The sequence below is a fragment of the Gopherus evgoodei genome, chromosome 8 (assembly GCF_007399415.2).
Source record: "Gopherus evgoodei ecotype Sinaloan lineage chromosome 8, rGopEvg1_v1.p, whole genome shotgun sequence".
Classification (NCBI taxonomy): Eukaryota; Metazoa; Chordata; order Testudines; family Testudinidae; genus Gopherus; species Gopherus evgoodei.
The window spans coordinates 4,996,427-5,067,554 of record NC_044329.1 but is presented as its reverse complement, the minus strand read 5'-3'; the positions used below and the strand labels follow the sequence as shown (position 1 = coordinate 5,067,554).

The 71,128-nt window shown below is 49.3% G+C and overlaps 1 protein-coding gene across 3 annotated transcripts; it reads right to left on the bottom strand.

Moving 5' to 3' along the window:
- Positions 1 to 40,008: 40,008 nt before the first annotated feature.
- Positions 40,009 to 69,186, bottom strand: LOC115655816 (LON peptidase N-terminal domain and RING finger protein 1-like). 3 transcript variants are annotated; one of them, XM_030571700.1, is made up of 12 exons: positions 68,329 to 69,185; positions 62,234 to 62,352; positions 57,954 to 58,076; positions 56,839 to 56,982; positions 55,818 to 55,968; positions 54,469 to 54,583; positions 50,349 to 50,463; positions 49,447 to 49,568; positions 48,794 to 48,952; positions 47,538 to 47,700; positions 45,744 to 45,890; positions 40,009 to 43,522 (listed from the first exon to the last, which is right to left on the bottom strand). In XM_030571700.1, exons 1-12 carry the CDS (start codon positions 68,633 to 68,635, stop codon positions 43,325 to 43,327), a joined length of 1,863 nt encoding a protein of 620 aa, XP_030427560.1. In that variant the 5' UTR covers positions 68,636 to 69,185; the 3' UTR covers positions 40,009 to 43,324. The 3 variants fall into 3 exon arrangements, with proteins under 3 accessions (XP_030427560.1, XP_030427562.1, XP_030427563.1); XM_030571702.1 differs by lacking the exon at positions 56,839 to 56,982 and having other exon boundaries at positions 68,329 to 69,186; XM_030571703.1 differs by lacking the exons at positions 56,839 to 56,982; positions 57,954 to 58,076 and having other exon boundaries at positions 68,329 to 69,186.
- Between the last annotated feature and the right edge of the window lie 1,942 nt (positions 69,187 to 71,128).

Here is a 71,128-nt window from a genome sequence, read left to right as displayed (position 1 = left end):
ACGGGGGAGATTCCAGAAGACTGGAAGGGGGCAAATATAGTGCCCATCTATAAAAAGGGAAATAAAAACAACCCAGGAAACTACAGACCAGTTAGTTTAACTTCTGTGCCAGGGAAGATAATGGAGCAGGTAATCAAAGAAATCATCTGCAAACACTTGGAAGGTGGTAAGGTGATAGGGAATAGCCAGCATGGATTTGTAAAGAACAAATCGTGTCAAACTAATCTGATAGCGTTCTTTGATAGGATAACGAGCCTTGTGGATAAGGGAGAAGTGGTGGATGTGATATACCTAGACCTTAATAAGGCATTTGATACAGTCTCGCATGATATTCTTATAGATAAACTAGGAAAGTACAATTTAGATGGAGCTACTATAAGGTGGGTGCACAACTGGCTGGATAACCGTACTCAGAGAGTAGTTGTTAATGGCTCCCAATCCTGCTGGAAAGGTATAACAAGTGGGGTTCCGCAGGGGTCTGTTTTGGGACCGGTTCTGTTCAATATCTTCATCAACGATTTAGATGTTGGCATAGAAAGTACGCTTATTAAGTTTGCGGATGATACCAAACTGGGAGGGATTGCAACTGCTTTGGAGGACAGGGTCAAAATTCAAAATGATCTGGACAAATTGGAGAAATGGTCTGAGGTAAACAGGATGAAGTTCAATAAAGATAAATGCAAAGTGCTCCACCTAGGAAGGAACAATCAGTTTCACACATACAGAATGGGAAGAGACTGTCTAGGAAGGAGTATGGCAGAAAGAGATCTAGGGGTCATAGTAGACAGCAAGCTTAATATGAGTCAACAGTGTGATACTGTTGCAAAAAAAGCAAACGTGATTCTGGGATGCATTAACAGGTGTGTTGTAAACAAGACACGAGAAGTCATTCTTCCGCTTTACTCTGTGCTGGTTAGGCCTCAACTGGAGTATTGTGTCCAGTTCTGGGCACCGCATTTCAAGAAAGATGTGGAGAAATTGGAGAGGGTCCAGAGAAGAGCAACAAGAGTGATTAAAGGTCTTGAGAACATGACCTATGAAGGAAGGCTGAAGGAATTGGGTTTGTTTAGTTTAGAAAAGAGAAGACTGAGAGGGGACCTGATAGCAGTTTTCAGGTATCTAAAAGGGTGTCATCAGGAGGAGGGAGAAAACTTGTTCACCTTAGCCTCCAATGATAGAACAAGAAGCAATGGGCTTAAACTGCAGCAAGGGAGATTTAGGTTGGACATTACGAAAAAGTTCCTAACTGTCAGGGTAGTTAAACACCGGAATAAATTGCCTAGGGAGGTTGTAGAATCTCCATCTCTGGAGATATTTAAGAGTAGGTTAGATAAATGTCTATTAGGGATGGTCTAGACAGTATTTGGTCCTGCCATGAGGGCAGGGGACTGGACTCGATGACCTCTCAAGGTCCCTTCCAGTCCTAGAGTCTATGAGTCTATGAGAAATGACTACGCACCATTTATAAAGTCAAATGGAAAAGCAAAAGCTAGAAAAGCCTTGGGCAGGAATTGCCATCTCATTTCTACAGGCGAGACCATCCGGCCAGAGTTAAGGTGCATTGCTCAGCTGCAGCATGGAGACACTCGCTCTGCCTGTGCTGTACGTGCCCTGTGGAGTGATGCTGGAGAGGACTTTCATTTTAGGGACTCCCAGTGCCTTTCGCACCTCCTTGGCACAGCGGGTGCTGGCGGGGATCTCTGCTCAGGGATCCCTCATATTGACCCTATGGCCTTCATCCCTGTTGGCTAGCTTTTTTTGTTGCCCATGTAGAGTGAAATCCTGGTTCTGTGGCCCCTTCCTTATCTGAGGGGTGGGGTTCTCACTCCATGGGTGGCTTCTGAAATCCAGTCCTAGGACTTAAATAGGCTAGTGCCTTTCAGAGCTGTGGGTGCCATCCAGGGTTCTCTGCTTAGTGTCCCCTCCCAGGCCCCTAGACTCACTCCCCTTCCTCTTTTGCCCCCTGTACTCAGTTGATCCTTGCGGTCGTCTGTCCCTTCGATCTTAGGGTAAGATCATTACTGCATCTGTAGATGGTGCTTTGGAGGCTCCACCTACCAAAGCGGGAATCAAACAAGCCAGCATCTTTCGCTAGCACAGACAGACACAAAATTCAGTGTGCGTATGTGTGTGTGTGCGTGTGCGTGTGCGCACCTTGGGTTTTGCTCCCCACAGGGCCCCTGGCTCCCACCTCAGGCCTTACTAAAACCACACAGAACATGGCTCTCTCTCAGCCCTGAGTTTGCCCAGATTCCGTGTGGGCGGGGCTCAGCGAGCAGTCTCACATCCTACGGGGCTAAGTTATACCAAGGCTACTCAGGGCAGGATTAGGACAGTGTCTAACTTCAGCTTTGGAATTTCTTCAGTGGCTCTTGCTAGCTGAAGTCACCCTGCCTACAGCGACTATTAATGCAAAGAGCCCCTCTGCAGTTAGGGCACGAATCTGAGCCAGTCAGCGGAGTCGCGCCACATCCCAGCATGTTGCAAGCATGGTGGGTCTGTCCTCTTATACAAAAGAAATACAGCGTCCAGGGCATTATGTATCCTGCCACCTACCAATGCTGGATTCTTCTTATCAGAGCTAAAATAGGCCACAGGCTTTTTCTCACAGTGACAAGGTCTGCTTGGGCTCTGAGAACTCCGCTTCCTCTGTGGCAAAGGAGCATTTAATTTCCAAGGAAATTTGGCCTTGGGCTAAAAGCAATCTCAGTGCCTCAGCCTGCCGTAGTGTTATCTGCCACATCCCGCGCTGTCCTGCCACTGAGAAACGGCTCTGCTAATCAGCTGTGCTGGGTAAGATGCAACTTAGAGCCGTGGGGCTGAGGGGCCAGGGGAAGTTGGTTTGGTTGAAGTGTTTGTTTTAGTTATTTATTCAGAGTCTTTCTCCGCTGCAGAGCCTCTGTCTGCTGCTGAGCGATAAGCAGCAAGGAGGCCAGGGTCTTGTCCCCGTGTCTCCAGCCCCAGCTGGCTCTCTCAGCCTCCATTTTCTGTGAGGCTCTGTTGCCACTAGCACGCCGGCTGCACGGAGGAGCCCCCGCATAAGTCTCTGCCAAGCTGCCTTCCTGCCCCGTATCTGGAAGGCTGCGCTGAGCGCCATGGAAACGCTGTCACCCAGCAGACAGATGGGAGGGAAAACTCATGACTTACTCAAATAGAATCCACCAGAACGACTGTGCTGGGACAGAAATGCAGCACTGGGGTTATACACCTGCCAGCAGCCGCCCTACGTGTGGCACGCCATGCAAATTGTTTGACCTCAACGCTAGCTGCCTTGCTAAGCAATTTGCATAGGTACTACTAATGTGCATAAGCCCACATACTTCAGCTCAATGTGCCCTGCCCCAAGCCATGGCAGGGGTTAGGACCTTCATCCTGGGCTGTGGAGGGGGCGTGTGCAATTTGGCAGGACGGACCCAACCTCACCTTGGTTCCCCCTCCCAGTGCCACATGGCTCCCTCATACAGAGCGATTTCCCTTCTTGTGGGCTCTCCTAAAGCTCAGAGCTCTCGGCCAGCAGAGCATTGCAAACCATGTGGTGCTGCCTGGCACAGGGAGGGAAAGGAGATGTCTGCTGGTTCCCTGGAATGTCCTGCTTGGGTGTGGGCAGAATGTGGGGGTTAAAATCCGGTTGGAGGAGAAATGACATCTCTCCCCACCCGTTCTGCCAATGCACCTCATTCCCGCTTTGCAAAACCACAGCGGTCTGTCCATCCAGATATTTGCAACACGTCCATCACTATGGTCTTGGGCCATGAAAAGAACTGAGGAAACAAAATCCAATCAGCAGAACTGGGATCCTCCACTCCTGCCTTTAATGATGCCACTGGAAGAGAGAAAGTAATGAAAACAGCAAATAAAAGTGAGGTTGCTGGGCCATTGTGATATAGCCATTGTGAAAGGCAAATGCGAAGAGCTGGGACTGCTCTTCTGCTCTGAAGCTGGTGAGATCCGGGCTCATTCTAAGCTGTTCCAGCCCTGGCCACCACCACCCCCCACGCACACACCTCCACACACACACACAGCACTGCTGATGCACCTCAATCCTGACCTGAAGCATTCCTTGCTTTGCCTCTGGTTTGGCATGGAGGTGCCTATGTAACTGAGCTGTCTATGGGAGTCTGATGGAGGGCCCAGACAGGGGAGCAGAATATACACACGCAATTGTCCCAAGTCCCTAGCCAGAGCAGTGACACTTGCTTTGTGCAAGCATCTCAGTTACAAGTTGCTCTGCGGAAGGAAATGAGCAGAGTCTGAGAATCCTACAGCACTACACAGCCTTCCTGCTCCCCCTCCTGGCACACTAGAGCTAAACAGCCACATGGAGGTAAGATCGCAGGCCTGGGGAGAGAGAAGAAAAAATCATACCAATTGCTCTGTTGTGTCTCCAATCTTGAGCCCCAGCAAACCCCTCTGATGGGCTATTAAATTATCCATCACATTCATCAAAGGAACAGCAGCCCAGAGAAACTACTCAGCAGGATCATATGGATTGATTACTTCCCTAGCTTTGGAAGATCCTTTTAGAAGCGTGTAAATATCATTTTTCTTTCTACTGATTTGTTCTTTATTATTTCTATCACAGTAGCACCCAGAAACGCCCGCTGAGCTGAGGCCCCAGTGTACTGGGTTTGTACAAATATCCTTTAAGCCGGTGGATGTGCCTAAGAGCTTACAGCTCCAGCAGGAAAGATAGATACAGATGTGGGGGAAACAGAGGCGCAGACAAGGGAACTGACTAAGGCCAGGTCTACACTACAGATTTTTATCTGTATAACTATGTCACTCAGAGGTATGAAAAATCCAGACACACACACACACCTCAAGTGATGCAGTTATACCGACCTAACCCCCTGGTGTAGACAGCGCTACGTCAATGGGAGAGCTTCACCCACTGTCATAGCTACTGCCCCTCGGGGAGATGGATTAACGGCGCCGATGGGAGAAGCTTTCCTGTCCACATAGGAGCATCTTCAGTCAAGTGCTACAGCTGCACCTCTGTAGCGCTGTACGTGAAGACAAGACCTTGGCCAAGTCACACAGCTAGGCCGTGGCAGGGGCAGGAGCCAAACCATGTCTCCGGAGTCTTAGCCCAGCATCCTACCTATCCCAGCACTGCCCCTTTAGTACTACATCTTTCCTTAGAATTAAAAATAAAAGGTAGGCAAAGTCAGTCTCTGCTTCATTTATTTTCTTTCTGTCCTCCTGCATTATGAGTCATACTAATAATAATAATCATTAATTAATCATTTGTATTGTGGTAGAGCCTAGGAGTCCTGGCAATGGACCAGGACCCCACTGTGCTAGGGGATGTTCACACACAACCCCACCGAATCTGGTTTCATTAGCTGCTGTGCATTTCCTTTAGCAGCAACAGAGCACTCAGCTTTTTAAGCTGTGACTATTTGTGTCTTTAAGTTCGTGGGGACCCCACTGTGTATTTGCAAAACGCGGAATTAAAAAAGCCAGCAAGAGTATTTTGCCACTTTAGAGACACAAAGTGTTACATTCTGTACTTGTTCTAGGTAAAAGCCCATCACCCTGCGAAGTGTGAGCTGCACTGCTAATTGTGCAATTATTTTGTTGGGTAGCAAAGAAAAACTTGGAGTGCTTTCAGCAAATTCTGGGGTGGAGCAAATGATGACTTATTTAAAAATGACATACCAAAGTAAGCAGCTCTTTGTGAGATTTGTTTTTAGGCTTCAGGCATATTTTATTGCCAGTCCTCTAAAAAACAAAAGCAGTTTGTCTCATTACATGGTGGCCTCACCAGCCATTCCTGCTGATGCAGGCCACCTGCATGCACCAAGAAGATCACTGCCATCCACATCTGGAGTTATTTTGCAGCTAAGTACCCATGAGCAATTTGTATTCACAAATGTCAGAGCTATGAGCAGTCTGGGTGTCCCATGGTCTGGACCTGTTTTTCATTTGTGTACATTTTATTTCCGAGGCTATCTCAGGTTGAGAGGTGGCACAGTCTAGTGGCTATGGTACTGGATTGAGACTTGGGTTCTGTTCCCTATCCTGCTGCTGCCCTGCCGTGTGACCCCATGTCTGTGCCTCTATTTTCCTTCCCACCTTTATCTCTCTAGACAATTACGGTGGGACCCAAAGTCTATCTGAGCCTCTGTTTGGCAAACATGGTTGTTACAGGATTTGATTCTCTCTGTCTCCTACCGCCCTTCCCTCCCACCAAAAAAAAGTATCCCCTGGGTCAGAATGAAGTCTCCTGTCCATCTTGGCCCCAGGCTGAGCGTGTACCTGGCGCCATGAAAGAGAAGCAGAGAATAGATGAGAGAGAACAATCCCCCTTCTAAACTCAGCAAGTGATTACAGATTTTAGAAAACAAAAGATGACTGGGTGGCTGGAGGGGAAGAACCTGATAATCTTCAACTATGTTAAAGGCTATTATGAAGAGGATGGTGATCAACTGTTCTATGTGTCCACTGAAGGTGGGACAAGAAGTAATGGGCAAAATCTGCAGCAAGGGAGATTCAGGTGAGATATTAGGAAATAATTTCTAACAGTAAGGCTAGTGAAGCTCTGGAACAGGCTTCCAAGGAAGGTTGTGGAATCTCCATCCTTATGGGTTTCTAAGAACAGGTTGGACAAACACCTGTCAGCGATGCTCTAGGTGTAGCTGGTTCTGCCTCAGAGCAGGGGACTGAGTTTGATGACTTCTCGGGGTCCTTCCCAGCCCTACATTTCTATGGTTCTTTGCAATTAATGATCTCAACGTGCAAATAAATGTGTGCATTCAGGACAACTTGCATTGCATCTGACTTTGCAAATGACTTCTCTAACTTATGCTGTTGCACAGGAAGTGCCCGATCCTGCTCCCAGCTGAAATCAAGGGCAAAATCCACACTGGCTCAAAGGAGGCAGGTGCAGACTCTATTTCCTTTGCTAAAAGTTCTCTCACTTTTAAAGTGTCTTAAGGGTCTGATCCAAAGCAGGCAGACTCCAATGCAAAGACTCCCATTGACTTCAATGGGCTTTTGACTAGGCCCAAACTTGTATTCTTCTAGATGCCTCATAGGAAAATGTTGCATATTTTCCAATGCCAATGTCAGAGGGGGGTCCTGCTTGGGTTACGTCCCCCCTTTGATTTCAAGCCTTGAGTCCTTCTGGGAGCTGATTCTGCCACCCTGAAGCCGGTATCTCTTCCTCACATGACTAATCTCAATGACTGCAGTGGGGCTGCTCAAGTCAGCAGTTGTTACAGGAACAGGCTATAAGTTATAAGCATAAGAAAGCTGATTTTTTTTTTCTGAGCTGGTTAGTAAGGGGACCCAGTTGCTCTCCTGCTGCAAGATCTTACTGCATCTTCTGAGTGGCTTCACAGATAGAATTGAAGTTTCTAAACGATCGGCTTTATCCCCAGCTGACCAGTTTCACAGAAACTCTTTTGTTTGTGCAAAACCACACGTTATCCAACAGACGCAGTGTCCCCATCGTGAAAGTCACCGCAACAATTTGCCCATTGGCAGGCTTGTTGAGACAGGCCGAGGGCTAAACAAAGGCAGAGGACTCCACATTGGGGAAACCCTTTATGCAAAAAACTCCAATGGAGATCAGGTCCATGTGGAAAGCAGCTACGGGATCAGACTCAGCACCTGAACTACCTCCTCAGCCAGGGCTGAGGTGCAGAAGCTTGGTGGCCCCGTGTTGGGGTAAGGGAATCTTGCGTTGCTTCTGGACTTGGAGAACTCATTCTGAGGAGTCACAGAGGGCATCACGCCCCTGGATGGCCAGGCTGGTACTTCTCAAGAGCATTATTTTTTGCAGCTGGCTGGGGCTTTGGCACAGGGCTAGGTTCCAATAGCCAGTGTGAACACCCACTGGTGAAGTGAGCTGCAGTCCGAGAGTCTGCAGCCAGCTGTACAGTTCCTCTGCCCTAGCAATTCTTTGCAATGGGAGAGAGTTCCTAGTAGGCCATTTGTCTCCTGCATCTGTACTGTAGTTCCGGAGGGGCTCTTGTGCTGGAGACTAAAGATTCAGCTTGTGTCCTCTTGAAGTATCTTAAGGGTCTGATCCAAAGCCCACAGACTCCAATGCAAAGACTCCCATTGACTTTTAAGCCTGCTAACCTCTCCTAACAATTTCCTGGCATCTACCTTCCCTTCAGCCTTCCTTAAGGGGATAATGAGTGCCTCTGGTTTTCGTGTTCAAATTTCACTGTGGCCTTTCCTCTCATTATTTCATCTGCCTTCTTAACCAAACATGAACCCACCCCAAATCTGGATGAATAAATCTGGTCTAGTTTCCAAGGTTTCCAGACATCTGGTGCCTCAGAGCAATTAGCCATAGTCTCTATGGGTCTGCTCCAGTGTGGACTGAGGTGAGGAGAGTTTCTCCATTGGCTTCAGTGGGTTTTGGATCAGGCTCCTAAACAGTGTCATTCAGATGCTAAAACTAGAAACACTAAAGCCACATTTCCAGAGGCGGCGGCAGTGGGTGTGCCCACACAACCTCAGGCCTGTTTGCACAGATAGTACTGTGTAATTACACATCAGGTTTCTGTGCACACAAAATGACCAACTAGCAGCAGACACTACAGTTATCGGAAATTTCGGTATAAGCCTCTTTGTTTCACCTGCTTCTGCTTTTGTCAGCCCTCTCCTTCTGGACAGAAGTGCATTTACCAGATATATGAATTGGGAAGAAAGCAAGCCTTGACTCAGGGCCGGATTCTCCCAGCAGGGCACAAGGGATCAGCCTGCTCAAACACATGATACTTTCCCAAACGCCATGCACCCATTGGCATAGCTATTTTTCAGATTTGGAAATTGTCTATCTGGATGTCACCTTGGGAAACTCTAGCGTTGTGAACACGACTTACTGATGAAAGGAGAGCCAAACGGTGCTCTAACTGGAGAGCTAGGTGAATGCCAATAGACCTGTTCACACATGCTTAGAGACGCCCAGAGGGTTGGGCAAGAGGGGCAATTTGCCCCGGGCACCCCATGAGAGTTTTTCGAGGCCTCTGGAGCGGGGTCCTTCACTTGCTCCGGGGGCCCCAGAAAACTCTTGTGGGGCCCAGCCCCCAGAGCTTCTTCCACTCCGGGTCATCATCAGCAATTCGGCGGCGGGGGGTCCTTCCACTCCAGGACCCGCCGCCAAAGTGCCCCAAAGACCCACGGCAGGGGGTCCTTCCGGCACTTCGGTGGTGGGTCTTTGGTGGCAATTTGGCGGTAGGGGGTCCTTCCACCCAGGGACCTGCAGCCGAAGTGCCGGCACTTAGGCAGCAATTTGGGGGCCCCTGCCGCAGAAGACCCCAGACCCCCTGAATCCTCTGGGCGGCCCTGCACATGCTTTGAGAGGAAGGATGGTCTTGTGAGTAAAGCACTGGACAGGATCCCATTCTTGGGTCTGCTACGGACCCACTATGTGACCTCGAGAAATCATTTAATCCCTGTGGATCTTAGATCCCTATCTATAAAATGTGACAACTATACTTCCTCTCTCGCACCCTTTGTCTTGTCAGTGTAAATGGGGCTGGATTTGGGCAGGGACGATCTCTCACAATGTGTTTATACAGCACTTACCGCAATGGAGCTGCAGTTTCACTGTCTAGGCATTAGTGAAAACTGCTCACATGGATATAAAATGAATTGGCTTCAGGTGTGCTCCTGTTTGCCTTCTGCAGGCCTCCACGGGACAGCTGTGTTTGGGTAAACCCTTGCATAAAGCCAATTTTAACAGCTCACAGGTGATCTTTCATGGCAGGTGAATTTTAAACTGGCCAATAAATAAGTCAATCAAAGATATGCCTGAACCGTTTGGAATTAGGTCGACACATGCACAAGCAATTACTTTCAGACAATGATTATCCTGATGACAGAAATCTCCACCTTGAAATGCCTCATTCTTTAAGCTAAATAAAGACATTTAGGATGAATTTTTGTTTTTGATTAATTATGACTGATTATTTGTATTACAGTAGCATCTAGGGGCCCCAGTCATGAATTGCAGCAGGGTCATATTGTGCTAGGCATTGTACAACCATATAACAGAGAGATGATCCCTGCCTCAAACAGTGTACAGTCTACTGTGTAGCATGACTTCCTCCACCCCCTTTGGTCTCATATGTGTCAGGAGTAGGGCTATATTGTACGGGTGGGTTGACTGACAATCTACACATACTCCATGCATGAACACAGATTGAGATCATGCTATACATCAGGGAGAATCACAAAGATTCTATATATCTCCTGAGGATCTGGCCTTCAGAGTCAAAGATCTCTAATTATAGCAAAAACTGCCACACTGACATGGACAGGTAAAGGGCCAAATTCAGTCCTGTGTAAGCAATCGCATCTGTAATTCTGCCTGAAGGGTGAAATCCTGGCCACACTGAAGTCAAAAGGAGTTTTGTCCCTGACTCCTATGGGCCCCAAATTTCATCCTCAATGAATTCATTTAGATTAGAGAATTCTGCATTCTTTCTGCTCCATTCCCTCTCTATGGGGACGTCCAGACTACCCGCCGCATCGGCGGGTAGTGATCTAATTTATCAGGGATCTATATATCGTGTCTCATCTAGACGTGATATATCAATCCCTGAATGCCCTCCCATCGACTCCGGAGCGAGCGGTGGTAGTGGAGTCGACGGAGGGAGCCGCGGCTGTTGATCCCACGCAGTGACGACGGGAGGTAAGTGGAAATAAGATACATCGACTTCAGCTAGAATATTTCTGTAGCTGAAGTTGTGTATCTCACATCGACGCACACACACACCCCAGCGTAGACCAGGCCTGAATGTATGGGGCTTTCTGCTTTTGGATGCCTATCTTCAAATTAAGCCAAGCAGCTGCTGTGGCTTTAGCATCAGCTCACTTTGCTGTATCTGTAAACTCTCTCTCCATTAACTGGAAAGAGTTAAACGACCCCAAGAGCTCCATGCCTTTGCATGTAAGTGTATACGAGAGAGAGGGCAGGGCAGGAGAATTAAAGGAAAAACACAGTTCCAAATGTTTCTATAATTACTGAGAGTTGATTTTTATCCTGCTTACATTTAACTTTCCATATTCAGTTCATTTCTATGATGTGCAGCCAAGTGCAAAGCAATACCCAAAATCCTGTTAAGAAGAGAGGCTGGAGAAGTTGGAGAGTATTTTGGAGAGAAGGGAAGGACCTTCTGATGGAATTAACACTTGCAGATTTTTCATCCTTGCTAACAATAAATCGTTTGACAAGAAAATCAGTGGGGACCAACTACTGTCAGTTAATCATGCACTTGAGAAAAATAATTGGAATGCAAAGTTCAGTCATTTATAGCAATATCCAAAATGTCCTTGCTTCTTGAGTTCTTATCCAGCAGGATCTGCCTCTAAGCAACTTGGCATCCTTCAAAGGTTTTCTTCTGTTGTCTCTCTCTCTCTCTGGTGCTAATTGCTGTGTCTTTCCAGAAACGCTCATTAAAATTTCAGGATGAAGGAGTCCCAGGAAGACTGGCTGGACTCACTATTGTGTCTGTGACTTTTCAGCTGTCATCAATTCCAGTCGCGCTTTAAATAAAGGAGTTTGATTTAGGAAGATTTGTTGTTAGAATGGAGACAAAGCCCAGCTGATTATTGGAATCACTTAGTGAAAGCTACCAGCTAATATGATACTTGGCTCTTATGTGGCACATCTCATCCATAGCTTTACAAAAGGAAATTAAGTATCATTATCCTGACGTTACAGACGGGAAGTCTAGGCCCAGAGAGAAGGGACATGCCCAAGATCACACAACATGTCAGTTGCAGAGTCAGGAATGGAACCCAGGTCTCCTGACTATGTATTTATTAATGATTATTCTTATTATTATTTGTTGCTGCTGTAATGCCTAGGATCCCCAGTCAGGGACCAGAACCCCATGTGCTAGGGGCTGTACAAACACAGAATAGAAAGACAGTCCCTGCCCCACAGACCTTACTGTCTAGGGCCTGGGCTACACTAGTGGGGGAGTTCGAACTAAGATATGCAACTTCAGCTGCACTATTCGCATAGCTGAAGTCGAAGTATCTTCGTTCGACTCACCTGGCTGTCCTCATGGCGGCAAGTCCACTGTCGTGGCTTCCCCATCGACTGCGCTTACCCCTCCTGCCAAGGTGGAGTACGGGCGTCGATTCGGGGATCAATTTATCATGTCCAGACAAGATGCGATAAATCGATCCCCGATCCAGCGGGTAGTATAGACGTACCCAAAGCATGAAACAAAAGACAACAAATGGACATTGACAGACAGATGGATGAGCACAAGTTTTGATGAGAATGACAGGCATTGGTCTCAGTATACGAGCTACCTGACTGGTGACACTTGACAAAGGAGAGTTTGCAGGAGCACAATGAGTTAGCTTTGCGGATGGTTACAGAAAGCTCCTTGTAAACAAGAGGGGCAGAATGGGTGAAAGCAGGCAGATGTTTATTTGAAAATTCAACAAGTGGGCAATGAAGCCTGCCTGAGATTCCACCTCCACTGGACACCACGACTATTCGAAATTTCACAGTGATAGAGGAGGCAGAGCTTGGATCATTCTGCCTCATAAGCACAGGCTCCTATTACTTCAGCTACAAGAAAATCTCCACTAGGTGTTTGCAGTCTAGGGCCTAAGACACATGGCTAATAAATTCTTCTAATCTGATACCAAGTCTATTGTTGCACCAGATGGTGCCTGCTGTGGCCGTGACTTTTGCTGTGCAAGTCGCTGACCACTAGGCAATGGTAAGAGACCCCCTAGGACATTCCAGGTGGGACATCAGATAGTACCAATTTTAAGCCACAAGCAAACTGAGCCAGAGTCAAAGCAGAGGCTTTGTCCTTTGGAAGCATCTTTGGTGCTTTCCTACCCCTTTAGATATTCAAGGACTCTGCTATCTGCAGGCGCTGGCAGCCATTTTGTGCTGAGGCCAGTGCGGATGTACAGAGAAGACACATGTAGCGTGCTCTCTCAGGGAGACTTTACTTTTGTTCTTCCTTTTTGGTTCTTTTAATCCTGGCTAGAAGGACATGATTGCCCCTTTGGGTATAGAGTAACAGGATGCTATTTCTGTGTGTTTGTGATGCACCCATCACCACGACATCTAGGTGCCATCTCGGTTCTTCATAATCCCAGAAATTGCTAAAGAAAGGAAAACCCTGCTTCTGATAAATTATATAGCTAACAGTGATGTAAATTAGGGCACCCATTCCGACAGTGAAACAGAACCAAGAAACCTAGGATCTTCCTGCTAATGGCTGCTGCCTCTGAAATGCACTCATTTCAGAGATTAAATGACCACCAAAGCATTGGGATCAGTGGTGGGGTGGAGAGAAAAGGTCAGACTGAATGGAGGGACGTCGTTCTCATTCTCCTGCAGTTAGTGCCTTAAAGGATTTATATGGGTTTATATGTACCTGTATGTATGTACCTGTATGTATGTTCCTCACCTGTGACGAGCAGAGGCCCCTTCACAAAAGTTTGCTTTCACAAACCAATAGGGTATGGAGGAAGGACAGGCTACGTGTGTCCCTCCCATTCCAAAATGGCCACTCACCCCTTCCACACATTCCCAGCACCAAGTGCTAGAAGGATGTGCTTGATTCTTATGCTCCTTACCCCCTTGTGGTTGCTATTGTGTTCCTATTGATCACCCACTTCACAAACCAGGCATCTGTCTTCTTTCCAGCAGTGATTGTGCAAGCAGTGACATGAGCGATGGCAAAACAGTGCGGGAGGGAAGCCTCCTTTTCCATCTATTTTCCTTGTCTGACTGGATTGGATCTATGCCTGTCATGTGGAAGTGTGTTTTAATAAGCAGCTAGGGTCCCATAGCCTGCTGCTAGCTCCAGAATCATGTTGCTTCTTGAGCCAAAAGAATCAAATTAGAAGTAGAATCATCCCTGGATCCCAACCCCCGTGACCTGCGGAAAGGGAATGAGGCAGGAGACCGGAATCCAAACCCAGATCTGGAGCTGAATTTATAACGGACCAAACTAGATCCTCAGAATCAAACACTCTGAGGAGTTTGAAGCTGAGCTGTATTGAACTGGTGCCTGATTTTGAAATACCAGTAAGAGAAAACTCTACCCCAAGTGCCTGGGATGATCCCTAACAATATCAGTGCAGCCCCAAAGAAAGTCCTACGTGGATCAAGGCGATAAAATAGGTAGAGTTCCAGCTGAGAGTCTGGCCTCCCTGAGTGAATCAGTTGAGTTTCACTGCAGGATCAATTGAAAATCCATGCCAGACCTGGGGAAGTTGAAGCAGCGATGCTAGCCTGCCTTTCCTCTGCAGTAGGCTCTGTTCCACCCATGTAGACACAGGTGCAGAAAGCACAAAGACCTTGGAGGAAATAAAGAGACAAAAGAGAGCTCAGCACTCCGTCAAATGAGGCACAGAGCAATGACAAAGTAGAGAGCGAAGAGATGCCCACAGAGGACTCTGACCTTTATGGGAAATGCTAAATCATTGTGGGTTTATTTGTTCTTTAATATTATTCATTGATTTGTTTCTATCTCCCTGAAGGACAGGAGGATTTGACTAAGAGCCTACAAAATACCTTCCTCTAGTCTCTGCTGATGCCCCTCAGTCTTGGCTTCCTGCTTTTCGGCCCTGGGCCCTTCTCCCAGCTCTGCCAATGCAGCTCACTTTTGGCTTCCTGCTTTCCGGCCCTGGCTGGCCATCTCTTGAGCAAAGGTGGCCAAACATACTCCAGTATAGAGGTCAGTGAGCGCTGCCAAAGAGTATGTGCGGATATTCCTTTAACTTCCAGGGAACTCCATTGTGCTGCCATGTCTGGTCCTGTCTTTGCTCCTGCACAAACATTCACAAGCATCAGGTTTTGTTCTCAGGATGCTGGAGGAATAAGCTGTTCTTCATGGGAACTTCCTTTTTCTATGTGCAAATGATATTGTTTGCAATGTTTTGCTCATCCAGTCACGGAGCAGAAACAATACTAGGTGACTCAGGTGACCAATCACGTGCAGGGAATAATAAACAATAACAGCCAGAGACTGGTTTTGTCCTCGTGGACACCTATAAAGCCCCAGTACTTTCACTGGGGTTGCACAGGCATCGGCGATCAGAACTTAATACATAATTCTGTTGTGGTTGCACAAGGAAGAACAGACTCCAGACCAGCCGTTCTCACGTGCGCTGGCTCTGAAGGGCTAACAGGAGCAAAAAGCAGCAACCACGTATATTTGTCGGCAGATCTGAGTGTGAATATGTACAAAAGGAGCCTACGAGAAGCTGCTGTCATCAGTTGGTGCTGATTTATTTCATATAACAGGGTGCATAAGTTATACCCTATAACCATTTTCAGCCATGACTATTGTCAGGGGACCAGGAATAAAGTCCAGGTTTTTCCCCTCACTTTCCTGTACATCCGCTTGGTCTGCTGCACATGCAGAGAACTCTTCAACCCAACCATGCATGGGGACGTCCTCTTCCCCCATTCAGACTCTGAGTGATATCTGTCCTTGCACAGACACACACTTCTGTGTGCCACATCTGTACTACAAGGAGCAGAACTGGTGAGCAAAGAGGCATCCATTTTAGAGCCTGTTTAAGGGGGCAGCTCCACAGAGACACATTTAACAGCAACAGAAATAATAATAATAATAATAATAATAATAATAATAATAATCAATAAAAGGCTCATTTCCCCAAAAGAGCAGCCTTGACTGGGCAGATTATCCTGCATGGTTTATAATTGCTTGTTCTCCCAATGCTCTTTCCACAAAACTCTCTCTCTCTCTCTCTTCTTTCTGCTGAGTCATATATAGGCCGATCCCCCCGATTCCCAGCGTAGTTCTCAGACTCATCCCTGTTTTTAAGGCCTTCATTTCCTGGGCCCTGATGAATGCCTTTGGGGATCTCGCTTATGAATTTAATTTTTTCAGAAACTATTTTAATTACTTCCTAATGTTCCAAATGTGGGACCAGCACTCAGCATCTCTTTGGCACTTTGCTTTGTCACTCAGAGGTGCTGTAGGCAGCATTTGCTAAGTGAAGGCTAGGGAATACCATCGCTACCCTGTGCTGGAAGACAGCACAACAGGAGATGAGGCTTCTCTGAGAAAAAGTCCTCAGAAGTAATCAAAGGCTTCATCCCACCCCAGTTCAGGACTGTGGATAAGTGCGCAGTATCTTGCAATAATGCAGCTGAAAATGAGTGACTGTTATGATTCTTTATTACAGTTGAATCTAAAGGCCTCATGTGAGATCAGGGCCCATTTGTGCTAGGCTTTGGGCATCCGTGTAGCAAGAGACTGTTCCAGCCCCGAAGAGATTACAACTGAAGTAGACACATGGTGTGAGGGGATATGCTCAAAATAGTGGCAGAATTAAGACTGGAAGCCAGACCCCTAGATTGCCAGCCCAAAGCCATAGCCACTAGGTCACACTGCCTATCCCTAAGGCAGCATACTGTCTAGTGCCATGCAAGCCTCTTCTCTCTCTCTCTGGTGCTCAGACCCACTTGCAGCATTTCCTCCTGCTATTCCTGTGTAAAGACCAGCTGATTGAGCAGAAGCTTTGGCAGTATCTGTAAATAGATGCAAAGAAAAGACCAGCGGATTCTCTTTACCCTTTGAGCTTTGGCTGTTTATTTGAACCTCCCTCCCTAGAGACTAGTTTATTAACCTCTTTGGCCATTTCCTTTCTCCTTGCTAACATGGAACTCCCCGAAACGCAGAGCTGGCTTGGGAATCCATAAAGCCTGCAGCCGTCCTCCCCATCCACGTCGCAGGACAGTGATGCCGGGGCTAATCTCAACTTTCACTGTCAAACCAGACAGTGTCTAGTCTTTCTTCTCTGGCAGACAACGTTGGTGTCAAGCGATTGCTGGGTCTGAATGTCCGTTACTGATTTTTCAGCGGGTCGTAGGTTAGTCAGTCACCATCTTCACCTCGCCCACACAGGCCTGGCAGTTTGGTTCCGTGCCATGGAGCAGGGCCCCATGCTGCACTAATGCAGAATAAAGAGATGGTCCCTGCCCCCAATTGCTTAAGATCTGGGTGTGTAAGTGGCATGGTTCTCTTGATGGGGCTGTCAGCAAAAGCCGAGTGTGACTTCTATTTGGGCTGGTAACCCAGTCACTTTGGAGTGGGAATACTGGTTAAATCACTCAAGTGTGGATAGCCCCCCAGTGCCCCCCCCGCCCCAATGCCCAGAAGTGCAGACTAGTCTTCCCACAATTCACTGGGCAAGCATCATCGAGCAGCTTAGCTTACTGCAGTGCAAAGAACCAGGTGATACGCCCTAGAAGTCTGAGCATCACACGTGGGGGAACACAGGACCAGTCAGGATGCAGTAACTTGGGTAGGGCTTTGTGGGGGAGGTGCTCACACCCGGGCTATGCTAACCCAAGTGCCCAAACATGGAGCCAATCACCCAAGTTAAGTCTGTACTGAAGACCTACCCATAAACAAGTCAACCTCCTGTTCACTTGGCACCTGGGAGAGATGAGAAAATTCAGCCCAGCTGAGTGGGGGAAGTCGGCACTTTTGGACAGGCTGAGCTCCTCTCTGTGAGCAAATTTTAGGCTTTCTGTGAATCTGTTATTAGCGGGGAGAATGGAAAGCAACTCCCCCCTGTCCCTCGCCTCCAAAACAAATCACTCTTGGACATTCCCTCCCAGATTGCACTGCTTTCTGCTTTTCGATGATTCATTCCCCCATCATGAGCTTTTCTAAGTAGCCAGCGTTCTCAGGAGGCTGTTATACTTATCTCTTGTGTCTCTCACCCCTGCCTGTTCTATACGTGTTATAATACTGTGTTCATTAACAGGAACCGTCAGTCGGCAAGGTTATAAAGCAGCTTCACTCTCTTATATAAGCTCTTATCAAGTGTAAAGAGTAAAAAGCAGGAGGAGTTGGGAAACTGGAGAGTGTTTATTCTTTTTGTTTTAAGTGAAGTCGTTTTCCATTTTCAGGAGTTAATTTGATCGAGGAGGAATAATAACAACAGGAGATAATGTATAAATATTGAACTATTAAGAAGCTCCTTCAAAGTAATCTCAGAATATTTTTTTAAAAACCCATGGAAATATCCCTGCTAACTCCCTTATCTTTTTGGGTGCACCTGGCACTGTGAAAGATTTAAACTTGCAAATCCAAAGCTCAAACAGGGTAAATATTCTGACTTCAATCAAACTGCCCTATAAAAAAAATTACTCACTATATTTGGCCTTTGGATTTGTTGCATGTCTGTAGGAGGGTGGGCTTTGTGGGAGCTTATGGATTTGTTTGGGATCTGAAAAGCTGGCGCCTGCTTAGTAATCTTCATAGCGATGCATTTAGGGGAGAGAAGCTAGTCTGCTGCTTTAAGTAGGGTTTGCTGCTGTTTTCTTCAATGCCCTCTTTAGCGGAGGTAGCACTGGCTCTGACTGTGGATCTGTATTTAAAGGGTCCCTGCTGGCACTGGAATGGTATGAAAGGGCTCCTGCCCGAGTCATTCGTGCCTGTGAAAATTGTCTTCAGGCAGCACTTTTTCCAGTGCAATTCTTGCCTGCCTCCTCCTCTGTCTCCTCTCCCCATTGTCCTCCACTGGCTGCCTCCTGCCCCCTCCTCTGTTTGAGATAATGGACTTGAGTCATGTTCTTTACAGCCCTTTGCGCTACTGTAAAGGACAGCATGAGGGCCCATGTTTCCGGGTGCCCAGCACCCAACATTTAAGGACAGGTTTCCCTCCGAGCTCAGCTCCCATTTAGACAGCTCACCAAGGGCCAGGTTTTCAAATGCTCAGCAGCCAGCCCTTAGCTCCATGCCCAGGCTAACATTGGCCACTTGCTGCTTCACTGGGTAGCCCTTGATGTGGGGCAACAGTGAATCAGGCCCTCTTTCTCCCACATTGGTTATTTGAACACTACCATCCCTCACCCACGCTCCACAGGGATGCTTGCCACAGAAATTTTGGATGCAGTCCCTTTGGCTGGAACCTCAGGCTATTTTTGGAAGAGTTAAAAAACAAACTATCGAGGGAGTGGTCACTTTTTACTTTTATGCATAGATTTCTCCCCACCCACCCCCTAGCCCACTCTCCAAAAAAGCTATAACCAGCTCCTACATTTAAAAAACAGAAAGCAGGGTGATTCCAGAATGGGCCAGGAAATCACCCTTGTCATTTGCCCAGTGCAATCCAGGAATCTGTTCCAAAGAAACCCTGTAATAGGAAGAATTCACACAAGAGCTGAGGCCGTGGGCGTGAGATGAGGTGCTTGGAGTAAGTGACTAATGTCAGCTGTGGAGCAGAACCAGAGCTGGTGTAGACTGTCACAGCTCCAGTAAACTGCTATGACAGTTTACACCAGCTGAGGATCTGGCTCTGTGCCTCCCCGAGGTGAGGGGGCAGGTCTGAGGTTGGCTTTCCTCTTGGTTACACCACTGTGACTCCATTATCTTCAATGGAGTTGCACCAAAATTACACCAGTGGGAGGTGGCAGAGAATTAGACCTGATTAGGTTGGAGTCATCTGGGACAGGCTGCTTATCCCTCCCCTATTCTGCTACTGGGGGCAAAGATACAGGCTTGGGGAGCACTAACTTGTAACTCCTACTGCCATAGTCCCTAATGGGGAATAGCAGAGGTGCAAGACTGCCTGGGCCTGGCCTTCTAATCCCATTGTGCCCTTCCCTCCTCTGTCCCACTCCTGCTTTGCCCCAGTCCAGCCCTATAGCGCCCTCTGCAGCAGGGCAACTGTGGAGGTGGCACATAGCTGGGTGGGGGGTGTATTGTGTGTTGGGAGGGGATATACCAAAGAGCTGATACACAAAGGGGACATAGCATGGGGGTGGGGGCATGTCTGCAGCCCACCAGGGATGTTTCCCCTACCCAGTTGACCAAGGTTTTCTGCTCATTCCACTCCAAGATTAAACCCAGCTCAATGCCTGAAGAAGAAAGTCAGGGGTGTCAGACAATAGCTTCCGTGGCTAGTGACCAAAGTTCCCCAAAGCTCCTGGCCACCCTCACTTTTTCTAAAACATTCAGGCAGCTTTTGCCACACTGCCAATTTCTGCACACATTAGCAAAGTGAAAATCCATGCAGATAATAAATCATTCGGCTTCTGAAAGCTGCTTTCCCCAAGGAGCCTCTAGGGTGTCCTTAATGTCCCTATCTCCAGACAGGCAAACTTCAGGGCCCTGAGACAACATTCCCGTCCTCACAGACCACAGTGGCACAGGCCCAGACCATGTTGGCTGACCATGAGATGATCCCTGAGCAAATGTTATCAGCCTCTTGCTGTTAAAAATACACCACCCGAGGGCTCGGCCCAAACAATAACTGTAATGGGAAGCACTTAGCGCAGCAAGATGCAAAGGGACTGTGCCAACTGTCTTTACTGAAGTTAGTGGGACTTTTGCCATTGGATTCAGTGGGGACAGGACTGGGCCTACAGTACCGGAAGCAACCTTGTCTCCATTGTGAATATGACCTATTGCCAATGAGAGGTGTAGCTGAACCAGTGCTGAGCAGAGTTTAACTGCAGGCAAGGACAAGGGCAAACCACAATCAGCTCCATTTCAGAAACTGGGGTCAGACCTATCCACTGCACCTGTTGTCAGCAATGGTCATTTTCCTAGGCTGAGGGGTCAGGAAGCATCACCATGGCCACTGGATCCATATACCTTGACCCCTGCCATCGCAATGGGACACAGGCCCTTTTGTAACACATATGAGGGGAGCCAGGAAATGAAAACCAAGGCTGGGATTTTCAAAGTAGCTTGGGAGTTGGGTGTCCAGCTCCCTTGGGCCATGTTTGAAAATGTCATGCAAGCTCTCCTGAGTGTCAAATGGGATTCATGAGGTCTGTGTCTACACAGAGGACCATGCACAGAGGACCATAAACCATTCCAGGTACAGCCACCATGTCAGTCATTCCCAGTGGAATGACTCTCATGATTTGATCATCAGTCTCATGACATTTGATTTGTTTCTTACAGCCCCAGCTCCTGGAGTCCTGTGAATATATAGGGATGCCAGCTTTAATTTTGAAAATAAGTAAGTTTCTAGCCCACATTGTTTCACAGATTCTAGGCCAGAAGGGATCATTGTGATCATCTAGTCTGACCTCCTGTACAGTACAGGCCAAAGGACTGCCCCGAATAATTCCCAGAGCAGATCTTTTTAAAAAAAAACCAACCAATCTTGATTTCAAAATTGTCAGTGATGGAGACTCCACCACAACCCTGGGGAAATTGCTCCAGTGCCTAATCACTCTGACTGTTAGGAATGTATGCCTTATTATTGCTGAGAAAAGCTGGGACAAAAGTCAGCCAGGTTCACTCTAATGGCCCAGAAACCTGAAGGCAAATAAAAAGAACCCTCCACGTAGTGTTTTGTTTGGAGGGGTGGGGGGCTGACTTATGAGTTTTGAATGCATGAGGTTGGCAGTACAGCAGTCTAAACCAATGGCGTGTCGGGGAGAATGAGTGTTTATATCTCAAAGGCATGGAGTCCACAGGAGGGATAAGGCAGGTCCGGAACTGGATAGGAGAAACAGCTGTTCCTCTGTGGCTCAGAGAATGGAGAGAGAGACAGCTGAATCAGAATCACAGCATCTACCTGCTGCCTTTCAGTAATTACACAGTTTAGTTTCTGTTACTTTCTCCCTCTTTTTAACATTGAGGTTTATGAGAGGCAATCTGCCCAGATGAATGTGAATGTAACAGACGTCTCCCTGTAGGTAGAAGCTGAACAGATCTATTCCTCCACCTCGTTAGCAGTAAGGAAAAAGAGGAAGGTGGAAGAAATTCAAGGTGGCAAGAGCTTCTAATGCCTCACTCATCATGGCTGAGTGCAGGGCTATTTATGATGCAGTTACTACCAGGATGGAATCCTTTATGTTTCAGCTAACAACCTGAGCAGAAACCCCAGCCTCCTCCAGGCTTCCTTATATGTCACCAGGACGCAGGCAACCTCCAGAGAATGGGGTTCTCTTTGGAATCAGACAGTGAAAGAAATGTGTATCTTTGGGGTACCTAGACACTGGAATTCTGACCAGCTGGTTTATGGTATCTCCTGCATTTTAGACTGCAAGCTCTTTAGGGTACTGACTGTCATTTTCTTTAGCTATCTGCAGCTCTGAGCACACTGGGGTCAAAATGGAGGCAGCCTCTAGGCACTTCTGCAATATAAATGTTTCTTGATAAAAACAAGGATGCAGAACTAGATGGCAGTTCTGGGAGGCCTGGCCCTGTGGGGGAGCTGGTAGAAAGGCAAGGAAGGGGAGGTAGCCTCGCTGATGGGTTGGTGTATTGATTATTGATTCATCTCTTAGATTGAAGTGGGTCGATCAGGGTCAGGTCTCCTGAGCAGCTACAGCATCAGGAAGATTTATTACCAATATTATTAAAACAAACGAGAGACCCAAGGAGCACACGAGAAACAATTGCAATTTCACAAGGTCCTTTATTAACAAATCCATTAAGCAGATAAACAATCCTGTGAAGACTGAAATACAACAGCAGATACAGAGCTAATACACAAGGTTTAACCCGCTGAGTGGCGCCACTCCCATCTCCTGTGGGGAACCCCAGAGTGTCAGTTATCATCTTCCTTATCGTCTTCATCGTCATCATCCCCACGAGTGCTTGACAGTCTGGAGTCTCCCATCGCCTACAGGCCAGGTTATACCTTTTTATAAGGCAATACGCTGATGCCCACTGGTGTTCAGACATATTCATGAGGGTTTTAACCCCTTTTTCATAGCTGTACTTCCACACCCTACTAACTTTGGGGTGCCCCATTTTTCATAGGCAGGATGGAGAGAAGGTGTAAAAACGCAGCTTCTTTTTCCCTAGCCAGTGTTGCAGAAGGGGAAGCAATGGGCAATGAAGGACACTGAATACCTTTCACAAGCTCCTCAGCTGCCTTTCCTTAGTTTTTATTGCCCAGCGTTGGAAGGCATCACTTCTCCTATTGCCCCTCAACGGTGTGTTATTCCTGCAGAAAGGAACCAAAAATGATGCTTGTTCATAGAGCTCTTTTGCGGTCTGATTGTCACTGATTCCGGCATGTTCACATTCCCAGCACTCCCGCAAAGGGAGGAGGTAAATCTAGGAAACTTAATTAACTACCCCAAACATGCCGGCGTAATTGAAAGAAATTAATCAAATTTATTTAGGCTTTTGTGCAATGGCTTCTGTGGATCTCAATTTGTACAAGTCTCCCGCTCAAATGATAATTAATGGGAGGAAACAATGAAGATAAACAGAGAGCAGCTTAGAAAGCTGTCCTTGCTAAAAGTCACATTTGATTTTAATAACATTATATTTATATAAGTCGCCCACTTTTAACGAGTTTCCCGTTTTCTCGCCATTTAATCATCTTGTAAATATTTTGCTTCAGCTGAACAGTCTAGTGAAATCAGCAGCAAGGGAGCTCTGGGGGAGAAGAAATGAATAGCTGATGGGTGCCTAATGGTATGTGAGCTGCGGGTTAGGGACTCAGAAGGAGGCAGTGTTAGACAATGGTTAGAGCAGAGTCCTAGCAATCGGCCGTCCTGGATTCTACTCCAGTTGATTTCCTGGGGCAAGTCACTAACCTCTTTGGGCTCCTCTTTCCTGCAAAATCAGCCTTAATTAACACTTAATTGCACTCACATGTAGCCTCCCCCTTGCAGCACAGCATGTGACAATTTGCAGGCGAGAGGCCTACTTGCTCGCTGAAGGAAGAAAAGGGCAGGAGATGAGGTAGGCTTAGATAAGTGGCTAAAAGGTTAGTGGCCTCCCTGTGCGGGCAAGCAGCTCCATGCAGACTGCTGTGTTCCTCTTGCCTAGAAGGGGCTACGAACAAATGGAAGATATTTTATTGCAGGCAGTGTTCTAGCCTGCAGCTGTTATAATGGTGTCTGAAATCAGAGCTGTGCCAAGATCCAGCTTGAGAGCTACTGCTGTGAAGCAAGCTGGTTTCTCTGCTGGTCATGCAGCTGCTTGGATATCTCACTCTTCAAAACCCTTGTTTGCAATTAATAAGGAAACCCAACTGGGTGCTTGGAGAATCTTCTGTGCAGACCAGCAGACCTCATTGCTCAGTATTAGTAAAGTCCCCAGCAGTAGAAACCTGAGTCCAAGCTTTCATTGTACTGGTATACTCTTTTGACCCAAGCAGTTGGGTAGTATTTGGTGTCTTGCAAGTTGTTTCTGTTAGGGGAAGAAATTGATGATGGAAACAGATATTTCTTTGATGAAATCTTCTTTCTCTACAATGAATGTTCACAAAGTTCTGTTTCCCTGAACATCGTGTGAATCAAACAGGAAACCGTTTCCTTGGTCAATACTCGAAGTCTCTTTTTCCAGCCAGCACTCTGCCCCAAAAGCGCTCTCTCTTAGCTTTTTCTCAGAGTCTCATACAAGTGCTTCTCTGGCTGTCCTCAACTTTCTGCTTGCCTCCTCTGTCTGCCTCTCCAGTGTGTTTGGCCTCCTCTCCTCATATATGCAGCTCCTCCAAAACAATACCCAGCCCTCTGCATTTGTATTCAGTCCCCAGTGAAACTCCTCTGCCTACGTAGCTCAGTTTCTGACTCCCACTCCTAAAGGAACTTAACTATGTCTTGCATTTATTGTGAATGAAGAGTGGTTATTAACACCTACTCGCTTCAACAAGGTTCCACCTGACTCCCAGAATAACAATACTGTCAGATGTCGCTCTGTTCTGGCTCTGGACTGAAGCATTAGGTAGGATTTAAATAGGCTCTTTATTTAAGCAGCTGCTCCTAAATCTCAGCTCTTTGGCATTCTGAGCTCTTCCTCTTGTGTTCCCTTCCCAAGGGTCTCTCTGGTGTTCTCTAGCATGTTTTGCATGTACCCAGTACTCTACTATTCAATGGTATTAGCATAATATCATGGACTGTCTCCCTGCCTCCTGCAGCCAGGAGAAACCTGGCCCTGGAATACTCAGGCCATTCCCTCCTCACCAATACATGGCCTGCAGTTTTGCTTGGTCCAAGGGAGCCGTGAACATTCACGTTGTTATGGGGCCAGACCCTCAGCTGGTGTAAATGCATGGAGATATGTAGATTTACACCAATTGTGGGCCGTAAAATCATGTCATTCTGCTGTCTATCTTGCCTCTATGCACCACTTATCTCAGGCAAAACCTGATGTAAGCAGCCTGTGCCTCAACTGTCCCTGAGTCCCTGCAGCATCCAGGAGCAATTGAGGGGTGTGTGTATGTGTGTGTCTGGTAAGTCAATAGCCTCCTGGCCCATGGACTAGCTGGGCCCCTGTCTCAGATGCCCAGTAACTGGTCCATTCTGAATCCAGCAGCCAGCTGACTCTTCCATGGCCACCATAGCAGTCATGGTTCCCTCTTACTGCAAATCTGGATGCAGAGGCACTGAAGCATCATGAGAACACCAAGACCGATTTGTAAAGCTGTCCCGCTGCATGCCCCTTCCTATCCGTTTTGTTCACGCCCAGCTCAGCACCCTCTGATGAGCCAGGTGACTCTGCAAAGGGACGCCTACTGGTGCAGCAGCTTCGGCTCATTGGCATTTCTTTGATCCTGAGGTTGGCTTGTTATTGTGTAGGTGCTTTGGGCTGCAACCTTTGTCACTGGAAGGTACCATGACACAAGAAAGGAGTGTGAACTAGCTGAGAGGACTAGAAACTCCTCTCTGATACATCCTACTCCTGTAGACCAGTCACTGGCAGCCAGGGGTGCTGGCACTGAAGGAGCTGGGGGTATGGCAGCACCCCCTGGCTTGAAGTGGTTTCCATCTCCTACAAGGTTTACATTTTTTTTCAATGGATCTCAGCACCCCCCGCTATAAAAACTGTTTCAACACCACAGCCGGAAGTCCCCTGGACTGGTAGGCTTCAAATCAGTTGTTATTGCTATTTATTATTTCTATTGCCATAGCATCTGAAGGACCCAGTCATCTGGGTCCCTCTGTGCTAGGTGTTGTACATACGCCCACACCAAAGAGCTTAGTCAGACCTTCCTCGTTCATGCATGTCGTTCCGGGCATTCGTTCCTTTCCGTGCTCTCGCAGCGCCGATACTGTGTCTATCACCTTGTGTCTGAGTGCTCCCAGCATGGCATCTTATAGAATCGCTTCCCTGCCCAGGACACGAGAAAACAGGAGGAAATGAGATGATCTCTACGTGCCCCCCTGAGAAAAATCACCTGATCAGAAGCCTCTTCCTGTCCTCTCCAACTCCCCATGTTTTTGCTGTCACCTCAGAAGCCCCTGGCTGTTCCCTTTCCATCTGAAATGCCCAACCGAGCTAATTCATTGGTGTGTGAGCCCAGGAAGGGGAAGGAGGCTGTACTGTAATTATAGATAGGCAGCCGAGCATGCCATGCTATTAACAGCTGCCTGGCTCTAATATGGGGAGGGAATGAGAGCCTGCCTTTTTTAATGCCTCTTACGGGCACTTCTCAAGCCTGTGTTTTGGGGTTTTTTAATCAGCCTGTCTTCAGTCTGCGGTGACCTCAGCGACCAGGGGAGCACTTTGGCCAAGAAGTTGTGAGAAGCTGAAGCAGAAGAGCAAAGTGGCAGCCCTCGAGTTCAGTCTTTCATGTTCTCCCTGCCCAGGGCTTTCACCCAGCGAGCTGCCGTCCCTTTCTCAGACGAAGGAAAGCGCCACAATTGGAGAGCTGGCACAGAGACATGGGCCTTTGATGACAGAGGCAGTGGCTCAAATCTGAAAGGAGGGTTACGTGCGGACACCTCATGCGAACCGAAGCACTTAGGCCATGCAAACAATGGCATCGCGTCACTCTGTGGCCTGTGCATAGACTTGCCCTCACACCCTTGAGTCTCACACGTATGCTTTAAATACAAAACAGCAAGTGCCAGAGAACATTATGTGGGGTGAGTCAAATTCTGGTCTCTCAGCCACCCCGGGTAGCCCCATCTGACCTCAGTGGTGTAACCTTCGGAGAGTGTTTGCTTTCCACCATCCTCATGGCCCTGGTATAAATAGGCTTCTCCTTTCTTCAGCCCCCTTCTGCCAATGCAAGACTTCCCGTTTGGTTCTGTGACGTGGGCACCTGGTGGGGAGCGCCCACTGCAGTGCTTTGATACCTCCACGCTGGGCAAGCCGGAAAGCCGCTAGACAGAAAGAAGCTAGAGACGAAGAATGATCTTATGGTGAAGACATTGTGAATCAGGAGATGTCGGTTCACATCTTGGCGCTGGCACAGGCTGACTGTGAGACTTAGGGGAAGTCATGTGAAGCCAGATTTCAAAAGGTATTTAGACAGCTAAATAAACAGACAGGAAAGCGACTAACACCCCCAGAAATCAACAGAGTGTGATGCACAGGGACTGGCTTGTGGCTTAAAGAAAATTAGTCCGGCCCCTGCTGGCTTGGCCAAGGTGGGCATTTGTGAATCACCTGCCATGGCAGCTGCCTAAGGACAAGCTGGGGCCTGTTGTAATGTGTAGGATGCCCAGCCCGGCCCCCAGAGCAGGGGCTCTGCACTACCAAGGACACTAGAAGCACAGGCTCAGAAGAATATGTCATTTTCAGAAGAGGGAGGTTTCATTTGTCAGTGGCCGGTGAGGATCTAGGCTGACGTGTCACACGCACCCACTCCTGCACCCACTCTCTCTCAAGCACATCTTCACTGACATTAGCGCCAGAATAAAGCCAGAGCTATTACCGCTGCCCTGTGATAACTGGCGTGCCCGTCAGTGGAGTTACTCCTGATTTACACTAAGTGCAAACGAGGTGAATCAAGATCAGGGAGTGAGCTCCGTTGCACCGAGTCAATGCCAGCATTTTAATACCGCGGACAAAAGGGAGCTGTTCTTTCTCTCTAGCACTGGCAGACAGTTGCCCTGGGAAGGAGGGGCAGGGAGTCTTGCCCTCAAGGACAAAGCCACGGTGTTACAACACTGTGTGGCCATATTGCCAGGACATCACAGGGCACTTGTTAGCTGCTGACCTGTGACCTCTGGGTGCTGTGAGTGTCCAGGAATCCCACCTCGCTGCATCAGCCCTGGACCGTCCTGGCATCACTCCCAGGAGATGGCATTGCTGGAAGTGTCCTAAAGAGCTGCCAGGTCCCTTCAGTTTGGAATCCCTCATGATACTAAGCAAGGACCCTAGGCTGCAACCACTCACACAGCCAGGAGCACTCAGGCAATGGTCTCATTGAGTGAGGCCTGCTCACGTCTGGTCAGGGTCTGAACAGCGCAGGGCCCCCAGCACATTTCAGCCGCACTCGCTAGACAGATGTGTGTGAGCTCTGGGATGTAGCCAGACCCTGCTGACTTCGGAGCTGCCGCTACATACATCTCCATGGCCCAGATTTCAAACTGGCATGCCACAGAGCTTCATGCAACCCACAAGCCGCCTTGCGGCAGCTGCTGCTATTCTCCAGGTGCCTCCGCTGAGCTCTGTGTTTGCTTCTTGGGGGTTCCCTCCTGAAATGTTAGGCAGCGGCAGAGCTAAAGCAAGCCTGAATAAAACCCAATAGAAGGCGGAGGAGGGACGTCTCACTGCGGGACTCCAACCCCAGAGGACAGCAAGCCCCTTTAGTTCAGTGGGGGAAACAATGGGGGCCATTTCCCCCAAGGGCCCAGGCAGCTTCTGTTCAAGCAACTCCAGCAGGGGTTTACATGGCCTTTCTGTGGCTGGTGGTTGCTTGGGTTTGAGTCTATTCCAGGGGTGGGCCTGCTTGCAGTAAAGACACATCCAGTTAATGTTATTTCCTCAAGCCTCCTCCTCTTGCTTACATAAGGTATTTCAGAACATGGAGGCCAAGCTACATCTCACCGCAGAGTGACAAGAGCAGTACGCTCAGTCTTGAGTTATACTCATTTTTTCTCCTTTGATACATAGGAAACTAGGTGGTGGTTTGGGTTTGGGTTTGGTTTTCCCTTCTGGTTGCCTCTCTTAACCTTTAAAATGAAATCTGGTTCACTTGAGGCAAAAGCTTGTCTTTACAAGCAGCAGATCTTAACCTGAACAATTGTCTGTTTATTTTCCTCTATCTCAAGAACTGGCCAGTGTAATTAATTGGAAGTCATGCCAAACACTAATGAAACACAAGACCCAGCCTGATACCTGCTGTATTAATTACTCACCTGCTTAGCTAATGTCTCACCCAGCCTCTTAGACTGGGGAAGCTGCTATTGAGGTTTCTTCGTGAAAGCAGCTGATGGAAGAAAGATAAAAGTTCCAGTTTCGATGAGATGGAGAAATCCAGTTGGGGGGTTTTCTAATCTCTTTGTTATTCTGGAGCGAGCAAGATACCTCTACCGGTCCGGTAGCTCATAGCAATAGTGTTGTACCTTCAAATTGCCACCCGGTGGGAGTGTTCCAGAGTTTTGCATGCCAGGGTGTTGCAATTCACATGCAGTTTGTCATTACTGTGATGCAGTGAGGGGACTTGTTTCAGATGTAAAATGCAGGCTGCAGAAGGAACATCTCCCACCAAGATTAGAGGAGGAGAGGAATTGGGTGTGGTGCCAGAGGCAGGCGAAAAGTCTCAGGAGATCTGGGTTCTGATCTCAGAGCTGTCACTGGCCTGCTGGGCAATGTAGGGCACCTCTGTGCCTCAGTTTCCCCATCCCCAAAATGGGCAGACTGACACTGACCTCCTTTGTGAAGCTCTTTGAGATCTACTGAAGAAAAGTGCTACCTAGGAACTAGGGATTATTAGGACTATTTTTTTTTGCTGGTTAAAGAGGAGCCTCAAATCACCATGAGGAAAAGTCATAGAAGGAAGCAAAGAGAGAGGAAAAATGCTGGAGAAGTTAGACATAAGGCAGGAGACGATGCCTAGAGTGCCAGTCCTCACTACACTAATTAATCTTACTTGGACCTTAAACTCTTCGGGTCAGGGACCATCTCTGTGTTCTGTGTTTATACAGAGCCTGGCACAGGGGGGTCCCCAACACGTAAGAAATAAGAACATGGCTGAGCTGAGTCACTGCTGTGACGGGTGCCCAGATCGGCACTGTCAGGTCTTTGGGGCAGGGAGCTTCTCTTTCCTGAAAAGAGCCGGGTACACACAGTGGCCTACACAGAGCCGTAGGGCAAAGTGCTTGGTGCTGCCCGTGGCCCCCGTAGGCCTTCCACTAAATCCCTGCAGCTGGGTGTGGGGAGCACATTGAACTGGGATGGCTCGCGGGGCTGTACCCAGCTCCCCAATGACCACACCTCCAACTCCTTGGTGAGGCAGTGTGTGCACCACGCCCATCCACGGCTCCTGATACAGGGGGTGAGCATAGCCACTGCTATCTTTAGTGAAGCATGGGCAGCCTGGGGGGGTTGGCCTGTGAGTTGCCCCTTTCCTCCCTGCTGTGCTCCTACTCAGCTGCAGTCTCTGCCTAGGCATATGTACTCGCCCTGACCCCATCATATCTGAGCCCCATGCACCAGATGGGCTGATCGATGCAGGCGTGCAAAACATACCGAGAGCCTTGCGTTCGAGTCAGAAAAGAGTGCGGTAACACGGTTGCAGGTTGCTACTGCCCTCCTTTGCCTTCCCAACCATGCCGGCTCTGTTTGCTGTCAAAAACAATTGGCCAGGACGACACCCGAGGCAGGAAAAGGGAGCTTCATTTTCAGATCACATAAGGACTTGAGCCAGCATGTACCATTAATAACATGTAAAGAGCTGATGTGTGTGTGTCTATTGTGTAAATAGATAAACATGCATAGCTATACACCTATATTTACTGAACAGTATCTACAGTGATGCGTACACGCACAGACATCCGGGAGGCTCCTTCATCCTTACTGTGACTGCACCATTGATTGGCGGATCACGGGGCACCGATGTTTTAGTGAGACAAGATGCAGAAAATAGGGTGACCAGATGTCCCGATTTTATAGGGACAGTCCCAATATTTGGGGCTTTGTCTTATCTAGGTGGCCATTACCCCCCAGCCCCATCCCGATTGTTCACCCTTGCGGGCCGGTCACCGTAAGAATGAAAGGAGCAGGCATACACTAGAGTGGCTGAGCGAACCACTTCGTTTCTCTCCCACCCTTCCCTTTGGCCTGTCTTCAGCCCCCTCGTGCCACCTAGTGGAAACAGGGCAGCACTGTCGGGAAACAGGAACTCTGAAATTTGCATCAGGTTTGGTGACACTCACGTTTTCAGCACTGGTTTTGAGGGGAAACCAGGTAGAACATAGTGGAATATTCAGCCCCTCGTGCCAACAAGGACTGCCTGCAGCTGGGGAAGTGGTAGATGAAACTACAGGCACCCCCACTCTACCTCCCCCTAATGCAAGAGTGAGACTTGAACCCAGGTCCTGCTCCAAAAGATGGAGCCCCCACCCACGTGGGCTAAAGGAAAATCCCCATCATGGCACACCGGAACATGGCTGAGCCTCCCTCCTCTCTCCCTTGGCTGAGGGAGAAGAGGTGGTTGTGCACACAGAGTGGTTGAGACACTTGGGTTACCTCAGGGCTGATTGTGCTTAGATTCCCACAGCAGGTGGCATACCCAAGGCACAGCGTCCTTGTGCAGGTAAGAGAACTTACCCGCCACTTGCCTTTGCATTGTACCATGGCTGCCCCTTTCCATGGCAATTCCTTGCAAATAACCTTTAACCGGCCTCCCCTCCTTCCTCTGCAGCGCAGGGAACTCTCCCAAGTGTAGCTAACCCGGTGTTCTGCTCCCAAAGCATCCAACTTGCTGTTCCTCTTCTCTCACTGGAAAGTCCTGGGCCCACCCAGAGCATTTCATGAAAGGCCAGCTGCTGGGAACTGCCCCACTCCTCTCCCGCAGCAGGACTGTCACCACCTGGCTGCGGGCATTTAAAGGCTCAAACTATGTCATTATTTAACTAATGCCAAAGACTAACTCAACAATGTGCTGAGGGTCGAGGTCAATGTGGGGGCTACTCATGCTAGGCCTTATTGGGTCGAGGCCTGAGTGAGCTGCCTTTGCTCCTCCTGCCCTACCCCAAAGGGATTCTGCAGCCCTCAAGCCTTTTGAGGAAGATTGCAGAGAGCCTCCTGCAGCAATGAGCTTGATATAGGCCACGCTTGGGGCAGGAGTACCTGTCCCAGGGGACGTTTCCTTAGAAACTTGCTGCTCACAGTGGCTTCTTCCACCCTTTGTGGAGTTTCTTTTGAAGCTTTAACTGAAAAGCCCACACAAGTTTCCGGATCTCCCCAATTGCTGAGCGGGAGGCGAGCCCTGGGCTGGCGCTGCTCTCTGCACCAGGCAAGACAGGAATAGGTTTTCTTTTTCCTTTTCATGGTTGGATTTTGTGGGTGGAGGATTCCAAGAACATTGCCCTTGGAGAACGGGTGGGCACCAGGCCACCACATGCCATGATGGCCAGTGTGGCATTCCCTGGAGATGGCATTTCTCCTGCAGCTTTACTAAGGGGGAGGTTGGGGGTGGCTGTTTATCAAGACACTTCTGAGCACATGATCCGTGATCGCACTGGGCTAGGTGGTGACCCTTGGTCCCATAAGGGGCGCTGTGGCACCTAAACCCCGGGAAGGGGCTCACTCCCGCCACAGCAAGGTGCACAGAGGGTGCGTGCAGGCAGGACTGCCAAGTTCTGAGCACTGGTGGATCTGGATGAAGCTGTCTCCCTCCCACTCCTCTCTGTGCTCTTTGGGGCAACACGTGCCCCAGCATGCATGGACTACCGTTGTCTCTGGCCCTTTTGCAGGGCGCCTAAGGTGCAAGGAAGCTTCTTGCACACCCTCCCTCCTGCATTGGGGGCACAAGAGCTGGGGCAGCTGTTTACAACTGCAACTCTGGCTTGGGAAGCAATGGGGATGCTGTGGGCACGGGGCTGCCCCGTTTCCCAGCAGCCACCTCCCTCAGAGGAGCTGCAGCTGAACTGAGCCCAGGACACAATCAGCTCGAGTGTTTATAGCTCTCCCTGTGTACCACTCTTAACACTTCCTCCTTCTTTGAGCCAACCTCCCTTCCTATCTTCCCGCCCGTTCTGCCTCGCTCAGCCTCCCACCCCGATCCTCTCTCCTGCCTCTGCTGTGTCTAACCCTGTCATAAACAGATAGCTAAGGGTTAATGTCTCTTTCACCTGAAACACCTGACCAGAGAACCAATCAGGAAACCGGATTTTTTCAACTTTGGGTGGAGGGAAGTGGGTGTCTGAGTCTTTTGTCTGTCTGCCTGTTTCCTCTGAGCTTTGGAGAAGTACTTTCTACTTTCTAGTCTTCTGTTTCTAAGTGTAAGGACAAAGAGATCAGATAGTAAGTTCTATGGTTTCTTTTCTTTGGTATTTGCATGAATGTAAGTGCTGGAGTGCTTTAATTTGTATTCTTTTTGAATAAGGCTGTTTATTCAATATTCTTTTAAGCAATTGACCCTGTGTTGTATCATCTTAATACAGAGAGAGCATTTGTATTTTTTCTTTCTTTTTTATATAAAGCTTTCTTTTAAGACCTGTTGGAGTTTTTCTTTACTTCAGGGAAATTAAGTCTGTACTCACCAGGGAATTGGTGGGAGGAAGAAATCAGGGGAAAGCTGTGTGTTGGATTGCTAGCCTGATTTTGCATTTCCTCTGGGTGAAGAGGAAAGTGCTTTTGTTCCAGGATTGGGAACGGAGAGGGGGACTCACTCTGCGTAGTTTCACAGAGCTTGTGTCTGTGTATCTCTCCAGGAGCACCTGGAGGGGGGAAGGGAATCAGGATTATTTCCCTTTGTTGTGAGACTCAAGGGATTTGGGTCTTGTGGTCCCCAGGGAAGGTTTTTCAGGGGGACCAGAGTGCCCCAAAACACTCTAATTTTTTGGGTGGTGGCAGCAGTACCAGGTCCAAGCTGGTAACTAAGCTTGGAGGTTTTCATGCTAACCCCCAAATTTTGGACGCTAAGGTCCAGAATCTGGGAATAAGGTTATAACATGGTGGCAGTGGCGGGAGATAGACAGAATCCAGAAGCCAGTAGGAATATTATATTTTTCTTTTCTCTGCTAAGGGCTTTTTAGCAGAGAGAAACAGTTTGGTTTTAAAAGGGAACCAGAGAGAATTTTTTTTTCTGCTCTCTCTAGCAGTTTGTGGTTTGCATGTTAAGCGAGAAGACTGTTAAGGGTCTTTTGTCATGCAATAGCACTCCCATTGAGAGTCTTACCAGCACTCTATATGCATGCAAATAAAGTGGTTTTTCTGGTTTCCCTTCATTGAACATTAGCTAGAGAGAGAAAGGGAAAAAAGCACTGTTGCTAGGCAGACTTCAGGAGGCAACAGAGCCTGCAGTTCAAAAGAGAAACACCGGAGGGCACCCCAACACAAGAAAACAGGAACCATGTCTACCAGGACAAAAATGGAGGCCGAAGACCAATTAAAAGAAGCTGAACACAGGCGACAACTGGAAATAAAACAAAAAGAGATGGAGATAAAAGAAAAGGAAGAAAGCATCAAACTGGCAGCCTTCCAAAGAGAACAGGCAGCCCAAGAGGCAGCACACAAAAGAAAACTAGAAGAAGATGAGTTGGCCCACAGAAGGAAGCAAGAAGAAGAAGAGTTGGCCCACCGCCGAGAAATGGAAAAGCACCAAAAAGAAATGGAAAAACAACAAAAAGAAATGGAAAAACAACAAAAAGAGAATGAAGAGAAGGAAAAACAGAGAAAACATGAACTGGAGATGGCAAAAGCTGGGCTGCATGTGCCAGCCAACCCTAACAACCCGGCGCCAATTATTGCTCCACAGCACAGGAAATTTCCCACCTACAAGGCAGGTGATGACACCGAGGCCTTCTTGGAAAATTTTGAAAGAGCCTGTCTTGGGTACAGCATCCCCGAAGACCAGTACATGGTAGAATTAAGGCCACACCTCAGTGGACCTTTAGCAGAGGTGGCAGCTGAAATGCCCAAGCCGCAAATGAATGACTATAAACTTTTTCAAACCAAGGCCAGATACAGGATGGGGATAACCCCAGATCATGCCCGTCGGCGCTTCAGAACCCAAAAATGGAAACCAGAGGTGTCATTTCCCAAACACGCCTACTACATTGCAAAAAACTATGAGGCCTGGTTAACAGGAAACAACATTCAAACCTTGGAAGAAGTGAACCTCCTCATACAAATGGAGCAGTTCTTGGATGGTGTTCCTGAAGACATCACACGGTACATACAAGATAGAAATCCCAAAACTATCGCTGAGGCGGGGGAGATTGGAGCCAAATGGATGGAACTGGCAGAAAGCAAAAAAGCTACTGTCAAGGGGAACAATTACCCCAGGGGGCACACAGACCATAAACCCTACAACCGAGGACAGCCAAAGACCCTCCATACCACCCAAGTAAAGCCACAGATACCCTACTCTTCAACCTCACCAGTCTCCAGTAACTCACCTCGGCCCAGTGACCCATCAGATGGAAGATGCTTTAAGTGTAATGAACCGGGACATATCAAGGCCAACTGTCCCAAGAACACCATGCGAGTGCAATTCATTACACCACCATCACCCCAAAGATCCCCAGGCCCAGATGCCTCTCAAATACCCTTGGAGCGAAGGGAAAATTTGAGAGTGGGCGGAAAGAAGGTTACTGCGTGGAGAGACACGGGGGCACAAGTGTCAGCTATCCACCAATCCTTCGTTGACCCCAAATTCATCAACCCAAAGGCCAAAGTTACCATTTACCCCTTCATGTCACAAGCTGTGGACTTGCCTACAGCTCAACTGCCTGTCCAGTACAAAGGCTGGTCAGGAATGTGGACTTTTGCAGTATATGACAATTATCCTATCCCCATGCTACTGGGGGAAGACTTGGCCAACCAAGTGAAGCGGGCCAAGAGAGTGGGAATGGTTACCCGTAGCCAAACCAGGCAAGCTTCCAGACCCATTCCTGTTCCTGAGCCGTCCACAGACGCCCCGTCTGTGTTACCAGAGACCCAGACAGAGGTAGTGGACCCGGATTCCATGCCTACCACTGAAACAGCCACAGCATCTCCAGTCCCAGGCCCGGAACTGGAACAGCAACCAGCACCAGCAAGTGCAACCACATCTTCAAACTCAACGCCAGAGGGCGCCAGCAAGCCAGAACTGGCAGAAGCAAAAGACAGCCATACCCAAAAGGCTCAGCCAGAGCCTGAAATACCCTCAGGTGCACCAGCGGAGAGCGGTTCACCAGCAACGGAAACAACCCCATCACCTACATCGCTTCCAGAGGAACCGAGCCCAAGTCCACAGTCTGAGGAAAAACTGGTGACCCCAGCCTCAAGGGAACAGTTCCAGGCTGAGCAGGAAGCAGATGACAGCCTTCAGAAAGCGTGGGCGGCGGCACGGAGCACCCCACCGCCTCTCAGCTCTTCAAATCGATCCCGGTTTGTTATAGACCAAGGACTTTTATACAAGGAAATTCTTTCTGGGGGACACCGGGAAGAATGGCAGCCGCAAAAACAGTTGGTGGTTCCAACTAAGTACCGGGAGAAGCTCTTAAGCTTAGCCCATGATCATCCCAGTGGCCATGCTGGGGTGAACAGAACCAAGGACCGGTTGGGGAAGTCCTTCCACTGGGAGGGGATGGGCAAGGATGTTGCCAAGTATGTCCGGTCTTGTGAGGTATGCCAAAGAGTGGGTAAGCCTCAAGACCAGGTCAAGGCCCCTCTCCAGCCACTCCCCATAATTGAGGTCCCATTTCAGCGAGTAGCTGTGGATATTCTGGGCCCTTTCCCAAAAAAGACGCCCAGAGGAAAGCAGTACGTACTGACTTTAGTGGACTTTGCTACCCGATGGCCAGAAGCAGTAGCTCTAGGCAACACCAGGGCTAACACTGTGTGCCTGGCCCTAACAGACATCTTTGCCAGGGTAGGTTGGCCCTCTGACATCCTTACAGATTCGGGGTCTAATTTCCTGGCAAGGACCATGGAAAAACTGTGGGAAACTCATGGGGTGAATCACTTGGTTGCCACCCCGTACCACCATCAAACCAATGGCCTGGTGGAAAGGTTCAATGGAACTTTGGGGGCCATGATAAGAAAATTCATCAACGAATTCTCCAATAATTGGGACCTAGTGTTGCAGCAGTTGCTATTTGCCTACAGGGCGGTACCACATCCCAGTTTAGGGTTTTCACCATTTGAACTTGTGTATGGTCACGAGGTTAAGGGGCCATTACAGTTGGTGAAGCAGCAATGGGAGGGGTTTACGCCTTCTCCAGGAACTAACATTCTGGACTTTGTAAGCAACCTACAAAGCACCCTCCGACACTCTTTAGCCCTTGCTAAAGAAAACCTAAAGGATGCTCAAGAAGAGCAAAAGGCCTGGTATGACAGACATGCCAGAGAACGTTCCTTCAAGGTAGGAGACCAGGTTATGGTCTTGAAGGCGCAACAGGCCCATAAGATGGAAGCATCATGGGAAGGGCCATTCACGGTCCAAGAGCGCCTGGGAGCTGTAAACTACCTCATAGCATTTCCCAATTCCTCACTAAAGCCTAAAGTGTACCATGTTAATTCTCTCAAGCCTTTCTATTCCAGAGACTTACAGGTTTGTCAGTTTACAGTCCAGGGAGATGATGCTGAGTGGCCTGACGGTGTCTACTACGACGGAAAAAAAGACGGTGGCGTGGAAGAGGTGAACCTCTCAACCACCCTGAAACGTCTACAGCGGCAACAAATCAAGGAGCTGTGCACTAGCTTCGCCCCATTGTTCTCAGCCACCCCAGGACGGACTGAACGGGCATACCACTCCATTGATACAGGTAATGCTCACCCAATCAGAACCCCACCCTACCGGGTGTCTCCTCATGCCCAAGCTGCTATAGAACGGGAGATCCAGAACATGCTACAGATGGGTATAATCCGCCCATCTACCAGTGCATGGGCATCTCCAGTGGTTCTGGTACCCAAACCAGATGGGGAAATACGCTTTTGCGTGGACTACCGTAAGCTAAATGCTGTAACTCGTCCGGACAACTATCCAATGCCACGTACTGATGAGCTATTGGAAAAGTTGGGACGTGCCCAGTTCATCTCTACAATAGACTTAACCAAGGGGTACTGGCAAGTACCGCTAGATGAACCTGCCAAGGAGAGGTCAGCATTCGTCACCCATGCGGGGGTGTATAAATTCAATGTCCTTCCTTTCGGCCTTCGAAATGCACCCGCCACCTTCCAGAGGCTGGTAGACGGTCTACTAGCTGGACTGGGAGAATTTGCAGTTGCCTACCTCGATGATGTGGCCATTTTTTCAGACTCCTGGCCCGAACACCTACTACACCTGGAAAAGGTCTTTGAGCGCATCAGGCAGGCAGGACTAACTGTTAAGGCCAAAAAGTGTCAAATAGGCCAAAACAGAGTGACTTACCTGGGGCACCAGGTGGGTCGAGGAACCATAAACCCCCTACAGGCCAAGGTGGATGCTATCCAAAAGTGGCCTGTCCCAAGGTCAAAGAAACAGGTCCAATCCTTCTTAGGCTTGGCCGGATACTACAGGCGATTTGTACCACACTACAGCCAAATCGCTGCCCCATTGACCGACCTAACCAAAAAGACCCAGCCAAATGCCGTTAAGTGGACTGATGAGTGTCAAAAAGCCTTTACCCAGCTTAAGGCAACGCTCATGTCGGACCCTGTACTCAGGGCCCCGGATTTTGACAAACCATTCCTAGTAACCACAGATGCATCTGAGCGTGGTATAGGAGCAGTACTCATGCAGAAAGCAACAGATCACAACTTCCATCCTGTCGTGTTTCTCAGCAAGAAACTGTCTGAGAGGGAAAGTCACTGGTCAGTCAGTGAAAAGGAATGCTATGCCATTGTGTACGCCCTGGAAAAGCTACGCCCATATGTTTGGGGACGGCGGTTCCAACTACAAACTGACCATGCTGCACTAAAGTGGCTTCATACTGCCAAGGGGAACAACAAGAAACTTCTTCGTTGGAGTTTAGCTCTCCAAGATTTTGATTTTGAAATTCAACACATCACAGGAGCTTCTAACAAAGTTGCTGATGCACTCTCCCGTGAGAGTTTCCCAGAATCCAGTAGTTAAAAAGTGTTCTTAAAATGTAAAAGTCTGTTAGTTATATACTTAGTAGTATATGTAAAGGTGCATGTGTTGTATTAATCTGTTTATTTTCAAGTTCTAGAAGGAAATTGCCGCCAGTGAGCTTCCCCACTGTCTGCAATTTGGGGGGCGTGTCATAAACAGATAGCTAAGGGTTAATGTCTCTTTCACCTGAAACACCTGACCAGAGAACCAATCAGGAAACCGGATTTTTTCAACTTTGGGTGGAGGGAAGTGGGTGTCTGAGTCTTTTGTCTGTCTGCCTGTTTCCTCTGAGCTTTGGAGAAGTACTTTCTACTTTCTAGTCTTCTGTTTCTAAGTGTAAGGACAAAGAGATCAGATAGTAAGTTCTATGGTTTCTTTTCTTTGGTATTTGCATGAATGTAAGTGCTGGAGTGCTTTAATTTGTATTCTTTTTGAATAAGGCTGTTTATTCAATATTCTTTTAAGCAATTGACCCTGTGTTGTATCATCTTAATACAGAGAGAGCATTTGTATTTTTTCTTTCTTTTTTATATAAAGCTTTCTTTTAAGACCTGTTGGAGTTTTTCTTTACTTCAGGGAAATTAAGTCTGTACTCACCAGGGAATTGGTGGGAGGAAGAAATCAGGGGAAAGCTGTGTGTTGGATTGCTAGCCTGATTTTGCATTTCCTCTGGGTGAAGAGGAAAGTGCTTTTGTTCCAGGATTGGGAACGGAGAGGGGGACTCACTCTGCGTAGTTTCACAGAGCTTGTGTCTGTGTATCTCTCCAGGAGCACCTGGAGGGGGGAAGGGAATCAGGATTATTTCCCTTTGTTGTGAGACTCAAGGGATTTGGGTCTTGTGGTCCCCAGGGAAGGTTTTTCAGGGGGACCAGAGTGCCCCAAAACACTCTAATTTTTTGGGTGGTGGCAGCAGTACCAGGTCCAAGCTGGTAACTAAGCTTGGAGGTTTTCATGCTAACCCCCAAATTTTGGACGCTAAGGTCCAGAATCTGGGAATAAGGTTATAACAAACCCAGACTGTGAATGTCAGGGCAGGGGCGTTACCGCTCCATGCATCTGACAAGGGCCCAGCTGCCACCTGAGGGCTTCTGCTCAAGTTTTGGTTGAGAGGGACTCATGGGAAGGAATCAAACCAACCCAGTGTTCAAACAGGCACAACACAAAAAAAACCTCCTTTATTTCTTTGACAATTCAGAAAGTTTTGTTCAAAGAGAAAAAATCCTGCTCATAAAAATCCAAATGGAATCCAAGCGAACTGGAGCGATTCCAACGAGTCTCTACCAGATGTGGACGTGGAAGGAGAAGTGGCTCCGGTGGTCTCCCTCCATGAGACTTGCCAATTCCTAAGCTAGATCACTACTGCTAAAGGGCAAATTCTTAGCAGCAATTTACAGACACTGCCCCCGCCACATCTTACCTGTGCTGCCAGAATAGGCATGACAGCAACCCAGGGGGCGGGGTCCTGGGAGATGAACAAGGTGTAGGGTGAACACGTTGGCCAGTCGAATCTGCAGCTTGAAGCCACAGGAAGGGGCCGGGGTGGCAAATGGAAACCCCAGTGCTTAAGAGACTTCTGATCAGCTTGGCGAACCGATCACACCCGCCACAAATAAAATAAAGGCACTTCCCGAAGGTCAGTGAAGAGAAATCTGTGCGTTTGCCATTGGCTTTCAAACCTCCTTCATTATTTCCATTCCCAGCAGGATCAGGAGCAGCCAATCCCTTCAGTAATACACTGCAGCCCCCACTATGGTCACCCCTTCCCTCATCCTACCCAAAACTCTGGGGGTTCCCCCACAGGCCAGGCAGCCAGAGCCCCTCAGTCCCGGTTGTTGCGCCACTACGGTTGCCTTTGGGGATTACCATGGGCCCAGTTCTGTAGTAACAGGTGCAAAGCATGAGAGGGAAAAGCCAAGCCCAGGGGTGAAGACAAAAATCCAGCTTTGACCCATCCTTACCAGCCACTCCATTCTGTCTTTAGCTTCTCAGGAATTGCAGGCCTCAGCTAGTCTGGATTGTCATCCCCCAAGCAAGTCACTTTGTTGGGAAGTACGGAATCAAAACTCCAATGCTGGAGTGGTGGGGGAAGAAGGGTGCTGAAGGTGAGCAGAGATGCCTGAACTAACTGAGGGGCTCGGGGTGGAGCTGGCAGAGGGGCTGGAGATTCTCAGTCCTTTCCTACATGGTACAAATAATACCGAACATGGTGAGAGACGGTCACCTGAACCATTCTAGATCCGAGCTCATACGCCAGATACTCTGCTGGTGTAAATGGGAGAAGCTGAGGATGAGGCCCAAAAAGAGACAAAAAGAAAACAGAGGAAGAGCTCCCCCAGCGCAGAACACCACAGCCCCACCTTGCTCCAGAGATCATGGAGCAACAAACCAGGCAGCATGGCCTACACTGGCCTCACACGATAGCACATGGAGCCTCCTGACGGTAATTGGGGCAGATGGGACAGGCAGGGTTAAGATACTAGCAAATCTGTAACCCAGCGACTGATTATTTTTCTAATAAAGAACTAAATAAAATTAAACCCAACTCCATAGAAACAGTGTTGTTGGGAGAGAAAACTACTCAGTCTAGATAATCTGCAGAAAAGCAGCCACAAAGTCCTAGCTCATTTTCTCCACCTTTCATCTCATTCTATTGTATTAAGTGACAAGAGGAAATTAGTCACAGGTACTCAGACTCTTGCTCGCCAGCTACAGAGAAGTTTAGATCCAGATCAACCTTAGCATCACAGGCCCGTCACTAGCCAGATCGGCTCATCCGAACCACTCTGAATTTATGGACATTTAGATGGGAAGCCCCAGACCCAAACCTGTCTCTCGGTTTCCTTTGAAGGTTGCATCCGACACTGGAAGAACCCCATCTTCTGATCTCAGTTTAAACTGCAGTCAAAATCTCAGGACAAAAGATTTCAGCCCAAGATGGCAGAAATATCACAAGAAATGTTGCCTCACAAGATTTCCACCACTCATGACGTCGGAAATCTCATAAAATTATTTATGGGCCAAATTGCCTGAGATTTTGGTGCCTTCAAACCCAAAACTTAATGAGCTGGCCCAGAAGCAGAACCCCAGTTTAAACCCAATCCAGATCCAACCGTGGCCTCTTTGGCACCCCTCTCATCTGAGCAAACTCTCCCCGCCTTCCTGTTCCATGGCATTCCTCTTGCAGCAGATAGAAACTACATGGGGAGGTCTCTGAGTCACTACAGAGATTTCTTTCACAGATGTCTGCCTGATGGATCTCACCCACATGCCCAGGGTCTAACTGATGCCATAGTTGGGGTCAGAAAAGAATGTTCCCCCAAGCCAGATTGGCAGAGACCTTGGGAGGGTTTTCGCCTTCCTCTTCAGCATTGGGCATGGGTAACTTGCAGGTTTAACCTAATGTAAGAGGTGGATTCTCTGTAACTTGAAGCCTTTAAACCATGATTTGAGGATGTCAGTAACTCAGAGGTTATGGGTCTATGACAGGAGTGGGCGATTGAGGGTCTATGGCCTGCAATGTGCAGGTCAGACTAGATGATCACGATGGTCCCATCTGACCTTAAAGTCTCTGAGTCCATGAGAAATGGGTGGCTGACCCTTGGGAAAGCAACGCAGCAACATCTCTTAGCATTGCCAGGCTGAATAAGGGGTAGAAGCTTTCTGCAAATTCAGATACCCAAACAAAAGCACAGAAGGAAGCAAACCTGAAAGATGGAACGTACTGAACTGGGTATATTAAAGTAGCAACGTCTCTTTTTGGATTTTTGGCCATAAGCAGCTGTTAGAAGCTGACCTGAGAAGATCAGATTATTTAATTTAATTTAATTAATTTAACTTAATTCTCTTTTTTATGGACTATCAGATTAAACTCATGATTAAAGGCACCAACTCTAACTCACAGGAAGCTATGAAACCTCCCCCCTCCTATTACCATGCTTCCAATGATTTAAATCCCCTTTTCCTCACCTAGCGTCCAGAGGCTGGGACAAGCTAGCGAACGCAAGTGACCTCGAATGTGGAAGAGCCCAAAACAATGCGACATCTTGCATTCATTTCTGGTTGCCCTCGAGAGAGGTTTCTCGATACCAAAATAGCTTGGCATGGGGCTTTGGCTCACAGAGGCAAGTCAGTGTCCTTAGCGTGGCCCCACCTTCAGACCTGTCACCTTCCTCAGACCTAGTGAGGTGCTTCTAAATCCCCTAAGCAGTTTATCAAGACTGCATGGACGGCGTGGTATCACTAATGGATCAAGGACTCTAGCTGCCACTGCATCCCTTTCCAGCTCTGTTTGCCGGACAGGCTCACGCACGGCTGGCTGCTGAGGTCAGTGAGGAAGAAAAGACAATAAAAACACGGAGGCTGAACACAGAAATAAACAGGCGACATCTCTATCCCACCCCTGGCCGGCTCTCCCAAAGTGCTTGTCGAGTTGGCCAAGGCACCGGCAACGCCCCGGATTTTAGATCCTGCCTCTCGGGCGGAGGTCTGCTGGTTGGTGGCCGTAATCGCAGCGCTGCAGGATGCCAGTCAGGATGTGCTTCAGCTGAGTGAGACGGGCCCGCAGCGAGGTGGTGGCAAAGAGCCGGAGCTGCTCAGATGGGTCCAGGGGCAAGATGGAAATAAGCCACCAACACCAAGCTGGTCCATCTTTGGTGGCCTAGGGGAGAGAGAAGAAAGCTGAGGTTCAGAAAGAGGGCGGGAGCTTGACACGAGCTCAGGCAGTAGGGCCTGGGACCTGTGGGATATCCTGTAGGAGGCATTATGTCCATGGTTGGCATGATCACCCCGTCAGACCACTGTTAGTCAGGTGTCCACTTGGACATCTTAGTTACCGGTCAAGGGCCAGGCTCATTGCAGAACAGAATCCAGGCTCCAGAACTGAAAGACTCAGATAGATATACCACATGGTGCCGCAGAGTGCAGTTATGGCTAGAAAAGGGGCTGCAAACATGGCAATTCCTTACTCAAAACACCACTTTCTGGGTCTTCAGATAGCTCCTTGCTTTGCTGAGCAGGGGGCCAGATCCTCTCCTCTATAATACCCACACAGCCTAACTGAGGCTAGCCTGTAGCAGTGCGCACTGTGTCCAGTGGCTTTTACAGAAAGGAGAGTGTTGCCTATAGCAGTTCTCAGTGGGGAAAACCTTACCCAGGGTATCTTTAAAACCCTGTGTTTGGCCATCTGCACATGAAGCTCCTGGATTTGAATGCAGCACTGCAGCACCTATTCATGCCATTTAGGTGCATGGTTGGGCACCTAAGTAATCTGAAAAACACTCTTTCCGATGTAACCAGGTTTAAGAGAACACACCCCAGTCAGGGGAATGAGGTCAGGTCCTGCTTCTAGCTTCAGGCTGTCTAAGGCAGTGTAAGGTCCAGCCACGTTCAGAAGAGAATCTTTGCAGCCAGTAGAAATGTACTTGCTTAAGAAAAGGAAAGTTTGTGTTCTGCAAAGTCTGAATCCATCAGAAGCATGTGACAAGAGGGCCGGATCCAGCCCTTTGGGCACCTCGACCCTAGCCAGAGATGTCATTTCCTTGAAGGAGCCACAAATATTTTTTTTTTTATTTTGATTCCAGGAACAGTTTTAAAATGTCTGTGGGCCAACTGTTAGATAGCTGAGGGTCACAAACCGGCACTAAAAATGATGCCAGGCAAGGAAAATCCTCTCTAAATAGCAATAGGAGCAAAAACTAGACAAGGCAGGACACATTGACTTATTTGTCACCTCTAGGGTCCCCACGAAACAGCAAGAGCTTTGTGGGGAATGGTTCGTCCCGCAGCGTATACTCTAAAACCAGGCAAATGGGTCTTACAGTTGATATATTCACCAGGACAGTGAAAACTCATGGTCATGCACGTAGGATTGAGATATATCCACTGAAAGGATCTCCCCTCTCCCCCTCTACCCGCACTCCAGCTCAGACCCCTTGCAGGGTTTAGCCATGAGATCACAGTAGGTTCCCCAAGCAATTCATCTTGGCATGCAGAGGACCTCAGTTTCCCTTGTGACCATATCACTATTCTCAAACCTGTTCTTGTTTTAACAAGGAGAGAGTAATAAATTGCTCTTTGGGGCAGGGACAAGCTGCAGCACCTAGTGCAATGAAGCTCTGATCCCCAATTGGGACTCCAGGCACTTTTACAACAAACATTTGGGCAGAAAAGGGCCACCCAAGTATTTTTGGTCAGTAACGTGGAGTGCAAACTCCACTCCCTCCAGCTCTGCTAATGTAGGCTGGTGTGACTGCAGAAAGCCCTGCTGGTCCAGTCCTAGGCTCCCCGAATGCACCTCACTCTCAACCTGCAGCACCCTTTGCTGCTCCTGCCCTGGGCACCCATCCTTTTTATTTTGTAATGGCAGACTACTGCTTGGTGCCGTTAGATTTTGAAAAATCAGAGAGGATTCAGAGTCGATCTGTAAGAGTGGTTCCAGTTTGGGAGAACACCTCACAATGAGAGACTAAAGGAGCCCAGCCAGGAGCGATTTCATGATGTCTCTAAGTGTCTAGACAGGAATATCTCTGCTATGAGAGGTTTTTAATCTAGCAGACAGAGACATCTTGGGATCCAATGAATGCAAGTTGAAGTCAGCTACATTCAAGCTGGAAATCTGATGCAAATTTTTAAACAGTGAGGGTAATTAACCACTGCACCAGCTCCTCAAGGGACATGGCAGATCCTCTTCTGCTTGGAGATCAGGACTGGATGTCTCTCTAAATGTATGCTTTACTTCTACCACGGGGCTCCAGGTGATGCAGGAGCTGAGATTAGAGATTCACGATGACCCTTTCTGGCCATTGCAGCTGTGAAATCTATATGTGTATTTCTAAGAAGGCAGTCTCCCGTAGGCACCCAGCCAGCAACTCCCTCATTACCTGGATGTCCTCTTCCTTCTCAGGCAGGGGTCCGCGGTGCATCAGAATCTGCCTCAAGGCAGCATCCCCGTGTTCACAAAACTTCTGTGCCTGCTGGTAGGTGCATTCGTGCAGATGCTGCAGCTCAGCCAGCTCTTCCCCTTCCACCTGGCCGGCGGGGAGAAGAAAGCAGCGTGGAAGGAAGAGTGAAGGGGAGCACAGAGGGGTGGGGGTGAGAGATCAGGGGGATGGAGTTGGAAGGAGAGAGTGTAGGAGTGGTGAAGACAGGAGAAGAGAAGAAAGCAATACAGGGATTTTAGGTAGAATCATAGACTATCAGGGTTGGAAGGTACCTCAGGTACCTCAGGTATCTAGTCCAACCTCCTTCTCAAAGCAGGACCAATTCCCAGCCAGGGAATCATCCCAGCCAGGGCTTTGTCAAGCCAGGCCTTAAAAATCTCTAAGGATGGAGATTTCACCACCTCCCTAGGTAACCCATTCCAGCGCTTCACCACCCTCCTAGGGAAAAAGATTTTCCTAATATCCAACCTAGACCTCCCCTCTGCAACTTGAGACCATTACTCCTTGTTCTGTCATCTGCCACCACTGAGAACAGTTGAGATCCATCATCTTTGGAACCCCCTTTCAGGTACTTGAAAGCAGCTATCAAATCCCCCCTCATTCTTCTCTTCTGCAGACTAAACAATCCCAGTTCCCTCAGCCTCTCCTCATAAGTCATGTGCTCCAGCCCCCTAATCATTTTGGCTGACCTCCGCTGGACTCTCTCCAATTTTTCCACATCCTCCTTGTAGTGTGGGGCCCCAAACTGGACATAGTACTCCAGGTGAGGCCTCACCAATGTTGAATAGAGGGGAATGATCACGTCCCTCGATCTGCTGGCAATGCCCCTACTCATACAGCCCAAAATGCCATAAGCCTTCTTGGCAACAAGGGCACATTGTCGACTCATATCCAGCTTCTTGTCCACCCCTAGGTCCTTTTCTGCAGAACTGCTGCCTAGCCATTCAGTCCTTAGTCTGTAGCAATGCATGGAATTCTTCCGTCCTAAGTGCAGGACTCTGCACTTGTCCTTGTTGAACCTCATCAGGTTTCTTTTGGCCCAATCCTCTAATTTGTCTAGGTCCCTCTGTATCCTATCCCTACCCTCCAGCGTATCTACAACTCCTCCCAATTTAGTGTCATCTGCAAACTTGCTGAAAGTGCAGTCCATGCCATCCTCCAGATCATTAATGAAGATATTGAACAGATAAACTGGTTCAGTAACATAGTACATGCAGGAGCATCGTGAATACTGGTGACGTTCCTCTCTGCAGCAGGCAGCGCCCACCCAGCATGACACGGCTGTCATTCCAGCCACCCACCCCCACAGCACTGTGTCCATTTAATGGCTCCTCAAAAAGCAGTTCCTCGTTCACCACCACTGGTGTCACTGGTGAGCTATACAGCCAGCGGGAGAAAGGGATGCCCTCCATGATGAACTTGGCCTGCAGCACAGAGGTGGGGGCAGCCAGTTAGGTGTTGGGTGCAAGGAGGCCAACGTGGGTGAATGGCTGAAGTCCATTCTTGGAAACCCCAGCATGCTCTAAGCCTGGGAAACAGAGATTATAAAGCCGGCAGCAGATGGCTGGAGCGAACGGACATTCTGAGCCCCAGAAACGCGCCTGGAAAGAACATTCCCATGCGCCAGAATTCACCGTCCCATTGTCCCATTTCAACCGGTGGTTTGCCCTGCTGAATGACTGCTACTGCCCCTGCTGTGTATTTATACAACAGCCCTCCACAGGCTGCTCTCACCTTCTCGTCCTCCAGGTACTCGATATCAGCAGTGTTGTAGCCATCTCTGTGTCCCCGTCTCAGCACCCGGAACCGATGCCTTCCTTTCGTGTCCACGAGGGATCGCCCATCGGCCAAGAACTCTATGCGCTGAATCTCCAGCATGCAGCCGTAGTCCGCGAAACTGGAGTGGATGAGAGGGGAGTGGGGGCAGGGGAGCATAGGCATGAGAGCAATGCGAGAGCATCTTTCCACAAAAAGAAGAAAACGCCCCAGTAACTGGCTGGCTGAAGGCCCCACAAACAGAGAAGATCCCTGTCAATCTGTAATACCCTCCACTAAGCCAGATACATCTGCAAGGGAGTGATTCCTCCAGTGTCCAGGACACCAAATTATGTCCAAGCTATGCTACCGGCAGGGCCGGCTGCAGGCCCCAGCACGCCAAGCGCGTGCTTGGGGCGGCATGCCGTGGGGGGCGCTCTGCCACTTGCAGGGAGGGTGGCAGGCGGCTCCGGTGGACCTCCCGCAGGCATGCCTGCAGAGGGTCTGCTGGTCCCGTGGCTCTGGTGAAACAGCCGCAGGCACGCCTGCAGGAGGTCCATTGGAGCCGCAAGACCAGCGGACCTTCCGCAGCCACATCTGCGGGAGGTCTACCAGAGCCGCAGGACCAGCGAGCGGCAGAGCACCCCCCGCGGCATGCCGCCGTGCTTGGGACGGTGAAATGGCTTGAGCCGGCCCTGGCTACTGGTGACTATGGATATATTTTACTCAGGGTTCTTCCACCTCATTGCTGGAGCCCTGAGCATCTCTGACCCTTGTGACCCAGGTGGGCAGCACAATCTTCCCACCAGCGGGGAGGGGTTTTAACTTTTGGAGCCTGTCAGTGCTGCTCTGAAAGGAACTAGAGAGGCACCTCTTGGAGGATCTGTGGGGCTTCCTTTCCCCACCCTCCAAACTCCCTTCACTGTGGGGTCATTCTCCAACGGGGTTTCCAACCGATATGCTGATAGAGCTTTAGATCACAGCTCTGCTGCAACTGGCCCTAACCACTGGACCATCTTTCTTCTAGCACTGACAGTGGCCCCTCGTGGACATCACAGGGCCTTTAGTCTGACAGCTACTATTTTGGAAGACAAAGACACGGGAATGGACACGGCTACAGCAAAAGATGGGGTAGTCGATAAGTCTGAGAGGATGAAGGGTGGGTAGCAGAGGAGGGAGTTACAGATAGAGGGATGATAACACAGCTGCAGTTGGTGCCTTGGTCTGTCGCTCACCTCTTCCCAGTCTCATACATACACATGCCAAACATCTTCGTGCCGGTCTCCTGGCACCTCCGCATCATGAGACGGTAGCGAGGTTCAAAGACGTGCAGCGGGCACGAGATGCCCGGGAAAGACATGGTGCACACGAAGATTGGGATGTTCCTGGTCAGGCTGCAGGGAAGGGGATGACAAGAAAGAAATTCTCAGTCACTTTGAAGCTTCGCCTCTTTTCCGTGTGGATGTGGCAAGAGCAGCACATGGAAAAGCGGAGGACACCGAGTCTCACCAGTCTCATGGAGTCAATTTATATTTAGCAGTACCTGGCCGTTCTCACAAACCAGCTCTTTAATACTGCACTCCGCCAAGAGGAAACATGAAGAAACAATGCTCTGACCTCGCAGAATAGTAGATCACCACCTCAGATTATCCAGGGGGGTATAACTCTGCCAATGAAGCAGTCCAGCTGATCTGATATGGAGGTCCAGTGGCGAGAACCCCACCAACCTACCAGCCAGCAGCTTCTCAGTTGGATCCTCTCTTTTCTCTGAAGGCTCCTTTGAGACTGAAGATCTCCCCTGCCCGCATTATGGTACATGCACATACACTCGTTCTCCTGCCCCCTCTCCCCTGCACACGCACACATATTGAAGATGTTCTTTGTTTACTTTGAGAGCTCTGCCATCTCAGCCTCATGCACCCGTTTCCTGTCTGCCAGCTGCGAGGGAAAGGTGGCCGCCATGATCTCCACCAGCAGCACGGTGGGATTGTACTTCCCGGCCTTCAAATACTGGAAGAAAGAGAAAGAGAAAGAGAAGTACAACCTTGGAGAAAAACATTCAGGGAAGTCCTGGGGCCCAACTGAGGCTGGGAACTATCCCCACCCCTCATGGAGCCAAAGGCCATTTCAGATCAAAGAATGGCAAGGAGAGAGTCCAAAATCTTCTCCCAGTGACACGGACCCCTCCCATTCCAGCTATAGGAGGGTTTTCCACAGATGAAATAGGATTAGGTGTTATAGGAAAGGAATTGCCAGAGTGGATCAGACCTATGGTCCATTTAGTCTAGTATCCTGTCTCTGAGAGTGGCCAATATCAGATCCTTCAGAGGAAGGTGCAAGAAACCCCTGAGATAATTTGCTTCATGATGGTCTCCTCTTAATCTGTTAGTTAGAGATTCCCTTAATCCCTAAGGCATGAGGTTTTAATCCCCTTCCGTTTTTGTTAGCCTTCACTATTATAACCCTAGATGCATATAAATGTGCAGTTCCTCTGTGAATCTAGCTAAATTCTTGGCCTCAACTAGTCTTGTGGTGATGAGTTCCACAGTCTAATTGCATGTTGTGTCAAAAAGTATTGTATGATCACACGTGCCTGGGCAGACCCAGTACCCCATGTGGCAGAGAACACTGCTTGCCAACGTACAGCACAGTCCTACTCTTACACCCTCCTAGCTTGGCCGATATTGCCATTGCGAGGGGTGCACCCCCTTCCAGTCCTGCCTCTTTCCCAGCTGGAGCATGCTAACAGCAGTGCTCCAACCCATAGAGTCCCCAGAGGCTGCCTCTTACCTCTCTCAGGCTCTGTTTGCAGAGTGGGCAGTTGGGCCTGTGGTCCAGACAGCGCTCCAGGCACTCCTTGCAGAAGGAGTGGCCGCAGGGTGTGGTCACTGGCTCAAAGAACATCCTGCCGAACAACAGGCACAAGGGTGAGCAAGCCAAAGGAAGGAGGGTGGAAGTGGGGTGCATGGAGTTAGAAGAGGCGAAAGCCCAGAAGGAGAGCAGCGGAGAGCAGGCCCCCCAGGTAGCTGGATCCCAGTCTAGTTAAAGTTTCATATTCCAGCAAAACGCATCTGCTCTCTGGGCAGCCAGTGCAAAGGACGCATGGGAGGCTTGCAAATGCACACCTTGAGCGGCTGCAGTCTGCACCAGCTGCAAGCGAGGGCACTGCTTTGCTGGCAGCCCACAGCAGATGGAGTTACCAAGCCTTGGCTGCCAGTGGACCAAGGTGTTGAGGGGCAGCGGTGCAGCCGCTGCTGGAGAACAGAGATCGAGTTCTATGCCACTCACGAACCCACCAGAGATGCACCTGGACCACTACTGACTCGTCGCTCTCTGTAGCCAGAGCTCAGGAAGGACCCACCACGCTCTCAAACGCTCCAGCTGTGCCCTGTGGCACCTAGGACTCACCTGCTATGTGACCTGTCAGGATGCTTTACTGGGGACCTGGCCGAGGCTGGAGCCAACAGGAGAGGAGACTGTGTTGCCATGCTTACACCTCAAAAAGGGGACAAACACTTACGGGGGATCCACTCGTTAGTTTGTTCTATGAATTACTCTCACTGCTGGGGGATGGAGGGGGCTCTCAGAGCTAGAGAAGAAGGATGGCCACTGATTAAAGCACTAGTGGACACCTGAGTTCAAGTACTGCCCTGCCATCGGCCTCTTGGGTGAGTCACAGAGTCATATAACCCCAGAAGGGACCATTAGATCTAGTCTGACCGCCCCTGTATCACAGGCCATTAACTTGCCCCCAAATCCCCCTATGTCGAGCCCAGGAAATTCACTGAAACTAAAGCATTTCAGTCCCCAGGAGACTAAACTGCTGTGTGCCACAAGTATCAAGTTCAAGCGAAACAGAGATCCCACCGATGCCCTGCAACGGCAGGGAACTGAGTAGGTGGGACAGAGCTTTATGATCCCATCAGAGGAACCAGCCTCATGTAGCAGAGGAAGGTGAAAAAATCCCAAGGCCCCAGCCAGCCAGTAGGGGCAGACTCCTTCCTGACCTGGACTATGGCGACCCGTTAAACCTTGAGCATATGAGCAAGACCCACCAGCCAGGCATCTAAGACAGACAATTCTCTGTACCAGCTCAGAGCACCGGTCCACCCCGGCCAGTATCGTGTCTCTAGCTGTGGCTCATCTCTGATGCTTCAGAGGAAGTTGGAGTAGGGGGGAGATTCAAAGTGTATGTTGAGGATGGGGATTCCTTCCTGACCGCTGCAAGTGATTGGCTGAAGCCCTGAAACATGAGATTAGACTACAGTCATTAGCACACTGTTAGGAGCATGTTGAAGGCAATGCAGACAATCCCGTTCTCTCCATGGTCCATGAAGGAAGGGGCTGAACCAGGGGAAACACAGATTCACAGTCCGTCTATCAGCCTCAGCTGTCCGTCTGTAAAATTGGACTGACAGCCCTTCCCTCCCTCACAGGGTGCTGGGAGGATACACAGCTGTCAGAGGGTGAAGCAGCCAGGGGCTATGGAAAACAGAGCCAGAGAATTACCACAGACACAGAGAATTCGCCCTCTCACACCTGCACAGCACCTCCATCCTACACTGCAAGCCAGCTCTCCTGCATCCGGTGCTCACGCCCCTATCAGCATCCTAGCAGGCAACTGACTGTAGAGGAAATATGCAGCTGAGTATGACCAGTGCCTGGAAGACAACTGACTCCATCACACTCAATGACTTTGCCCCAGAGCCTTACATTTGCATTAAATAACATCACTGAACATCTCCACTTTCATCTTAGTGGCCGTTTCCCCTTCGCCAGGAGCAGCCAGCCCAGCCTGTTATTCTCAGAACTTGCCAGCACTTGACAGTCAATTTGCCAGGAGGCCCGAGCTCCATGCAGCATCTTGGCTCGCACAGACCATTTCCGATGTCTGCCCTAATGGATTAGTCGCATTGTTATTTTTAATCGAGGGAACTCAGGCTTAAAAAATAACCAGCCCTCGAGCTGCAGACCAGGGCTGGGTCGTCCAGAAGGATTAGCGCTTCAAGCCACCGCTCCTGGGTTCAGAGGCTGATCTGAAGTCAGGGGCATGGCTCAGGGACAAGTTGCCCATGCTGCAAAAGGGCAGTGCGGCCGTTGGTCTCCGCTGAACAGAGGCTCGAGGAGGGAGCAGCAGGTTTAAGGTCAGGACTGAAGAGCCCTGGCAGAGCTGTTTGCTCAGGTCCTGTCTGCTGCTGGCCACCATATCCAAACACAAGGCCTAGTTCTCCTCCCATCCCTGGTGGTGGGCGTTAAGGGTAGCTCCACCGAGCCAGTGCACAGTCAGACCCAAACTGGACAAAAGGCAGCATGTGACCATGGCTGCCTCACATGTACCACTTCTCCTTCTTGCAGGGATGAGCCATGTCTCAGATCTCCTTTCTCACTGCTGGGAGAGGCCAGCCGTTTGGGAGGGAATACACCGACCTTGGCCTGCTGCTTAGTTATCTGAATGCTCCTGTTTGAAGCCTGTCTGTGATGCTGGCTTATGGCTTAATCAGAAGTATAAATCACCCGCCCCAGATCGGCAGCCTGGGCTCCGATCGATGGAGTTAAACCACTAAAACCTCAGAGATCAGCCCCACAGCATTCTGCTCCAGGTGTGAGCGCTGTTTCCATCCCTGCTGGAGTCCTGGTGATCCCACCTGATGCTGTCTTCTCACTGCACCTGCTTAGAGGTAGGGCAGGGGGTTTCTCTGGAGGCAACTGGGCGGTCAGCGCTAGGCAATGTAAGAAGCTCCATCCCACAGAGCGTTCCCAGGGAGCTCCTTGTCCAGCACAGCACTAATGACTGGCCGATGTGACTTTCCATAGCAGGCAGCAGGGACTCACCAAATGGCCCCAACAGCCTTCCCCCAGAAGAGAGGAGGATCCACCCAGACATGGAGAGTAACAGATTATTTGGGACAAACCCAGGAGTTCAGGGAAGGGAGGGAGGTCATGGGCCAGCAAGAGAGTAGGGACCAAAGAGGGACATAGAGCAGAGCGTCCCTGCTGCTCGAAGAAGATGTTAATGGGCCAGGATGTGCTGCCTAATGGAACCGCTAACCATTGAGCTAACACTTCTCTTCTGGCTTCTTTCTCCATTACAGTTTGGGCTTCTGGACAATTATACATCCCTCGTTCCCCTCCTCAAAAAACAGTCCTCTGAACTGCTCTGCACCCCCATGTAGCTACTCGAAGCCGGGAAAGGATTAGGAGCAGTCTCAGGGCCAGGCTGCAATGTGCAGATCTTTGTCCTTTTGTTGCGTGCACACGAGCTAGCAAAACCCAACACCACCGTTCAGAAGAGGCGAGGAGGACAGCTGTGTAATGGTTTCAGGTACTCCAAGAGTTAAGTGGACAATGAAGTTAATTTTAACACACCCTTTGGCAAGTTTCACTTGGTTTCACTATCAGCTCACTCAGTCATAAGGCCCCAGCCCATTCCCTGCTTTATATTATCCAACATGACAATCTGGCTGCATGCTGTCTTCTGTACCAGTTTCCTCCCCTCTGCGCACACAGCTCTGCCCATGCACCTTGCATTAGACTTGCATTCCTCCTGGAGTTTCTCTCCAACAGGGTTGCCCAATGGTCCCCAGTTAGAGAAGGTGCCTCTCACTTCCGAGCCTACAGGAGCCTAGTGTTTTCATTACAGCGAATAACACAGAGTGCACTAGGAACGCTGACTCATGAACCGGTGGTAACAGACTCTGTTATCGATATCAACCCGGTGGTAACAGACTCTGTTATCGATATCAAAGGAACCAACCACACATTGTTATCCATGTCCTGCGCGCTTTATCGTGCGTCACTCGTTTAGCTTTGCCTGTGCTTTGCCATGCAAAATTTAGCAGCAAGATGTGAGCGAAAGATCTGCCCCCGCTTGGTGTTTATCCGTCATTGCAAAAGCCCTTTGGTGACTCACCGTATGCAGAGGGAGCACTCCAGATCAGACACACTCAGTAGGTCCCTAAGCTCTGGCTCGTGATGATGGCTAGATTTTGCTGCTGCTGTGTCTGCTGCTGTTTCCTCCCCAATACCTAGGAGCAGAAGGAGCAGAGGAATGAGTGATGCCCTCTGAGAAGCGCTTGGGGGTTTTCATAGATTTAAGGACAGAAGGAACCTCTATGATCACCTCATCTGCCCTCCGGCAGCAGACAGCCACAGGGTTTCAGCCGAGTGGATTTCAAATAGAACATTTTAGCAGGCAGCATGGCATGGATCTCAAGTCTAGTGAAGCAAGTGTAAAACCAGGAGCAATAAACTCTGTCCTGCCAGTGAGTCACTGCATGGCCTGAGTGAGTCATTTCTTCCCTCTAGGTCTGTTTGCCCGTTTGGAGAATGAAACTAACCCTCCTCCCCCACGGGTGGTGTGAGGTGTAAGTCATTACTACCTGGACAATGCTCTGAAGAGGAAAAGTCAAAGGGCTAGGTCGCATTATCTAATTGCGTGTACATATTGCAGCAGCCGTCATGCCGAATGCTGAGGCTAAGTTCATACTTTGGAAAAACATTTTCCCCCAGTGTGTCTGGGACGGGAAGCGTTTCTCGTTCCGGAACAGAGGCCTGATCCAAAGCCTCTGGAAGACATTGGGAATATTTCCACAGACTTCGCTGGGCTTCTGGTTTGAGAGCAAAGTAGCTGCACTTGTCTGTCTATGCGGAAGACACACTGTGACTGGAGCCGGCGTGAACAGCCGCCATTCTAAGTGAAGCATGCACGGGGAAATCACCCTGCTAAATGCTGGGTGTGTGGGAGCACAACCACATGCACTAGGAGACAGGAATTCACAGTACAAATGGGATGGGATGGGATGGAATTCACAACCACATGATGCTGTACATCCAAATCCAACTCCAACCTGAATCCAAATACCAGCCAGTCCCCCCTAGCCTATAAGACCAGGTGGTAGGGGTAGACACTGTCCAGTTCAGGTCATGGCTTGCTCCTCTATATTTACTGTGAGGAGGGGATTGCAGCATGTGGCTCTACAGCGGAGTTTGGCCACATACAGTCAGAAGTCCCTAAAGTAGACTCCTCTCCACGGCTTGATGAGGGGACACACTCTAGAGGAGACTGACAAAGCCTCATTAAGAAATGTTGGGTTTCGACAACCACTGAGACTCTTCCATTCTCTGTGAATATCAAGCCCCATCCACCGTGGGTCCCAGCACCCACAGAAAGGCTGCAAACTTGCCCTGCAATGGAGGATGGGATGACACACACACTCACAGCATTTAGATGGGCTTCCAGGTGTCTGCAAGGCCACCTACCTAATGATCTCCCCTCTTGCCTCTCTGCCGAAGTCCCTGAGTCTTTCCATCTCCTCGGCCACCAGGCAGGCTCCAGGGGACTTCGAGGCTCCAACTGGTTAAGTTCAGACAAAGCTTCCCCCTTCCCATCCTCCATCTCTTTCTCTGGATCCTAGATCACAAAAAAATAGAAAGTCAAGCCTGATATCCCTGCCTCCGGTGCATTCCCCATAGACACGTGTGTGCTACTGAGTCACAAGGGGAAGGATTTTCCACACCTGCTGGGGATGGGAGCTCCAAGGGAAGGACTTTACACACACACACACACACACACACACACACACACACACACACACACACACACTACAGAGGAGAACAGAGATGCTGTCCCCTTGCTATCCAACCTGGGCACCTGCCCTGCATGCAGAGGATGGCCAGTGTTGTGCTCAAAAAATGGGCCAACTCTCTCCAAGCTCCGCCCACTCCTTGGGTGTTTGAACCCACACTCCCGCATCTTCTCATCCCTCCTCAACTGGCAGGGTCTCTCAGAGAGGGTAAAGTAACACTAGGAGCTGGCCTGGATTTTTCCTCACGTAAAGCTTTTCATCAAAAAATCCCAAGCCTCTTTTTTTCCCTCAAAGAATAAAACTTGGGGAGAGGGAATTGCTGACACGACCCAAATTTGTTGTCACAGCTTTTGTTGCCCGAAATCAGTTTGGAAATATTTTGCTTACCAAAAACACGGCCGGGGGGGAGGGGGAATATATGGAAAATGGAGGAGTTCTCATCCCTGCCCAATCCCTTCACGAGATGGGGGTATCACTTTCCCTGTGTCCAACCCGCACTGTTCACCACTTTGCGGTGCTGAGTCTTTGCTAGTGGCAACTCCACAGTCTTTCTTTCACCCCTCCCAATCCCAGTGAAAGACATTGTGCACAGGACTGCACTCTTGGTTACACACACCCCCCCCTCTATGTGACTATCCTCACCTGATCTTTGCTCCTGCATGCATAACCATAGCAGGCCCAACAGGCCCCCTCACCTGCCCATACTCTCCTCCGGAAGAGGGACTTAGAAGAGGGCCTGCTCCTTCCTTTCCTGAGCTGGAGCTTTTAAAGTCTAGGCTGGCTGCACTCAGTAGCTCCACGCCCGTGCCTGGCAGTGGGGAGTCATCCTGTGTGAGGATCTGGAGGCAGAGGAGTCACGTTACATTTTTGGGGCAGGGGAAGCAAACTGTAAGGTGCAATGTGGCTTCTAGATCAGGGTGGAAGAATCTAAGTCCTCAACACCCTCTACTTCCCCAGCCCCAGCCCGATGTAGTCTAGAAGCTAGGCAGGACCAAACTCCAGCCATGCCTGATGGCTACAGTCAGGGTAGAGATGAAGATCCAAGCCCAATTTCTCTTCTTCAAAGCCTCTGGGCAGAATCCTGGTTTCCTGCTGCACTGACCCACCAGTTCTACCCATTGCAACATGAATGCCCGGGCAGTGCAGTGAGCTGGGAAGAAAGGGTGGGAGAAGAGCGAATATGGCAGTGGTGATTAACAGCTGTGGGGATTTTGCCAACAGAACTGATACAACACAGGCAGGCACAGTGCAAACTGCCCCATCCACAACAATGTTCCTCACCCCGGACTCGGACAGAGGAAACATCTCTGTGCCCATAGAGGCTGCCAGGGTAGCAATCGGTGCTGAAGGTCATGGTGATTTCTGTAATGGGAGGGACGCCGGCCAAACAGGATCTGCACTGAGATCCTCCACACGCCGGGCTGGCTAGACTGCTCTTTCTTAACCAGCCCGGGTGCAGTGTCTCAGCTAAGCACTGCCAAGGCAAGAGACTTGGAGATGCAGCTCGAGAGGCAGTTTTCTGGACAGGAAAACTGCAAGGCTTTTGCCTGGGGAATGTGCGGGGGAGGGAAGGAAGCCTGTTCAGAGTTGCCCTCAGGAACAGGCTAGTTCTCACTCCCATGTTGGCAGGGTTAGCAACTCAGCGGAGCAAGCTGCCCGGTCTCCGGGAGGAAAGGAACGTCTCGTGGCTTTATTTTACTGCCTAATTCAAGGGCACTGAAATCCATGCCCAGATTTCTACCTCCAAGGGCAATGGACAGGGTTAACGTGGAGCCTGGCTCTTGGCTGAAAGGCCCCGGGGCACGTTCACCTTTTCCACCTCGTGCTGAGCAGCAGGGAAGCTGGGATTCAGCGTAAGGCAGTGGTGGAACTGCAGCAAGGCTTCGGACTTCTCTCCCAACTCCAGCAGCACCTTCCCTTTCCTGAAATAGCCCTGCAGAGGAGCAAAGCAAATAGGACAGAGCCATCTGGATTAGTCACCAGCTGGTTGCTTTCTTTTAAAGGGAACCTCATGCCCCTGAGAGGCACTAGCTTGGCAGCCCTAGAAACTCAAGTCCTCATTGTATCAGCTCATCAGGCAGCTCTAATACAAGTTTTCCCACCAACTCAGACCTTGCGGAACCCCCTTAAAAAAACCCAAATGGCCACCGAGGCTCCCCTCTAAGAAGCCCCATGAGTTGAACTATGAATCCCATGAATGTCCTAGAGGGCCGCGTGTGGTGAAATGTGAACTCTGTACTGCCGCTGCTTCCGAGAATCACAGAAATTAGAAATGGAAAAGACAAGAAGGCGGCTAGTCCTGCTGGGCAGTACAGAATGTATTTAACACACTGCCAAAAAGGGTATTGCGTGATGTGGGTGGTTTTCTATAGGACAGCAACCTACTACTGCTGCCAGCTCATAACTTTACTCCTTAAGCTTATGTGCTAGTGTTTGTTCTGTGGTGCTAAAGGATCCAGTTTCAAATCCTGTAGACAAACCGTTACACCTTCAGTCAGATTTTCTCATAACTCACTTCTTGATCTACTTACCCTGCTCCCCACGCTTACCCTTCCTGTGCTTTATCAGCAGACGCGCCAACAAAGGAAACAGATGTCCATAAAGGCTGCTTAAGGCACAGAAGGGGTTTTTATTCCAAAATGCAACATAGCAAAAGCAAATCAAATTAAACTGTATGCTGAGAAGTTGGAAAATCCTTAGCAAAGCAGCAGTAAGTCTTCCCAGTTTCCCATTCCTTCCACTAAGGAACAGACTGCTCTGACATAACTCTAAGATCCAGCCATCTTTGGCTGTCCTCCTCCTGCCTCTCAGTATCGCACTATCCTTCTCACGGGCCCTGACAAATGCAACCTTGCCCTGTTCAGCTCTATTCAGAATGCTACTGCAAAGAACATTTTCCTCCTGGCCCATTCCTTTGACCGCCTCACCCCTCTTTGCATCCTTCCACTGGCTCCCGTCCTCCGTCGCACCAAACATAAGCTGCCTAGCTTCACTTTTAAGGCCCTTCATGTCTAGCCCCACCTGACCCGTTCTCTCTCGTTCAGTACTAAAACGTCGACTCCTGCCTCCATCCGGCCCATGATACCAGCCTGCACCACTCGCCTGTGAAATTTTCAAACAAGCACCTCCATGCTTTCTCTCATGCTGCCCCTCGTGCTTGGGAGAAGCTCCCCAGGCACATCCACAAACCCACTTATAGTCCCTCCTTCAAACTCACCTCTTCCAAGATGCCTACAAAAAAACCTTGACAACGGTTAGGCCCCTGGCATGCTCAGACCATTGCCTGTCATACTGACCAATGTCACCTCATTTCCTTGTACTCCCCGATCTGTATCTATCCATCTGGTGTCTCTTGACTTATACTTGGATTATAAGCTCTCTGGGGCAGGGACCATCTCTGTGTTCTGCATTTGTAGAAGACCGAACACAACGAGGTCCAAGCCTGTGACTGGAGGTCCGAGGGGGCTACAGTAACCCAAATAAATAATCGTGATACTGCAACCCCCCCCCGCCTGCAGCCCACAGCTGTGTCCCCGCTAGCCCACTCCATGGTCCGTGCACCAGTCCAGCAGGAATCATCATCTCCCTTCCACTCTGCTGGAAACTTTGCTTTCATTACCTGAGTTCTATGCAAGCAATGAGTCTGCTTGAATGAAGATTGCCATTGACAGGATGCCAGACACTTCTGGAGTCTTTCACTTTAGGATTGTTTTTTTTAACCCAATAGAGTTATCTAGGTGCGCTGGGCTTAATGAGATATGACAGATGGCCCGATTAGCATCATGGAGTGTTTACATTCAGTAATTGCAACTTGCCACTTAATTTGGTTAGTGTGTTTCCAAGCAAGACACACCCAATGACAGTACAGACAGCAAGCGCGTGAGTTCAGAATTAGCAATGGACCATGATCCTGGCTTGGTAACCAGCTGCACCAGGGCTGCTGACAAGGTGGTGGCATTCAAAGGCTGGATCCTCTGAATAATGAGCACATTTTCCCATCCACTCTCGGGATCTAAAACTCTTGCCACCCTCTGAAAGCTGTCCCTTTCCCAGCCATTCCCCAGGGACACAGGGAACAGCCACCATGTAAGTTTTCCAAACTATAGGCCAAGGGAGGCTAGGAGAAACCCCTGAGTAGCTATTGCATTTCCCCTGCACTGCCGGGACCTGGCTCCAAGCTGAGCTGAGCTGAGGGTAAGATATTTGCATTTGGGGGAAATTAGGCAGTTTTGGATTCCGAAGAGAATTTGTGACACTGAAGAGAAAAAAAGTCTCATCTGTCTGTATAATTTGTATTAGTGCCACCATTAAAGACACAGCGCCAGACGGTGTCTCCAGCCAAGCAGTATTCAGTGCAGGAAAGGAGGGGACAAAGACACCTTTGTGCTCAGTCCCTGGTGTAAATTAGAGCAATCTCAAGGCTGCTGTAATTCAGACTCTGCTGCCCACAGCCCCCAAACCTCCAGTTCACTCCAGCCAGGCTCTCATATTTCCTTGATGTGCCCCTGGTACACTGGGGGCTGCAAGGGAAGCCGGCACAGAGCCAGCCATGCCTGGTCTTCCCCTGGGGACCCAGGTATGCTGAGAGTATTCCCTCATGGGGAGATCTGGCTGCCTTTGTGTAGCCGGAAAAGTATGAAGGTGCCACAACGCCACAGGGAATCCAGCACACACTGTGCAAACATACACAGAGAAACGAGCTCTCTCCAAAACCTGGGCAAGTGAGCTCAGAAAAATCAAACAGCATTAACATTTGTCACTGTCATATTATCCAAAGTGCAATGCTACTCCCTTGCTCCCAGACGCTGAACGAGGGCCAAAGAAAATGAGGTCAGCTCCACCCGTGGCAAACAGGAGCCTGTGTCATAAAGAAAACATGGGCCCACAGTCTGGCATAATCAGTCAGCTCAGTTTAAGCGCGCAGGCTGGAGACCGAGCTGCCTTTCCCCTTCAAGGTCTGGCCTGAAATCTCTAGCAGGGCACTGGAGGCGGGAGGGAACCAGGTATCCAGCTCCTTTTATAATGGGCTTGTCTAGCAAACGCCCAGTTGTACCTGGCCTGTGGAGGGAATGCCAAGAAGAAAGCACTTAGTGAGCCGCAGGCAATCTCACCATAGAGAAAATAACTCTGTTTTGCTCGGCAACATACAAGGGAACAACAGCTGTGCCAGAATTAACAAAAAATGGCCTGGTCCCATATGCCTTTACAACACTAACTATATAAGGGATGAACTTCCTGCCAAAAGCACCTTGGAAAACGCCATCTGATTTCCCAGTAGAAGGGAGGCGGGAAGGGTTCCCATCTCTGAGCGTTTGTCCTCAAAGGCAGCACCACGACCATGCTGCCTCACTGCATGATGACAGAGTCATCGCATTGTGACAGAGCATTGCGATGCACAAAACAAACTGCATGTGCTTGATGGTCTAGCAAGTTAAAGCCTGATCCAATGCCCATTAGAGTCAGTGGAAAGAGTCTCAATTTTTATAACAGGCATTGGATCAGGCCCTAAGACTCACAGGATGCTGACCTGCCCACGAATTTCAGGAAGAGTGACAAAAAGGCAAAGCACCCTGGAGCTGGAGGGGGGAAGAGACTTCATGGAGAAAACCCTCCAAAACTGAAACAGCTGAAATCTGCATGGGTGCTGAGTCCCAGAGACAAATCCTGAGGCACCAGCAGATAAGTTGCTAGGTGCACCCTGTTCACTCCTGGCGTGGCTTATGTTTGATAACAGATTCAAATTTTGCTCTTAAATATTTGTAGGACCCCCCTCCCCATCTCCTTTAAACAGCTCTAATTCTCTCCAGGGAGGTAGGAGGGTTCGCAGAAGTGTGGCAAAACAAGATCAGGGAGATTCCTAGGGCCAAATGAAGCCCTCTGGGAGAACGGGGAGGAAGAGCCCGCCAGCATATAGAGTTCTAACAATCCAGGAACAAAATCCCCATCCCTGTGAGCAGATGGCTGCAGTCCCACAGCTCAAGCACAACATTTCGCATCACGTTTCATTTCAAGGAGCCCTTGTAGCCCACAGCATGCGCCCCGTCCACCTTCTTGTAGCAGAACCAACCCACCAGCCACGCACTGACTCACCTCGCACTCTTCTGGCTCACTCCGGCACACCACCTCCAAATCCTCCAGCGCCTCTGAATACTGCTGCAGGGCCACATACGCCTCCGACCGGCACAGCCTCAGCAAAACATCATCAGGAGCTGCACACAGAAGGCCTCAGTGCCATTAATACAAGGTCTACACTCAATATCTCCAATACACAGCGAATTCTGACCTAGTGCAAACAGGTGCAAGTCCTGTGGAAATCTCCTGGACAAATTCAGCTGGGGAGGAGGATTACATCAGAAAACAGGTGTTGGGCTAAAGTAGTGTAACTTGTACTGACTTGGCATTGGATGGACAAGGCAAAATAAGCACAGATTGCACATCAAGAGTGTGCAGAAGAGGGTGTAGAAGGAAAGCCAGCTAACAGGATAAAACAGTTGTGACAATTGTTCTGCACACTCATTGTACGCCAAATCAGTGAGACTTGCACTATTTTATCACATACCCTCGCATTTGCATTTTGATCAACTTACGCCATGATTTTGTCATCACTAAATTCACACTGTTGGCACTAATTATTTTTCGTTAATGACAATTTCAGGCCAGGATGCAGATGGGACCATAAGGCAATGAATATGCAGGTTAGTGCTCTCACAATGGAATATCCAAATCAGGCACATGACTAAGAGATCTTATCCAGCTAACTACGTGATCTAGTCTGACACTAGTCACAGATGTCAACATTTTATGACAGGGACTTGTAATGCAAAAGCAGGCTTGGATTAAACTAGAGTTGGTCAACAAAGCTAAAGACTCTATAATTCCAAATCTTAACTCATGACAACTCTGAAATTTTCAAAGCTGATTTCATTCTGCTGGGTTTCAAAATGGGCCCGGTTTTCCACTTTTGATCCCCAGATATTTGCAAGGAATTATTTTATCTACATTACTGTATTCACGTGTTTTGGAAATGTCTCAAAAATGATTTTTTTTTCAATTTTGAAATAGACGCTTTTCATTTAGGGTGTGCTTCTGATTTTTGTAGAAGCCTGCTGTGTGGTGAATTGGTCTGATACAAACTGGTACAATCATCAAGAGAAAACAAACTGAAAACTTATAAGTAAAAAATGAAAATGGTACAGAAAACATGAAGAAAACTTGTTTTTCAACTGAACATTTTTGACCGGTTCTACTTAAAACCACTAGGGGTATCTCAGGTTAACTATCCACCCTTATAATAATGAATCATGTTTATTATGGTAGTGCCTAAGGACCAGCAAAGATTGGGGCCCCACTGTGCCAGGTGCTGTACGAGACAATCTCCGTCCCGAAAAGCTTCTGATTGAAATAGATGAGCCAGACACGGGCTATGGGGAAAGGACAGAATGACAAGTAGCACAATCAGTTACAAATCAGAGACAGGGAATCAGAGCTTCCATTTCATCTAGTCCCTTTCCTTGCTAATGCTGAACTGCTCCCTACTTTTTAATCTCAGGTGCTCGGTGGAATAAGGCTGAATCACAGCCACCATCCCTTCAGAGACTATTCAACAATCTAAAATAACCTAAGGATTCCCCTCTCCTGCCCCAAATATCCAGCCGTAAATTTCCCTTCATTCCAATTTATTCTGATGTACTCAATCTCTTAGCAAGACCTCAGCTGAGTGGAATCTGACAATGCATATTGGAGCTGCCTTTCAAGAACAGAACTTATTGATTCGAAGGTGGGGGTTAGGGGCGCGGTTCTCCAGACATCCAGAACCACAGTCTTTTGGGACAGAGCTGTGCTTCTGTGGCTGGAGAAAGAATAAAAATAGTCCCTGTGGTGTGCTGTTGCCATAGAAGGCCCAGGGGCGTCTGCTGTAAGTCACTGAGAGATGCTGCTATGCGACATTACAAAACAACATTTCAGCTGAGGACCCATAGGCTGCAGTGACACAAGCCAGCCTCTGAGTCCGGCTGGCCAAGTGTTTGCCATCTCCGTGTCAAGGAAGATGGATAGAGGAGGAAGATGGAACAAAGAGAGGGAATCTGTATCCCTGCTTGGCTCTGTGTTTTCAAGTAGATATGTAGACTGAGATTCTTGAAAGCCACCTACGGGAGCGAGGAATTCAATTCTCGTTGACCGATTAATAGCAGTTGTGCACCTTTGAAGTTCCCCGCTTTAGTACCAACACAAGGTGCCGTAGTGGCAGTTCTACGGAGCTCTGCTAGCTCCTGGACAGACAGCACTGCAGAACATTTCCTTACACTGGGCCTCCCACTGACCTGGCGGGATCAGCTCTAAGCTTTGCCTTTCTTCCAGCACTTCCATTGTGGGCGCTAGGGGTATTGCTGGTGTCATATGGCAACTTGTTCACTGACACCCCCAATTCTAATTTCATTGAGGTCACTGAATAAGCACAAGATGATATTGCTTTCAGACCCTACTGGGCTAGGTTGGATTTCAGCTGATGACTTCTAACTAAAAGTCTTCCTGGGACAACCTGTCATACCGTACATTAATTTGGAGAGGGGGCCACCTATCTCCCAGTATGCTGGTAATTTTCCTGGCCAAGCAGTCTGTCTATGAATACTTTCTCTCTTTCAGTCTCTCCTCATGAGACTGTTACAGGACTGCTGACGGGCACAAGCTTAATCAATGAGAAAGCCTGGCTGTGAACCTCAGCCCATCTCTGCAATCCACAGCTGGCAACATTAGAGAGAGAAAATTCTCCTGCACTAACTACACTGCTGGCTCTCTGGCACTCCCAGGAAGGCTCATCTCCCCAGCCACTCCACAGTCTAACTTCGGAAAGTGTGGAAAGGCCGGCTGGATAACATCGCCTCTGTGTCTGTGCTGGGGAAGCCATCACCCTGCATGGGGTTTACTCAGATGGGTTTCGTTTGGGCTGCACTGGTGTGTTAAAGTGAGCGACTGACAGCAGCAACCCAAAACCAAGCTATAACAAGGACAGGCACAGTGCCATCCTTCTGAATGAACATAAACACAGTGGCCAGGCATGCACCTCTGGAAATTCATTTGCGGACTAAGAATAGTCTTGAGAAAAGAAGACCGGGGAGCGGGGGAACTGATGACAGTCTTCAAACGTGTGAAGGGCTGTTCTAACAAAGGCGATGATCAATTGTTCTCCATGTCCACAGAAGGCAGGATAAGAAGCAATGTTAATCTGCAAGTTCAGGTTAGGTATTAGGAAAACTTTCCAACTATAAAGGTAGTTAAGTTCTGGAATAGGCATCCAAGAGAGGTTATGAAATTCCCATCACAGCAAGTTTTTAAGAATAGGTTAGACGAGGGATGAGTCTGGGTTTATTTGGCCCTGCCTTAGCACAGGAGGCTGGACTTGACTTCTCAAGGTCCCCTCCAGTCCTACATTTCGATGATTCTATGATTTTATGACTAAGGGGGGCAAAAATCTGCTGCTTGATGTAAGTGTTAAACACCAACGCGGCCCTAAGAAAACTCAGCCAAGGACTGCTCTGTAGCCAAAGGGAAAAAGGGCCTTGGGCTAAAATTAAGCAACAAACTAGAAACGCTTTCCAAGCACTTATAGTTATTTAACTACAGATAGGAGATTCTAGCAAACCCGCTCTGAAGAAGGCATGCTGCTGAAATGTTAGCAGTGCGCTCTTCTCCATAATAAAACAATCGTAAGTGCTCTGAACATATGCTCTGGTGTGTTGCTCTATGTAAGCCTGAGGGTGTTCAGGGTGTGCTTAGCAGCTTTGGGCTTGGTTTGCTACGGAAGTTTCCCACACATGGAACACTGCCAGTGCACCTGAATCCTCTGCCATTCCAGACCTGGGCTTTGATGCAGTTCTGCCAATGAGCTGCAGTCCAAGCGGGCAGACAGCTGTGACTATGATGGCCAATGAGACTATTTATTCATGCAAACATACCTGTCTTTACTGTAACCTTGCCCATATCCCCATATGTCTCTTTATCCACCTGTTGTGTCTTGTCATAATCCTGGCGAACAAGCTCTCTGGAGCAGCAGTTGCCTTGCCTTTACTTATCTACATGGTGCCTCACACAGTGGAGCTCCTATCTCTTACTGGGTCTCCTCTCCCTGGTATTACTGCTATCTATATAATAGCAGTAGCTGCAGCCCCTTCTCCCAATGCTAGTCTTTGAGCCAGGACTGCCAACCAAACTGAGCTGTGCAATGCATTTTGTTCAGCAGAGAAATGGAATTCATGGTGAAATCACAACTCATTTTTCATCTGGGGGCCTGAGCCGAGCTCAGAATCCAGAGGGGAAGAGCTAGGGTGTCACTACTTTGCACTATGTCACCTGTCCCCTTCAAGCGTGTGTAAAGACAGATAGCATGGCCATTCGTAGTCACAGGTTTAATGATCTCTACGGATCAGGTTTATTTGCCACATGAACTTGAGCTTGTGGGGGAAAGTAAGATACTTCATCTCAAGTTCAAGATCTGGCTAGGTGTTTTGTGACTGCTCTGTGTTTCAAGTCTGTAGCTGTTGCCTAATGGTATTTCGTTATCTTGATTGCCACTGAAAGTTAAGGAGAGGTCCATTATTCTCACTGATACACATTCATTGGCAGAAGTGATATTAGGCAACTGATGGATTGACAAAGCACTGCCTTTGGTTAACTGCAAAGTACTTTTGCATTTCCCTTAAAAATAACACAATGTTTTAAAACTTTGTTTATAGACAGGCAGTATCCATAACCAAGATGGGAAGTTCATCTGGGCAGGGATTGAGTATTTCTACGTGTTTGTGCAGTGCCCAGCACCAGGAGACTGGCGCAACGGCAATCCAAATGTCATAAGAATAAAGACAAGTTGGGGAGATGGTGAGCTTAGAACCAAAAACCTTTGGAGCACACAAATAGTGTAACAAGGATTTGGAACATTGAACATTTTTTTCAGTATTTCTTTTACAGGAATCCCATGATGTAAAATAAAACAGTAATGAAAATGTTAATAAACACACATGTATTTGCTTCAAGACTGTTGACCAAGCAATCATGATGCTGAAAAGTGATGCATGTCTTATGTTAATATGTTGGATAAAAGGATCTGCTCAGGACACAATGAGGATTTATTAGTCATCAGCAAATCAGTTACATTCCCAAGCTCCGATCCTGCCAGCAAATTTCCCTTGGAGGTCAATCCTGAAACACGACTGCAGGATCCAGCCCTGGCCCCCGGATGTCCTGGGAGAGTAGAGAATTAGTCAAACTCTGGCTAAGAGTCTTTGCCAGGGCTGCATTCTCCCAAGAGGCAGAGGTGGCTCAGACAGGTGTAACTGTGGGTGGATACACTGTGACAGTCTCACAACCCTGCTGACCATTCTCCATCTTCGTCGCCCTTTTCCACATGGCCAGCTTTGCTGGTCACAGGGACAGCGCCACTGTTGCTGAAGCAAAGACCTTCCTCTGGGACTGACACATCACTGGATGTGAGCACTCTGTGTCACTGAACTTCTAACTTCTAAAACAGCTGTTCCCCTCTCATCCTCTCAGAAACTCACCGTTCCTCCTGCAAATAATGGCTCGAATTCTGCTGCCACTTACACACGTGAAACCTTTCAGATTAGTGGCTGACAGCAGAATTTGCCCCAGCAACTGTACCCCTCAACCTGCTAAAGAAGGTGGTCATGAAAGAAGAGCAATGCTGCTCACATGCATGGAGAGAAACTATATATGTGCAGGTGAACAACTTAAATCGTGTCCAGGGCTTGCAAAAGAAAATACCAGCAACTGCATGAAAAGGAGAGGGCTGTTACTTGGAGCTCTGGTACAGATGATAATCAAAGTGCCTTTTAAAAGTCCTGGGGGGTGGGGTTTGGTGGAATTCATCTGTGCAAGAGGGTGCAAATGAGGCGGGGTTGAACTGCCTCCCTTAGTGACCCTGTGAAGTCACGGCTTCATTCCCCGGCTCTGATGGTGGGGTTCCCCCCTGTCTCCGCGAACAAAGCGGCTCTTTATTAAGAGGAAGCTAATAAGGAGAGAGACGGTGCAGCCCCCGAAGCAGTCGTGCCTGGCGAGAAGTTACATAACCAGGAGCTGGTGGGGGGCTGCTTTGCGTGGTGGGTGCGTGGATCCAGACACTGACCAGCCTCCTTCCCCACCCCACCCCACTCCCCAGACCCTGCCACGCTTACCCAGCTCGAGCCCCTTCTGGGCTGCCCTCAGCGCGGCCCTGTAGTCCCGGCTCCGGAGCAGCTCTTGCGCGTGGCTTTGCAGCCGGGCCAGCCGGGGCTCCCGGGCCAGGCACTTCTCCAGCAGGCCGCCCAGCAGGACGTTGCAGCGCACGGCTCTCGAGCCCAGGAGCCTCAGTTTCCCCCGGCACACGAGGCAGCGGGAGGGCAGCGGCTCGCCCAGGCACCGCTTGCAGAAGGAGTGGCCGCAGGAGACGGTCACCGGCTCCCGCAGGACAAACCGACACGAGGGGCAGAGGAAAACGTCCATCGCTGGGGCCCCAGCCCGCGGGCGGGCGGGCGCCCCTGGAGCCGGGCTGCCCGGGGCGGGCGGGGACAGGCTCCGGGCCCCCCAGTGCCAGGGACCCGGGGGGCGCTCCTAGACAAGGCGAGGGGCTGGGAGCCGCGCACCAGAGCGAAGCACCCAAGGGCCCTCCACGCCCCTCAGCCCATCCTCGCCCGGCTGGGCTGCTGCCCCCGGGGACAGCGGGGCGCGCTCGGGCTCCCCGCGGGTGACACCCCGCCGCGCTTTTCCTGTCCCCGGCCCGTGTCGGGGTCACAGTCCCTGTCCCGCTCTGCCGGCGCCGGCTCTCCCCTTTCGCATCCTTCTGCCGCCCTGCCTGGGGGAGGCGGCTGCTCCTCCCACCCTCCTCTCCCCTGGGAGGAAGGCGGGGGGGGGCAGGTGGGTGCAGTCACTTCCCCGGGGCTGGAGCAGCCCAGCGCCATCCCCGAGGAGCGATTTGTCGGGGCAAAGGGGGGGGGGGCTTTGCCCCCCGTCCCCCCCCTTGCAATCGCTTTTGTTGCTTGCACAAAACTATATTACGTAAAATCTAGAGCAGCCCCCCCATGTGATGGGGCTCCGGCGCCTGCCCATTGGCGGCCGGCTCAGGCCCGCCCCTGTTGTGAAACAGACCTTGCAGGCTGCGTTTCGTAACCGAGGGGATGGGGTTTGCTTGGAGGGAGAGACAGGGAGCCTTGGGGGGATATGGGGGGCTACATGGGGGGTGAGGCTGGGGGAAAGGAGTCACTGGCCCCGCGCCCGCCTGCAGCATCCCCCTTGGGGCGGCGCAGGCTGCCTGGACCGGTTCCTACCAGACCACCTGGGAGGGAACTGGCTGCTTATGCAAGTGCTTGGCTTGCAACGCCGGTGTCCCTGCCTGCGCCCGGGTCACCCGGCTCGGCTGCAAGGCGCTGCCCGCTGGAGCAGGGCTGGGCTCCCTTCGGGGAGTTCACTGGAGCTGAGGAGACGTGTGTACATGCGGGCTGAGGAATGTACAGAATGTACCGAGAGCGCGAGAAAAGCATTATATTAAATAAGGATTAGTGTGCATGTGTTGCTCGTGTTACGCACTGGTGTTGCATATTCTTGTTTGCATCGCAGGAGCTCCTGGAGCTGTAAGCAGTCTCATGCCAGCTCCTGCAAAGACTTATTGTGGTCGGAGGAGACCATCTCTGATCCAAAGTTTGCAGTTTAAAGAGACAAGACAGACGGAGGGTGGGAGAAAATAAGCCTTACATTGTCCCTGTTATCCAGAGGAGAAACTCGACACCCAGGGAGATCAAGAGATTTGCTCCAGGCCACACACGAGTCTACACCACAGCTGGGAATTGAATCCAGATCATACCAGTACTTCCCTCCACTGGAACAGAATAAGAAATGTATAAGCACATAGTCAAATGACATTTTTTCATATATATTCATGTGTCTCTGTGTGGGGCATGAAGGCCATGTGGTGTTCTGTCAAGCCCCAAGAACTATTAATCTAGTGTCCTGTCATTCTGCAGTATAATTGTGTGGCAAAGGCAGTTTTATATAATGCATTCCTGAGGAAATGGCAGAACCATATGAACTTTATTGTCCTCTCTGCAGCTCAGCAAATCGTACATTATATAAAGTATTTTTGCATATTCAACCTCCTTGGAGGGGGAGGTTTGTCTGTTCCTTGTAGGCTCCCTGAGTTAAAAAAAAATCCAAAAAATAAATACATAAATAGAAATAATGACTAAATGTGCTGAAACCTCCACCCGTTCCCAGGTATTCCAAACGCAGAAAACGGGGGGCTCTATTCACTGGAGAAATTAGAAACAGCCATTGCAGATCAGACCAGACCAACCCTATCAAGACGGCAGAGCGACTGTGTGACAGGCTGTGAGTGCATGGGATTGGCTCACCAGATCTCATCTCCGGGTGCACGTAATGCAAGTGTTTTATAACTGGGTGGACTGTGCCCTTTGGCATTTAAAGTTACACGTGGCGTGGAGCACAAAGGAGCGAGTAGATGTTGTTGTAATTTCAACCAGAAGAACGGGGACAATAGTCAGTCACCGTGGCAACAGACACCAACACACTGATTCTTTATGCAGATCCAGGGCTAGAACAGCAAGCAGCACTAGAACATCAAAGCCTTTATGTAAAGGGGGGATATTAAGTATCTGCTACCCATGCTGTTCCATTTATCGGCTAGCCCTAAGAGCAGGGGTAACTACTGAGAACATAACAAGCTTCATCCCAAGATATTTTTTTCAGATGCATTTGTTCCTCCCATTAAGCATGTTTGGGGACCGCATGTGGGGTGGGAAATTCATGCAGAGCAAAGGAACCTGCCCCTGCCCCTGGTCAATAGTCCACACCACTGAATGCATATTCAATGGAAAGGAAATATATCCCTGATCATGATATGGTTGCCAAAAGTGGCAGGTCCTGTTCTCTAGATCCAGGGCTACTTAGTCTCGTCTCTCATGACACTGCTGTTGCAGGAGATGT

What these genes read in the sequence shown, in the direction of transcription:
- LOC115655816 (XM_030571700.1), bottom strand. Translation starts at nt 68,635, where the DNA reads ATGGACGTTTTCCTCTGCCCCTCGTGTCGGTTTGTCCTGCGGGAGCCG. An exon ending in CTCAGCACGAGGTGGAAAAG is followed by an intron (nt 56,983 to 57,953) that starts GTGAACGTGCCC and finishes CTCTGCCTCCAG; the next exon opens with ATCCTCACACAGGATGACTC. An exon ending in CCGGAGGAGAGTATGGGCAG is followed by an intron (nt 55,969 to 56,838) that starts GTGAGGGGGCCT and finishes TTTGTGATCTAG; the next exon opens with GATCCAGAGAAAGAGATGGA.